Source organism: Anopheles merus, unplaced genomic scaffold, assembly GCF_017562075.2.
Source record: "Anopheles merus strain MAF unplaced genomic scaffold, AmerM5.1 LNR4000016, whole genome shotgun sequence".
Taxonomy (NCBI): Eukaryota; Metazoa; Arthropoda; class Insecta; order Diptera; family Culicidae; genus Anopheles; species Anopheles merus.
In genome coordinates, this window is record NW_024427596.1 from 136,722 (window position 1) to 208,810 (window position 72,089).

At 40.7% G+C, this 72,089-nt stretch overlaps 1 protein-coding gene and 1 long non-coding RNA gene across 7 annotated transcripts; both read left to right on the forward strand.

The window, feature by feature from the left end:
• Positions 1–5,082: 5,082 nt before the first annotated feature.
• On the forward strand, positions 5,083–32,820 carry LOC121600989 (protein Wnt-5). 6 transcript variants are annotated; one of them, XM_041929770.1, is made up of 10 exons: positions 14,201–14,415; positions 14,504–15,553; positions 22,534–24,538; positions 24,776–24,860; positions 29,176–29,356; positions 30,281–30,536; positions 30,774–30,953; positions 31,296–31,398; positions 31,496–31,663; positions 31,771–32,820. In XM_041929770.1, exons 2-10 carry the CDS (start codon positions 15,384–15,386, stop codon positions 31,956–31,958), a joined length of 3,336 nt encoding a protein of 1,111 aa, XP_041785704.1. In that variant the 5' UTR covers positions 14,201–14,415; positions 14,504–15,383; the 3' UTR covers positions 31,959–32,820. The 6 variants fall into 6 exon arrangements, 4 of the variants coding, with proteins under 4 accessions (XP_041785705.1, XP_041785706.1, XP_041785704.1 ...); XM_041929771.1 differs by lacking the exons at positions 14,201–14,415; positions 14,504–15,553 and adding an exon at positions 10,298–10,405; XM_041929769.1 differs by having other exon boundaries at positions 14,201–15,553.
• Positions 32,821–53,502: 20,682 nt separating this feature from the next.
• Positions 53,503–53,851, forward strand: LOC121601001. Its single transcript, XR_006005952.1, has 3 exons — positions 53,503–53,554; positions 53,663–53,732; positions 53,797–53,851. It is a non-coding gene; the product is annotated as an uncharacterized LOC121601001 (long non-coding RNA).
• Positions 53,852–72,089: the final 18,238 nt, after the last annotated feature.

Consider the following 72,089-nt stretch of genomic DNA (forward strand, 5'->3'; position numbering starts at 1 on the left):
GCTGCATTGGCTGCACTAACATTCTTAAAAATCCGCGCTGCGGTTCGGTAAAATAAATAGGCGCCCAGGTCGGTTTTCAAGCCGCCCTCACCTCAGCTGTAGCAGCTATCGGCAAGCTCGTTGAGCCTATTGTCGCCGAAGTTCGCAGTGGTTTTACCCTCCTTCAAACTGCATCCACGCCTCACATTTGGAATCCTGATCCTCGACCGGCTACTGGTAGAAAGCGAAGGGGCTTAATCGAGGATTCGGCTTCTCCTGGTGTAAACAGAATTGTAAACAGTCGCGGTAACATCCTTTGTGCCGCGTCATCGCCAAACGCATACACCAATACCACGATTGCCGTCCAGCCGGCACCTACACAACCGCATGAACTGGTGGGAACCGATCCGTTATCATCACCGCTTCAAGCTGCACCTCGTGAGCCATTCACAGATAGGATCTGGATCCGCCTATCCCGCTTATCAACGGCCGTCACTGTGGAACAAGTGGTCGCTTCTGTAAAGCGTCGCTTAGCCACCGATGACGTTATAGCGTATTGCCTGCTGAGAAGAGGGGTTAGTGTGGACAGCATGAATTGGCTTTCATTCAAAGTGAGAGTCCCGGCTATCCTTCGAGATGCGGCACTCACACCATCCACCTGGCCCGTCGGTATCGGTGTACGTGAGTTTTTCCATCCTGTCAACACGACCACCAAACCTCATCTCCTATAGCCACCCGAAACCGCTTTACAACACGCACACCAGCTACTAGTACTGATCACCGCTACACCACACGCACACCAACAACGACTCACCGTTTAGCAACACGCACGTCTACTCCACCTGGTCCTTAAACAACATCATCACAACAGTGTCACCCCCCGGTGAATGATACCTTGGAAGCACCCAACTCAACACTTGTTTCTGGACCGCCCCAAAACCACCGCGCTTCATCTCCGCACCTGCACCAGTCTACAATCGATCGCTTTTTTCTCAACTAGACGAAGTTACGCTCATTGCACGCAACAAACACGCCAAGCCTCATACTCTGACAACGCAGCTCAATTGACTTACCGTATACCCGCTTTATCCAACCGCCACAAGGACAACGCTACAGCTGAGTATTTAAGCTGCTATTATCAAAACGTTAGAGGTTTGCGCACTAAAACAAAAGAATTTCACCTAGCTGTATCGGAGGCTGACTTCGACCTCATCGCCCTCTCGGAAACTTGGCTTGTTGACAACATTCCATCTGCTCTTCTCTTCAACAACAACTTCTCTGTTTACCGCTGTGATCGCTCTCTCAGCGGCTCTAGCGCTCGCGGTGGTGGTGTTTTGCTAGCCGTTTCTAACGCATACGAGTCGATAGAATTACCTTCCCGTGATCGTTCTCTCGAGTATATTTGTGTGCGCGTCACCTGCAATAACGCACATCTGTACGTCATGGTAGTATACATTCCACCGCAGCTTAGCTCCGATATATCGACTCTTCGCTCTCTACATGATTGTATCAGCGGCTTCACTCTCACACTGAAGCCTTCGGATCTGATGTTTGTTATTGACGATTTCAATCAGCCTAGCATAAGCTGGTCCACAGCTGATCCTTCGTCCTCGGCAGCATACTCATCAATCACGCACTATGAACCAACTGCGCGCTCACTGGCCAACATCACCTTTGTGGATGGATTTAAATTTAACGGATTAGTGCAACTTAATCACATCAATAATTCGCACGGACGCATGCTTGACCTGCTCTACGCTAACAATGCTGCAGCTAAATTGTGTTCGTCTGTCTTTCCAAGTGTTGTTCCGCTTGTACCTTTTGACTCCTACCATCCGGCGTTTGACTTCAATATACGTATTAACTTGTCGACCCGACGCAATTTGACGACTCGACAAAACTCGACGACAACCGCATTTTATCGTTATAACTTTGCTAAAGCTGACTATGTGAAACTGAACGACATGATATCAATGTTTAACAATAGCTTTCATTGTTCCAATTTTGTTTCACTTGACGAAGCAGTATGTTCATTCTCGTCCTTCATGCTGCAAGCCTTTGTTGTATGCGTCCCAGTTCAGCGTCCTAAACCTAACCCCCTCTGGGCGGACCGCACACTCAAACGACTCAAACGTGTAAAAAGAGCTGCTTATCGTCACTACCAAACGCGCCGCTGCCAAAGATCTCGCTCTATCTACTTTGACACGCACTCTTTATACTGCAGCTATAACAGGTTTCGATATGGCAGATATTTGAGTAAAATTCAACGTAACCTCTGCAGGTGGCCTGACTCGTTTTGGCGCTTCTATAACAGCAAAACAAAATCCACGCATACAACGAAATCCATTACGTACAAAGGAGCAACAAATGCCAACACTAATGAAATGTGCAATCTCTTCGCGGATCGCTTCGCAGATTGCTTTTCACCGGCCATGAATGATACCGATACCATTGATGCTGCTCTCGTCAACACTCCGGCTGGCGCAATTAACATGAGCACTCCTTTCATCGACAGTGAGATCGTTTTATCTGCCCTAGCGCAACTAAAGCCTTCCTTCGCTCCTGGACCCGACGGAATTCCTTCCACCGTGCTGAAACGCTGTCAAACGACAGTAGCACCTATCCTTGCAAAATTGTTCAATGCATCGCTAGCCAATGGCTACTTTCCCAAAACATGGAGGAAATCTTGGATGGTTCCTATTTACAAAAAGGGCGACAGGACAGATGCCATCAACTACCGGGGTATTACATCTTTGTGTGCCATTGCCAAGGTGTTCGATGCCGCAGCTACCTAAGCCCGTATCAACATGGATTCGTGCCAAAAAAGTCGACTACCACGAACCTGGTTGAATTTGTAACCTATTCCACTAGTCAAATTGATACCGGAGCTCAAGTCCATCCAATGTATACAGATCTGAAAGCAGCATTCAACTCTCTTCCGCACGCAATTCTTCTCGCTAAACTCGATAAACTAAGATTTCCCAGCTCGCTCGTACAGTGGCTTAAGTCTTACCTAATTAATCGCACATACATGGTGAAAATTGATAAGCACATGTCCAAAGAAATAGTCAGCAGCTCGGGTGTGCCACAAGGAAGCAATATTGGCCCGCTTCTCTTCATATTGTTTATCAACGATGTTACCCTCGCTTTACCTCCCGACAGTATCAGTCTGTTTGCCGACGACGCAAAAATTTTTGCGCCTATTCACAGCACAGGTGATTGTACATTCCTGCAAGACTGCATCGAAATTTTCTGTTCGTGGTGCAAGCGTAATGGACTGACTATCTGCATCGAGAAATGCTACTGTGTGTCTTTTAGTCGATGCAGGAGCCCAGTCACTGGGACCTACTTCATGGACGGCACTGCAGTTAATCGACAGAATCATGCCAAAGACCTGGGCGTTCTGCTTGACTCTAGTTTGAACTTTAAAGAGCATATCGATGACGTTGTAGCCAGAGGAAATCAATTACTTGGCGTGGTTATCCGGACAACTAATGAATTCCGCAACCCCATGTGCATCAAAGCTGTCTACAACTGTATCGTTCGTTCGGTTCTGGAATATTCGTGCGTAGTCTGGAGCCCAACTACCGCTTCTTCAATTGCTCGACTTGAGGCGATTCAACGTAAGCTCACGCGATATGCCCTACGCCTACTTCCCTGGCAGGATCGCAATAATCTTCCTCCGTATGCTGCGCGGTGCCGTCTTCTAGGCCTTGAACCTCTTTCGGTTAGAAGACGCAATGCACAGTGCTCTTTCATCGCTGGATTGCTAAATGGCTCTATCGACTCATCGCCTTTGTTGCATCGAGTCGATATCTATGCACCATCCCGAACACTTAGGTCTAGAGAAACTCTACGGCTCGCTCAACCCCGTTCCAGTGCTGGTCGGTCTGACCCTATGTTCCGCATGTCGGATGTCTTCAACGCTGTCTCGGATTGCTTCGACTTCGACATCTCAACTCAGTGCTTCAAGGAACGTCTCCGGCTTTTGCCGTGGCCGCAGTGAATTGCGATGCAAATCTTGTTTTTGCTATGTATTTTTTTTTTTAATTGAACTGTTACATCTTAATTAGGCCATAAGGCCCGTTGAATATTAAATAAATAATAATAATAATAATTTCTTGGACCATTATCCGTGCAAATCAATTATTCGGCAACCGTCCGGTCCCGAGCTGACCGGATAATCGACGTTTTACTGCACTTAATCAGATTATTTTGGTCTTTGTGAGTTCTTATTTAACATTAAAACAGAGATAAGGTACAGGTATTGCAATAAACAATAATAATTTGAGTGTTATTTCGTGAATAACTACTTGATTTTTTTTGTACAATTCATTGTACATTCAACTGATTTACGACTTATTTAATCATATAAATTTAACCGGTCTGGGCTACTGGGCCAGTCTGGTGGTACAGTCGTCAACTCGTACGTCGTAACAACATGCCCGTCATGGGTTCAAGTCCTGAATAGACCTTGCCCCCATGCTTAGGACTGACTATCCTGTTATGGTAACAATAAGTCACTGAAAGCCAAGCTCACTTCACTAGTGGGTACAGGCAGGCCTTGACCGACAGCGGTTGTTGTGCCAAAGAAGAAGAAATTTAAAAATCTTTTCTAAATTAGATTTTTCAACTAAAAAACTCATTATTTATTTCGTTAATTTAACTCATTTTTCCTAAAAGTGCATTAAACATTCAAAAATGTACTTAAATCATAGACAAATTTTAGTAATTGCGTGCGGAAACCAATGGTTAACGGTTTCAAAATAACGTAAGGACCCTCACATATGGTGACCCCTGAACAAAACAAATTGGTTAATTCCCCACAAATGTTGTTAATACTGTTGACCAGTACGCAAAATGAATGATCGTATGTTGTGAGCGATAATTATGGTTAATCTGTATTATTTTTTTTTTTTTTACATTATTATAAACTGGTAGTCCCTGAGATACGCGTTCCGTCTTAGGCCGAAAATATAAGGACCAGAATTTTGCAGCCGCGGAATTTTGCCTGATGAAAAATATGACGTTAATATGTTAATGACGAAAGTGGGTATAGGGACTAGGTGGGCTTATAGGTTTCGCGAGAAGGCCATATTGAATGAATGTGAAGTAGGGAAAAGAGATAGCGATATCGTGGCGAGCGCTGAGTGAGCGAAGGAGGGAATTTAAGCGGCGCGCGCTGCTGGGTCGGGAGGTCAGTTGAACGCGAAATGTCGAAGGTGAAGGACGTGCGAATTGGAGAAAAATAAAGTGAACTGAACGAAAGCCATCCATCTTCTTCTTTTGGTGTTAAACTGATTCTTACATGGGGGCTCAACCGGGATTCTTTTTTCCCAAACGAGTGAGGCTTTTGCGATGAAAGCAATCTGTGCGATATAGTGTGAAGTTTCGTGAGGCTATTTTGTGATTAAATAGCAAAAAAACTGTGCGGCTTTTTTATCAAGGCAAATAGTGAGACGTTTTGTGAAAGAGAAGAACCGTGAGGCTTATATAGCAACGTGTGCGGATCAGTGAGGCTTTCGTAGCAATCCGTGCGAATCAGTGAGGCTGGTGAAGCAATTAGTGAGGCTTTATTTTTAGCAACCAGTGAGAATCCGTGAGTGATAGCGAGGCTTTGCGAAGCACACCGAGTGAAAAAAAAGCGAGGCTTTACAGCATTCTGCGTGTGAAAATTCTGTGTGAATTTTACGAGTCAACTAGTGTGACATTTTGTGCGTGAGTGCGGGAAGTCGCGAATTGTGTGGTAGTGTGTGTCGACTTTGTGAGAGAAAGTACCGAGAGAGAGAGAGAGATAGAATGGCAACGGTCAAGGAGCTTTGTGAAGATTTCACGAAGATTGGGTTGATGCGCGAGTGTGAGAGGCTTGGCCTAGAAACCACTGGAGGAAAAGTGGAAATCGCGAATCGAATTGTTAAGTTCCGAACGACGGTTGCGTCAAGGGACAACGCCGGTCCGTCCGGGAGCGGACACAGAGCAGAACCAGCTAACGCCATAGACAACGTCGAAAACTACGCGGGTAACCAACCATACGCGAGCTGCGATGATGATTCCGAGGAAGAAGTGGATCTGGATCTTCCGGAAGAAGAACAAGGTGATAGCTTTGTTGCCGAGGATGACGATGAAACGGAAGAAGACCCTTTTCAAACTGCTGTGCGAATCTCGACGCCTAAACGACCGCAACGCGTTTACGCATTTCGAGATGTGGAAGATAGCATTGAGACGTTTGGAGCAGAGGATGGGCACGATGTGCGTATTTGGCTGGCACACCTCGATTCCGTTTCAAAGTCAGCAGGATGGAATGACGAACAAAAGCTAATCATGTTACGTAAAAAGATGACGGGAATCGCAAGAAAGTTCGTGTCGTCTTTGCGTAATGTGCAAACTTATGCGAGATTGAAAAAAGAGCTGATCGCGGAATTTGCTCCATTTGTGAGGTCGAGTGATGTGCATCGGATTCTCACGAATCGGAAGAAGGAAACGGCCGAGACGATGCGAGAGTACGTTTACGAAATGCAACGAATTGCTGCCCAAATCGATTTGGACGAACCAAGCTTATGTGAGTACATCGTAAACGGTGTGACCGACGATGATTTTTTCAAATCATTGCTGTACGAGGCGCAAACAATTCGAGTGTTAAAAGAAAAGTTGCTCAACTTTGAAAAAATCCGCATGGCTCGAAAGAAGAAAACGACCGATAAAGAAGAAAACAAACGAGTTTTGTCATCCAGTAGTCGCGTCGACAAACGGGCGGAGCAGCGATGCTACAATTGCGGAAACAAAGGACATCAAGCTCGCGCGTGCGCGCAGACACAGGGTGGTCCGAAATGTTTCTCGTGTCGTGAATACGGTCATAAGGCGAGCGAGTGTGCGCGGAACAAAAGCGTCGTTCCTGCGAAAATCAACGTGACGGAAGAATCGGTGGGAATGGTTGATGTCGTGTTGAACAAAACATCGGTCAAGGCATTGTTTGACAGTGGAAGCAACCAAAACTTGGTGACAATAGGTTGTTACAAAAGAATCGAGGGATCACCGCTGATCGATACTTCGATGTGGTTCCAGGGCTTTGGTGGCATGAGAACAAAGGCGATCGGCATGTTCACGGTGGACGTTACGGTGGATGATAACGTTTGTAGTGATGTGCGATTTTTTGTGGTGCCAAATGAAAGCATGCCTTACGATGCAGTATTGGGCAGAGATTCCTTGAACTATTTTGAAGTTACGATGACAACGGCGGGCGTCAAAGTCAGGCCATATGGTTCAACGGACGAAATGTTTTCTATTGTGTGTGACAATGAAGACAATTTGGATGTTTCTCCTCGATTTTCGGAAAGAGTAAAGGCGGTTATTTCGGGGTACAAACCTGCGGGAAACGTGAATAGTCGTGTTGAGACGAAAATTATTTTGCATGACGAGACGCCTGTGCGTTCGTCGCCAAGGCGTTTTGCTCCGGGTGAAAAGGCGGTGCTGGAGAAAACAATCGACGAGTGGTTAGCCGCGGGAATAATTCGAGAAAGTGAGAGTGATTTTGCGAGTCCGGTAACGTTAGCGAGAAAAAAGGACGGTTCCTTACGCGTTTGTGTTGATTATCGCGAACTTAATCGAAAAATGGTTAAGGATTGTTTTCCCATGAGGAACATAGAAGATCAAATCGATCGCTTGAAGTCAGCCAGAGTTTTTACCACACTTGATTTGAAAAATTCGTTTTTTCATGTTCCTGTGGAAAAGTCGAGCCAGCGGTACACAGGCTTTGTTACCCACACAGGCCAGTACGAGTTTCTTAGAACGCCTTTCGGGTTGGTCAATAGTCCAGCGAGTTTCAGCCGGTTTGTAGCGGATGTGTTTCGGGAATTCATCAAGAGTGAGCGTGTGTTGGTGTATGTGGATGATTTAATAATTCCTTCATTAGATGAGGAAAGTAATTTTCAAACGTTGAAGGAATTGTTAAATGTCGCGAGTGAGAACGGTGTGCAGTTCAATTGGAAAAAATCGCAATTTTTAAAGGACGAAGTGGAGTATCTCGGGTATGTGATTCGCGGCGGGTGTTATCGCATAGCGCCGAGTAAGTTGCGATCGGTTCAGCTTTTTCCGGAACCGAAAAATGTGAAGCAGCTGCAAAGATTTTTGGGACTTACGAGTTACTTCCGAAAATTTATTGCTGGTTACGCGACAATTTCGAAGCCTTTGACAAGTTTGCTTCAGAAAGGTGTTGAGTTTGTGTTTGGTGAAGAGCAGCGTTCGAGTTTTGATGAGTTGAAACGGTGTTTGGTGACCGATCCGGTGTTACAAATCTACGACGAAAGTGCCGAAACCGAGCTCCATACGGACGCGTCGAAGTACGGCTATGGTGCTGCGCTTATGCAGAAGAGCGACGACGACAAGTTTCATCCTGTTGCCTTCATGAGTCAACAAACATCAAACGCAGAGAAGAATTATAGTGCGTATCATTTGGAAGTGCTAGCGGTGGTTCGCGCTGTTGAGAAGTTTCGTGTGTATCTCTTAGGCATCAAGTTTAAGATCGTTACAGATTGTGCAGCGTTTGGGCATACTTTAAAATCGAAAGAACTGTCGGCTAGAATCGCAAGATGGGCTTTGATGCTCGAAGAGTATGAATATGAAGTGGTGCATAGGCCAGGTTCATCGATGAAGCATGTGGATGCGTTGAGCAGGGCACCGGTGATGATTGTGAAAAGCGATCCTATGATAGAAGCGATCAGAAAAATGCAACAAAGTGACGAGCGTGCGAAGGCAATTATTGAATTGTTGAAAACACAACCTTTTGAAGATTTTGTCGTGTGTGATGGGCTGCTGATGAAAGTAGTGAAAGGTAGGGAAGTGATTGTGGTACCATCGGAAATGCAAAGCGATTTGATACGTAGGATACACGAAAAGGGTCATTTAGGAGCTCGTAAGATAGAGGGTATTATCGAACAGGAGTTTTACATTCCAAACGCGAGTGAGAAAATAAAACAAACGATTGAGTGTTGTGTGAAATGTATCCTCGCAGAGCGTAAAAGGGGAAAAGTTGACGGTTTATTATACCCAATCGCGAAAGGTGACGTTCCGTTAGACACGTATCACGTAGACCATTTGGGTCCAATGGACATTACAGAGAAAAGGTATAAATATTTGTTTGTGGTAGTTGATGCGTTTAGTAAGTACACTTGGATATATCCTACTAAAACGACGAATTCATTTGAAGTAATTCAGCGATTAACGACACAGAGCGAGGCATTTGGTAATCCAAGGCGTATTATAAGCGATAAAGGGGCTGCGTTTACGTCAAACGATTTTAAGCGGTATTGTGAGGATCAGGATATCGAGCGTGTGGAAGTTACAACAGGTGTTCCGCGCGGGAACGGGCAGGTAGAGAGGGTAAATCAAGTGATTATTGCTATGTTGCGAAAGATGAGTGTAAACGATCCCGCGAAGTGGTATAAGCACGTTGCCAATATTCAGCGGTGGATTAATTCTAGCCCACATCAAAGCATCGGTGTTACCCCTTTTGAAGCGATGTTTGGGGTACCGATGAGACACGAAGGAGATTTACGACTAGGTGAGCTGATGGAAGAAATTCGAGTGGCTCAACATCACGATCAACGAGAGCAGACGCGAGCTGGTGCCAGGGTTTCTATCGAGAAAGCCCAAGAAGAACAACGGAGATCGTACGACTTACGAGCGCGGTCGGCTACAACTTATCGCGAAGGCGACCTGGTGGTGATTAAGCGGACGCAGTTCGGGCCTGGAAGGAAGTACGCGGCTGAGTACCTTGGGCCATATAAAGTAACCAGTGTTCGCCCTCATGATCGCTATGACGTGGAAAAGATCAATGGCGAAGGGCCAAAAGTGACGTCGACGGCTTCGTCACATATGAAACCCTATCGGTTTTAATGCGGTGGGGATCCTTCGGGGCGAAAGGATCGGTCGAGGAAAGGCCGTGTGAAGTAGGGAAAAGAGATAGCGATATCGTGGCGAGCGCTGAGTGAGCGAAGGAGGGAATTTAAGCGGCGCGCGCTGCTGGGTCGGGAGGTCAGTTGAACGCGAAATGTCGAAGGTGAAGGACGTGCGAATTGGAGAAAAATAAAGTGAACTGAACGAAAGCCATCCATCTTCTTCTTTTGGTGTTAAACTGATTCTTACATGAACGTATGTAAGGAGTGGATTCGATTGTAATACGTATCTTTTCATCCACACTACGACACATCAACCAAAACAGCCATTGGAATTCACACGCATACATCAACAAATGATCGAATCCCCTTCTGTCATTTTGTTTTCATTTTTCTACAGCACGGCTGTCAAATTGTTCGGGATAAGCCCACCTGTATAATAAACCCATTTTGTTAATGACAGTGCTGAAAAGTTGCCGTTGACAGTTTATACATGGGTTTGACATCAGGCGGTATTACGCGTTAACGAAATTCCGGTATGTGTATTTTGGGCCTTAATACTACTTAATACTAATAGTACTGATTTGACTCACAAATTATCAATTGCAAAATAATGTCTCTTTTGGTCAAATTCATTGAAAAAAGTTCAAGAATGTAATATTTATTCAAAATCATATCAATTAATTTATTTAGTGGTTAAAACCACCCATCACATGCAAAATTACATGACAATTAACTATATTTTTGGCTGGAAACTGCGTAATTTGACTTACGCGGAAATTACGCGGTTTTTGCTAGGTCCCCATTAATAGTGTATCTCGGGGATAGAATGTATAGTAAAACTCCTCCTTATTACAATTTTTTCCGCATACCGAGAAAATTTTAATACAAATTCAAACAAATACCTTACTTAACGAGTAAACTCTTGCATGAAGAACAATATCATTTGTCTTTCTGATATATTTTTTCCGCTAATGTAATTATGTAATTTTTTATAAAATATATTATGTTTCCTTTTCAATATCTTATGAATTAATTCTTCGAAGTAATGATGATTTGCAATCATTTTTAAATCAATAAAAGAGAATTTTGTAATAAAAAGTTACCTGTACATTATAGTCATAACTTCTTCTTCTTTCTCTATTCCGCGTAACGTCCTACACGGGTATGTATGGTCTACACAGGCCTTTCGGGACTGATTCAGTACCACGCAGCCAAATAGTCAGTTCTTGCTACGGAGGGACGGCCCAAATGATGCTTAAACCCATGACGGGTATGTTATTAAGCTGTACCAGTTGACAACTATAGTACGGGATCGCTCCAAATGATCATAACTAACGCATTGAAAGAAGAAAAATGCAATAGTATGAGACCTTGAAGCGTATCCCGGTGTTTGTATGGCCGTTGCCCACTGTGCGCTGGTTGGCAATAATGCGCTGTGCGTGAGTTCGCACTCGATAGTTGGGATATTTAACAGACAGTGAGTAAAAAAGGCTTTTTCTGTGTCTTCCATGATGTCAAAAATAATATTCCATGATGATAAATAAAGAAGGCACAGAGAAAAAATGTTTTAAAAACTAGAAAAAAAAATCAATCTGAAATTTATCACAATCGCTTTGCTTAATGCTTAGTTATGTCAAAACTACCTCGTTGGTTGAAGACAACAACTATTGATGTGCCAACTAGTGAACAACCCAATTAAAAAGACCCAACTAGTGAGGTTGTACTGTAGTTCATTTGATGATAAATATATAAATGTTATTGGTGCAGTGTTAGCCTTATAGCATCTTCGCAATGTATATGTAAAATGCAATTTATATGTAAAAAATGTACTAACTCCGCATGATAATAATTAAAATTTAGATATGCTTATGTTTTGGCAAGCATTTTTTATACTTTCTCAGAAGCATCAGTTTTGTAGTACGTAAATCTTTTTTTACGGTAATGTATCTACAGATCTGACGGGTTTCTTCATTGGTGGTGTTTGCCGTCAAAGATGCTGCCGCATCAATCTGTTCCCCTATCATTCCGGCAAGGTTGAGTCATGTGCATTGATGATCATTGATATAATTCCTGCTCCCGATGCAGCACTAAAAGGAATATATGTTGCGGTGGAGAACCTTTGTTTTGATACCCATTATTTTCAACATTAGACATTTGAGAATTTGGCTTTCTAGTATGATGTGGCAATGTCCATTATTGCCGGCTGTGCTTTCTCTGGTCATACTAATTGTGGGTGTATGCGTGTATGCCTCTGTGTGTTTGTTAGAAAGGAGATGTGTTTTTCTTGTTCAGCAATTGGCTTACACCAAAGTCCAGCAGTCAGCCATCCGCATAGGGAATTCCACATTTTGTTTCTTCCACTTTACCGACTTTTTCTTTGCTCGAACATTTCCGCAGGCTTTAGAGAAGCGAACCTGTTTCGTTTATTTCAACTTCTTCGTCCCGTTTTGTATGTGTGCTGCTCGTTTGTGTTTGATGGTCATCGCTTTAGCTTTATTCTTTACCGACAGCGGCGATCAGACCCAAGACGAGGAAGATCGACTTTAAAAGGAGAGTGAAATACCCATACTTAGCAAAAACCGAAACGCCAGTATCAGAATGTTGTACATGTCTTGTACAGTAGAACAAAACTCACAATATATGTGTTTTTAACAGTTTTGTAATGCTCAAGGTAGGATGAGTCTAAATACCAACAAATACATGCACAGAGTATATTGAATGTCTTTACATTGAACTATACATTATTATATCAATGGTAAATTAAAACATAGTAATTCGAACAAATGTTTCAAGTGCATTTAATTCTAGCAACAGCATGTGATATAAAATGCGTGAATACACAAAGCCAAACGGCGGTAAACTGGTAAATACATGCAGAACCGATAATGGAGGAAGATAGAAATAACCGACCTGACGGAGAGAAAGGCCGTACAAAGGCCATATGGAAGCTATTTGAGTTTATGCTTATGAGAGTGCTTATGCTGGAACGTAGACCACTCATTGACCTGTTCCTGGTTTAGGTTATGCTAGTTCTCCCGTATCGGGCAACGGTGTTAGGTATGCGTAGCGGAGGGCACATGGACACACAGAGAGTTCAAAGGAGAAATGCCGCTACATACTATGCGGCTGCAAATGCACATTATAGCTTTGATGCAGTTTCCTGTTTATTTATTCCGTTTGGTCTTTATCGACGTCTACACATGGCGATGCGACAAGATCTAACATCGAAATTGTAGTATTAAGGCTCGAAAGAAAAGGAATGATTTTTGTGTACACATGCATGGTAGTAGAATACGGATAAATTAAAAAAGGGTTTATATGAAGACAGGTGCAGACAAAGGTAGATAATTATTTTTTTAGCAACGTTTCAAGTGGAATAATAATCGAATCAAATAAACTTGGAAAGTGGGTGTAAGAAGAGGTTGGGCGTTGGCAATTAATTTCGATTACAATTTTCATTTAAAAAATCCTGTCAGTCAATTTTGGACTGTCTGGAGTTGCTGTTGGTTTGATATTGAGTTTTTCTCCATTAAACTAGGTAATGTATCTTACGAACTTGTAGCACAATCAAATGCTACATACCAATCCATTATATGATTTCTCATATCAGTATACGTATTATGGAACACATGGAATTGTATGCTCCAACCCTGCAAAAATGTAAACTCTCGGATTCAATTTGCTAGAGAAACATTTGAACCATAGCTCCGCCCACTAGTAGCAACATTAATGAATGTGCAACACAGTTTTTGCGACCACAAACTACGGAATGCAACATACAACAGAGATCGCGATTGCGATTCATGGGTGCTGTTTAATTCTGTTATATTTTCATACCGTAAAAAAATAATATGAGTTACTGATATTCAATATAAATTATTTAATTATTTAATTCGATGTTAAACTAGAGACAAAATTATATTTTGAAATATATATATATATATATATATATATATATATATATATATATATATATATATATATATATATATATATATATATATATATATATATATATATATATATATATATATATATATATTTTAATGGTACATACGTTTGCTAGGAAATATTAAAATAAAAAGACAGATAGTTTTTAGGTACCGATTATTATTTTTCCCATAGCGAAACATCAACACAGTGTCCAATCAAGCTGGCGCGCCCTGTGTAGAATGAGATATCTGTACACATCGGGTGTTGGCTTTAGGTGTAGCAGAGTGAGCAGAACCACTCTACACACGACGAGAGCATATTGCTACATATAGAGAGAATGACTCTCTCGCCTCTCAATTCGGATGAATGTTTTATGCTGCTGGAACTGCATAGTCAGCTCGAGATGCTGCGTACGCTCAGAGCAGTACATTCCGCCTGGGTGAGATCTGTTGGTGCTGCTGTATTCCGTGCCGAGTTGTAAACAGCAAGCCACAAGCTTCTCACATTAGATCGGTCCGTCCGTCGGGCTTCGACAGGAGCTAAATAACAAAGAAACTAATTAAACTGTCATTGGAAGTGGCGATGACGCGATATAATATAGAACTGGAAAGTAAATATACTGTAACCAGCAGTGTTTTGGTGCTCGCCTTTTGAGAAACGTTTGACACGTTTTACATTTTTGCTTGTGATTGTTCCAGGAGAAATGACGAAGGGAAATAAAAGTAATGTGGTTTTGAAGTGGTGAAGAGAATTGGGATAAAACTGACCGGTGGAAGTTAAACACGAAACAGCTAGGAGGCCGATAGGAATCAGGTCCACTAAACCTGCCATCTAAAATTGTACAGAAATTACGATCGCGTATCGCGCATCCAGCCTCTGTGGTAAATAAAGGTACAAGTAAGAAGAAGGATAAAATAGCTGGCGAAACCTACACTCCTGCTGCACGCAAAGCGCGATAGCATTACGCAGCGCTTGAAAAGGCATCATTGCACTAGCTGTTGTGTGTTAAACTCGTTTCTTTGCACGACGCAATCAATGCCACAACTTCAAGCAATTTAAATTATGTATAAAACCAAGCATGTTAAGCGGGTAGGTTTACCACAACGAGAAATTTCAATGTACATGATTAAATTAATCTGTGGCAAACATGATGTGTTAAAAAACCAAATATGAGTGTATGTTCTCAAAAGTGTATGCTGTTTATCTAAAATCATCTACAACGAATACGGTACTACTGCTTTTTCACCGATAACAACACCGACAACATTATTCGTACATTTCGGATGATGTTTACATTTTCTTAAATCGACATAAGAGAAAAGTGTTTGTATTTGAAATACCAATCAAAATACCTGATTGAATGAAAGTGTTAAATTTATAAAACCCACTTGTATGTGGCAATAGTGTATGTTTTGTAGAAGTGCTGAGAAAGTGAAACCAATACCAACGAAACAGGTTATTGTTTATATATATTTATTAAACCCCCTTAACGGGTGTTAGTGTTTTGCGAAACAAGCTGCTATGCAAGTGTGTTTAATGTGTCACATAAGAAGTGTCAAGTAACTAAACTAATGCGTGATGTTTAAGAAAAGAAAATCAACTTCCATAACAAGCGCTACGATGGCCGTCAACACACAAAATAGTCACAGTTGGATTATTTTGCTATGGATTGTTACATTCATTCTGAGTACGTGTAGTAGCAACAATGTGTTGGGCGTTGCAGTAGGACAAGGAATTCCAACATGGATGTGAGTGCCAAATCTTTCTTCAGAAATATTTTATTAATTACTTTAATTCAGGGGCCTCCAAACTTTTCAGTTTGCAGGCCGCATTACTTCACAAGTAACGTTGTTGAGGGAAATTTTGACGTTACTTTTAGAATGAGTGATAGTTCAAATCTTGTTTTGATTATAAAATACTTACTGAATACATAAAATGTTTATAGTTTTCTTTTCTTAAATCTTAATTGTCGTCTATCAAAAGTAAAAAAATAGTTTTTTTGATTAATTAGTTAACAAAATAAACTATTTAACCTCTACCAAGTTGTCTCGGTCGCATTACAGGCTATTGAGGGCCCGCCGGCCGTAGTTTGGAAACCCCTGCTTTAATTGAACGCTAACTTTGTTGGAGTCACATGTAATCATACGCTTAAAATGATCATGTTGCAGTTATTCCCTTGAACTATGTCTGGTTGAAAAAGTTCTTAAATCGTATGGAAAAATTAACTTAACGTATGAAAATGTGTCAAAACAACTTCAAAGTTGATAGCTGAATCACGATCATCATAGACATCATTCTTATTCTATTAGTATGCTTTTTAGTTGAACACTTGATAGTTAGCAGATAGTTAAAAAGCATGCGTTTGTATGGAAAAACTGTTTTTTTAAACACGGAAATCTCATAGCCTGTTGAGAAAAAATCAGATTTTTTGTATGGAAAAACGTATCAACTAAAAAGCACATATTCAATAGTTGGAAGGGAATCGAAGATCAATCAGTAAGTTTAGACTGTATATAAAAATCTCGTGTCATCATGTTTCTTGCCAGCACTCTCCAAAACGGCTGTATAATTTTCGACGAAACTTAGCACACTCCTTATGAGAATAGGTCTTAAGACTTGCAACATATTCAGATGTTACACTTAGTTTAATTTAATTGCAATTTTCTAACTCTCATACAAAGGCAAGATTGTTGTTGTTGTATATAGCTTTTTGACACTCGGTGTTTACGGTTTACGATGCTATCTCAAAGTAACAAAACAGACATGGTATACTTTAGTTATTTAGGATTGCTTCAGAAAAAATTTTTATTTGTGTGATTGCTTTTATTAGAATAAAAAAAAAACTGAAGTATTGATTTTAAAATCCACAAGATTATAAATGAAAAAAAAAATAATTAACATTTTTCAATTATATCTAGATATTTTTCACATTAATAAACATAAACATATTTATTGCAAAGACAGAATTAAAATGACAAAGACGCTGCCGTCGTGCATTTTACAAGAATTGTGTTGTGTATGGTTGAACAATGGACTATTACCCACTTTAGCCTAATCTAAAGACGATTTGTAATTTTTTATCTACAACGCTTCATTAAACAGACAGGATATGACGATATTACACATGCTTTATCTATGTTATGATTTCGTTGTGTCTTGATTGTTTGGAATATTTGATTAAGGAAAAATGTGCAGAGGTGCTACTTCTTGAGCTCCTCCGCATTCTTCACTTTGTCTCTAAATGCGACAGTAAAATGACCTAAGAAAGTGATATAAATTGAGCGTAAGGCATGACTCACATACGTTAATGAAGTTAGTTACGTTTATCAAAACGTATTAGCGAACGGACAATAAATGATACGTACAAAGGTGTGCCAAATTAAAAAGATGTAATATGATTTTAGCATGCTATATTGTCTTTTTTTAGGTAATTTTAATATTCCTATTCTTCGGAAGCAGTACGCAGCTATTATTAAAATAATGCAAAACTGCTCTAATGCCGAAAGTCAAGCTGAAACAAAGCTACAGGAAATAACCAATTGCGCCAAAAATATCTTCTAGTTTAAATAGCGAACCTTATACAGGAAAAAGAAAGGTTTTTTTTAATTGTATATGTAACCACGTTTATTCCTTACATAGTTGACTTATCCCCCAGGTGAAATGCTCCGTAAGGCTTAGTTTGGGTTGATGGGCAGGCTGAGTATCATTCAGCCATCAGTTTCATTCAGCAATATGATATTGGTAATCCGCTTTCTTCGGATTGTTACACACAAAAGACAACGTAAAGCAACCCTGGTAGCAGCTGGCGGGATGACGATTTTCATGGAGGATTGCAATAAGGACGGCACGAAACCTTTTTTACGGGTCGAGCATGAGAAAACAAAGCGATTCCGTCCGCTGATATGTATTCTATGTATCGTGATATAATGCGTTCTGGAACGGGTTGATGGATCTTTGCACCAGATTGGTAGATCCACATTAAACGTGTACCTTTTGACGTCAAAGGGGTTGTACCGAATTTTGCAGCACTCTATTAACAAAATACACGATAACAGAAAAAAATGTATGTGCGTTAAACGACCAAACTATCATAGTTGCTTTAATTGTTGAATTCATTTTACATATAACAACACAAATGATATATATATATATATATATATATATATATATATATATATATATATATATATATATATATATATATATATATATATATATATATATATATATATATATGCATTTTATAATTTTAGATACTGATTTTAATAAAAGTGCTCTTATGTAGAAAAAATAAATAAAATCGACTATTTAAAAATTCTTCTAGGGAAAAAAATCATCATCTTCTCCATCTTCTTCTTCTTCTCTGCTGTGGGAGGTTACTACACGGTTCGGTATATGAATCCAGCTTCCTGGGCCTTCACTATACTATTCCGCGTATGGAATGGGTTTTTCCAACCTCTACTTATTTAGGACCGGCTACTTAGGCCATATATCCTTTTTCTTTGTTGTTTTTGTTTTGTCTCTTTGTATATTCTGAATGAGGATTCGGAGCTTGCAGTTCCCCAAGTTTGACAGATCCATCTTTTCCATCTATACTTTGCTTCAAAATGATGGCTTCACTTAGATTTTATCGATTCATAGTAATTAAATGTAAGCGGCACATTTCGAAGATAATCACAAGCTTTTGCACAATATTTTGCCTAAACAAAAAAATGTAAAAATAATAATTTAATAATAACATATACTTAAAATGCGTGTATTTCAAAATGATAATCTCGCCAAAGTTTTCTTGCTCGAAACAATTAAGCGACTCCGGCCCGTTGGTGCAGCGAGTTTGGGTCGAGTATTGAACCTACCTTGATCCGTCTCGAACTGGATGCACCAACGAGTCGCACCTACTCATCATTCGGGTCGACTCGAACTCGCCACAATCATGAGTCAGAAAAGTATGCACGCTTCACTCATTAGGATCTAAACACAAGGACTAGGCAAAAGAGACACAGAAAAGTTTCCTAACTGAACTTCAGTCCACAGTCCACATGTCCTCTAGATGCGTTGTCTACGCGGTCTCACTCGGTATCACAGCGGCATACGGCAGGTAAGCAGTACAAATGCTGCTACCTGATATGCACACATGTTTAACGAACACAACTATTCGGATCGGCTCGGTAAACTTCGGCTGGACGCCAGAACGCAAAGCCGCATACTTTTTCATGATTATGTATGACTTCCGCTGTTTTGGACCACACGTGTGGACGCAAACAATGAACCCACCTTGGGCCGACCCGACCACCAACGGGTCGGAGTCGCTTATGCTTTCTTGCAGCTACCGGAATCGTTCCACCTACTGAACCTACTTGTACCTTTCGGGTCGACCCGAACGACTCCGGATCGGTTACGGATGGCTCCAGCCCGGCAGGTTCGGATCGGCCCGCCCATCACTAGTGTACACCACTTACCATAACTATATGGACTGTTGTTTCTCACAGTTGAAAACAATGAATCTATGAATTGTGCATTAAATATATATACATAGGCGGTCTCCGAGATACAGGGTTTATGGGGACCGAAAACGGCCGCGTAAATCTAATCTCCTGATTTCCAGCCAAATTTTCGTGTATTTTTGCAATTAGTTGGTGGTTTTAGCCACTTTATTAATTATTTGTTATGATTCTGTTGAATATAATAATTTTAAACCTTATGAAATGTTTTTTTATTAGAACAATAGGGAAACTATTTGGTATTTTACAATTGATGTGTCAAATCAGTCAAATTTGCTCAAAGAACTGTAAAATTTAGAAAACCGCGTATCTCCAAATCCGCGTGTAAGAGGTACCTTGTATCTTGGGGATCGACTGTATGTTTTTCAAAATGTTAAAACCACTATTACATGACTTATAACAAAAAAGTAATTATTTGTCTACCATAACTTTAAAGACATTTCGAAAACTATGTTCATTGTACTACCCTGCCAACTATTAAATATGTGATTTTTAGTTGGTACGTTTTTGCATCTGATTTTTTTCGCAACAGGCTATGAGATTCACGTGATTTTTTGAAAAGCAAGTTTTTCATACAAACGTATGATTTTTAATTAAATTGTCAGCCAACTATCGAGCGTTCAACTAAAAATCATGCAAACTAAAAAGCATACAATCGTTGAATTCTGACATACAGGTATTTCTCGATATACGCCATACGGGATGTACGCGATTTCTTTGTACGCCGTTTTTTTTATTCTTTGAGTTCTTTGAGCAGTTCTTTGAGCAAATTATGCTGATTTGACTCACCAAATGTTAAATGCAATAAAAAATACCTTTTGATCGAAATATAAAAAAACGCATTTTAAAATAAAATATTGTAATCTTCAGTTGAAGATCTAATAACTAATTTAGTAGCTAAAACGGACCAATTCAAGTGAAACTGTTGGAAAACTAGGTATGATTTGACTTTTCAATTTATCTTTTGAATTTAACTTACGCTAATATTCGAGATAAGCTAATGCAACCGGTCCGCATTAATAGCTTATATTTTAGAATGTTGTGATATTTCCAACATTTGCATTGTTTTATGACAACTAACAAGATTCAGTAAGCAAAACTAATGTACTAAAACTGGCCATGACTAACGCGTTAGTTCCAATACAGAGCAGTAAATTTTGTTGTTAAGTTGATATTGGTGTCACTATGATTATCAATATTTTTGAGCTGAAATTAAAGTAGTGAATTCTTACTTTTACTGTTACTGTAAAGTCCATAAATTACAACAGGTCGTTCAGTCCAGTTCAGATCGTTATTTTACAGAGGAGTGCAAGGTGTCATACAAGTCCTTAGTACCCGTTACTCTCTTCCTGCCAATCTCAATAGAAATCTTCATTCATTATGGCAGATGGCAAAATCAGAGTCATAAGCTCGCCTGTAGTTTATCTAATCACATTAGTCTTGGTAGGATGTCTGATGGAAAGCTTGAGATCGTTTGTAACATTCTATGTAAAAGTAACACGTGTTTGCGCTGACATCTGATTTCATCTGATTTCTAAATGTTTTGCAGAAATATAATGTTCTATCTTTAGTATACCTTTGGCATAGTATAGATCTATTTTTAGTAGCTTTATATATATAGTAAAGATGGGTTCGACTTTTCAAAAACAATATGCTAAAAAAGTGTAAGAGCTTGCGTTTTTTAATTCCTGTTGGCTGAGTGATTTTGTTAATTTGTACAAATCTTTTTCTTATAGAAATTGCTTAATTGGCCGCCAAGTGCCTTGATTCATGGCTTAACAAAAAAAGTAATTTTCCTAAACTACATACAAATCAGTGAAACATTCACCATTTTGTATGAGGTTGAATCTTGAGGGAGTTACTTCTTTTAAGACTTGTTCATCAAATATTTGATGCTAACAAATTTAATCATTGGAAAAGGTATAACATAATTTACATTGATTTTTTAATCATTTTACTAAATTTGTGCGGAATTCAAAGCTCAGTTTCATCAAAATAAATATGTTTGATTTTCCTTCTATGACTACAATAGTTTTTTTTTAATTCTTACCTTTTTTATGCATTCATGCATACAGAGAAGGTAGAACAAACCTACAAGATTTTATGACGATGCATTGTCTGACAATTCATATAAAAACCTGCGAAGTTGCAAATCTTTTCATATTTCAGGAGTCCGGAATTGACTGACATGCACTATAGAAACAGAAATGCTTTTTCAAACATTCGGTCGCGGGCCGGCTCAAGCGGTCGCGGGCCAAACCAAAAGACCTCGAGGGCCACATTTGCCATCAGTTTGACATCTCTGGTTTAAGAGCACATCGATGGTGAAGTGGATGGTGGGAAGAAAAAAAATATATCAGATTACATTGTCGCAAATCGCGAAAAACTGTCCATATAGTTATGGCAGGAGGTGTATAAGCTCAAGCTGAAATGGAGATTTGTTAATAGTGATTTATACATTATTAAATGAGTGTACAGCAACAACCACCATCAAAAATATTAGTTAAACTCTTCTCGTATCGTTTTAAAAAATATGCAATATTCCTTCTTCCTTCTAAAAAATAATCTCAAACATCCTACAAAACCAAATATTCACGCAAAGAGTGATTGTGGCATTGAGGACGATTAACCGTACTGTCTACGACCAAAAGAAAAAATACACGTTGTTTTACGACTTCTTTCTCGGGGAGATGTATGGGAGATTGCAGTTTTTGCGGATTCCTTAGCATGTGTCTTTTGATCTGTTGGTTGTATTCTGTTGATTTGGATTTGTATTTGTATGGATTTTTAAAAATCAAAACTAAGTCATCATGTTGTTTAACTAATTACTTTTTTCTGGAATTATAAAAATTATGTTGTATTTATTTCTTACTTGTTAAAAAACTTACTCCTTTAATTCTACAAGAGTACACTATACATTTTGTACGGGAGGGGAGTTTGAAGTATTGCGGATTGTAAAGCTTATAATTTTCGCTCTAGACATTTTTTTAAAATGAAATTTGCCACAAAGTTGCGTGCCATGACGGCAATGTTGTCAAGTCTAACGTGTTGACGACTACGAGACAAATGTTAATAAATCCAGTGGACAGGTTAATAAACAAATTTCCACATTTGAATAATAATCGTTTCTTTGAATGTCCATCACAACCTACTATGCACACCATGGTGCTGAGTTGTCTATTCATCATATATTCAGATATTGTCTTTTGTGTTTTCGTTTTTCACAGATCCTTAGGCATAAAATCTCCTTTCATTGTATTCCGAATGGAGCATGAGGTGTTGTCAAACAATAGCGTAATGCTAAATCTTACCGACATCAGGAACAAATTGAAATCCGTTCAAAACCTCGACCACTTCATCAGACCTGTCGACGGAAATGATGACGGAAAAATCACGAGAAAAGATCCGTTATCAAACAAGGGTTTAACGGGTGGAAAGTTAAGCAGTAATTCACCCTTAGCTTCGTCACCAGTATTCGGTACCGAGAGTGCTTTCAGTACTGGAAATATTTCGATAACGTTCCTTACCACAGTGGCTCCGCCTTTTATAAACTACTTTGAGAAAAGTGTCAATGATGATAAGGAGCATGATGTGCGATCCGTACTGACTGTGAGGAGTAAACCTTCGTCCTCAAATGTAGTAGATGCGGGGGATCATATGATATCTGACGACGATGGAAGGAATGGCAAAAAAGACCGCAAGTATATCATTCCACTGGCATTGAAAACATCCACACACGAAAAAGAAAAAACATCTTCGGTATTTCATGGCTCATCAACGAATATCGACGACCTAAAACGTCATATTTTGATGTTACAAAATCTGACCCAATCCGATAAAAACTTTCAAAGCAAATTTGTAGTATTTCCCTCGCTGCAGAAGAACGAAACCGAACGAGTCAGGCTGGTTGCCCCGACTACAGCTCCTGCAACGGCTTCACCGCGTCATTTGTTCATAGCAGCAGGATCCGCTATAAAGGACTCAAATGAATACCGAATGTTTGCTTCTCCAAACCGTGGTAAAAGTTCGAAAGCGGATACAAATATCACAAACAATCGATCGGTGGTGCGGTCACAGATCTCTGCTTCGATCAATATGCCAAAGAAAGCATTCCCGGACTCGCACGACATATTGTCTGACAGAAAAGAGGAAGGACCGGTACCGTTAAAAACAGAAAAAATTACTATAGTACCGCAAGTCTTTGTGCAGAACGATCAAAGAAGTGAAACAGTCAGCGATAAGGAGGTAACCATGAACGAACCCTCCGGGCAGGTTATTGCTGATAGTATCAAAATGTTGGGTACATATCAGTTTGAAAATTCTACAACATTTTCTAAGATGCACGAGACGTTGGAAAAAAGCGTAGCCAGAAAGTTTGGTCATAAATCAATGGCATCTACTAAAAGTACGACAACAAGCATAAATGGTAGAAACATTCAAACTGGTCCTACCACTCCACAAATGAAAAGCAGTAGTATTACGATTAAAAGAAAAGGATTCCCAGTCACTGCGGGATCTGTTGCGATCGAAAGGCAGCGATGGGACATGAATGGATCGAAGTTAAATTATACACCATTGCCCTCGGTAGCTACAACGTTAAAAGACGAAGGCAAAGACATAAAGCAACGTAAAAATGGTAAGCGGCGACGTGGAAAGCAAACCATCAGACTCAATGGGGCAAACGAACAGTCGAAAACGGTAATATTGAACGACGACGCTACGGTATTACAAATTGATGGTATCGAGCGTAGCACCATTGACGCCACTCGACAGGAGATGGCCGATGTAAGACCTACGAAGCCTGGACGTTCCTCCGGAAGCCGGAAGAGATCTCCGTCTTCCCGAGTGCGACGCAATGATAATGATGCAGGTGGTGGTGGAATGCGACAGGGATCCTACAAACAGCAAAAATACGCAGCGACTGGACGTTTACCCGTGTCGACGAGCAGGGAAGGACGTATTGAAAAAATAATGGTGGCAGCAGGTTCTTTGGAACTGTTTGGTGCCACAACGGAGCAACTCACGGGTGAAGGATCCATTGAAAACAACAATAGAAGTCACAATTACCGTAATAGGACTTTATCGGCCGATGGCAATGAGAAAGATGTTGTGGATTTAAATCCTGATCTATGTTACACACTCAGTGCGCTAAGTGGCGGACAACAGAAGCTGTGTGCTCAGCACACGAGCATTATGCCTGCAATCAGTAGAGGAGCTCGTGCGGCCATACAGGTAAGCTTCATAAAATTCGAGAAGTGATGAAAAAGGGATGCATTTGTTTATGTGTTGTGTTGTGTGTGTGTGTGTGTGTGTGTGTGTGTGTGTGTGTGTGTGTGTGTGTGTGTGTGTATTATTACGTATATCAGGCGTAAAGGCAGTCGATATCAAGATGCAGAATTCCAAAACCAATTTAATGTTTACTTGTAGCTTTTAACATTCCTGCTCTATTGTTTCTTTTTATCAATGAAGGAATGCAAGCATCAGTTCCGGAATCGAAGATGGAATTGCAGTATAGTTAATGATGATACCGTGTTCGGGCCAGTATCAAATATAGGTGAGTAAAACCACTTTTTTAAGGTAAATCACTGCAAATGTTTTCTTCAAGTCGTCCCTATGCTACTTAATGACAAGTAAACATTTAATTGACATTTTAATTGTCGATTTACGAATGGGGAAAAGATATTTGTTAATCATCATAAGCAAACGATAAGTTTTCCAAGTGCACAATATGGATTGCCGATTTGTTGATTGAGTATAAATCGTGATTTTTTTCTGAAGATCAAACGCAAACCGTTGCTATTTCATCTATTAATTTAGTAATATCAAGAACATGGACCAATTTGCCCAGAAAATTGTTACAGTTACTTGTTACACTTTAACTTGTTATTTGATTGTACAATATATATGTATATATATATATATATATATATATATATATATATATATATATATATATATATATATATATATATATATATATATATATATATATATATATATATATATATATATATATATATATATATAACAAATATTATATACCAAAATAGCTTAATACGCGTATTTACGCTTATAGATTAGTAGACATTTTTTTATAGCTTACGGCTTATAGATTAAGTAGACATTTTTAACCTAATGGTTAGACAAGAAGATAACGTAAATTAAACAAATTTTTTGACGTGTTTGTGTATTACCCTGTTTTACTATTTATACGCTTTGACCATCATGAAATGTCGTATATCTGATAAACTTACAAAGTTTTATCTAAATTTGACAAAATCTATACAACTTTCACGTAACTGAAATTATATATTATCGTTGCTTGCTGGTTGCCCTTTGCCGCTTCTGTTCTGCAAATAAAATAAAACCACTATGGAAACTGTCCTATTACGTTCATCTAACGCTACATAAATTTATGTTACGCTACATTATAAGCACAAAAATATTCGGGAAAATATGAACAGAGACACCCGGTGTCCCATTTGTTCGTTTCTAGAGCAAGTCCGTAACCAATTTCCGATTTTCTACGCATGAATTGGCGTGACCAAGGCTCAAAGCTGCCTGGTCCATGACCACGGATATGGCTTGCATTTCCATGCCGTTCAGCCATACAGTGATGTAAAATTAAGGACACCCTTTTGTATGGTAGTTGTAAGCAATTGATGTTAGTAAAAAGATTTCTGCATCATACATGTTCTATACAATGAATGTATCAAGTCGTAACAAAGCAATCGTTTTGTGTTTCATGACACAAACGGTACTGTTAAGCAAGGGTATCCATGCACCCTTGCTGATTTAATATTTTAAGCTGTGGCATTGCTTTCCTTTGTTTGCAAGAAGTTAATTTGTTGTATATTAGCTATTAGTATGAAATTTATATGAAATTGTGACATACAATACTTGCAAAAACTTCAACTGTTGTTACGGTTGTACTTATTGTTTTTAAATAAATTTGATTAGCGTTGTTAAGATTTATGTTTAAGACAAAATGGACACAAAGCTCGTACAACACTCGTTTCTATTATAACATGGACGATTAATACACAAAGGAGGTTTAAAATCTTTGCAACAGGTGGTCAATTAGTATTAAAATTACGATGTCGTAAACATTTCGTTTTAGCACTGATTAGATGAGATTTTTTAATGGTTCAAGCGGTATCCCAGAGTATCTTGCGTTACCACAGCTCTGAGGTTTCTTTCAGTAAAGAACAATATCGAAGTATTTTTCATACCATCATCGCAGCTAACATATATGAAAGGAAACGTCCCTATTTACTGCCACCGGTTTGACGGATCAACAAACGGCGTAGAATTCAAATGTATATTCAAATTGTCTTGCGGCATGAGCAGAGAAGGGTTCGGCTTTCACGAAACTCAAGCAAAACCCAACCACCTGTTCTGTTTGCGTTTTGGCAGCTTTTTACGCACGGTGTTCTTAGTTGGGAGATTCGTTACAAATTTTAATGAGGTTTGGATTAGGTACTATAATATTCAATTAATAAGATAGGAGTAAACCCAGAGAAAGTTTCTTGCATACTACATAGCTCTCACTCCAGCTTTACTCTATTCATGCCTGGGAAGGAAAAGAATTGGAAATGAAATTTATGCTGTTTACACTTAGTCAATCGAAGATTGGAAACTAAAAGATGATTTTGCAGACATTGGAATTTCTATATGATATTGCATGGCTTTTGATACAATAATATGCTTTGTTAATATTTTTAAATATTTACGCACATAAATCACATCATAAATTTCGTTTTCCTATTTTGTTTATTAATTATTTTGTTGAAGGCCAAATAATCAAATCTCAAGAAAACACCCGCACACAAACACAAAAACACAACAGATCATAAAGTATCTTCATTGGTATTTCAAATAATATTCCAAACATAATCAATTCTTTGGAAATCCGCACTTTGCTCATTGTACGCGACGTCCCGGTCCATAACATTGTGCAGAGCTCTTGTACAAAGAAAATATTGTTAAACAACAGAAAGAATGACGCGACTGAGAGTAAGACTCGTTGCAGCAACGTATACAAACAACATAGGAAAGATAATCTCAACTATGGTGTACCGCACCATCCAGCCAACTATCCAACTGAAAAACTGGTGTTGTTAGTCTTAAAAAATGAGGTGAACTTCATTAAGCTTACAAAAGATTTGCTCACAATGTACAGTAACAGTTGAATCCGCCCGACCGCCAGTAAAATTCGTCGATATCCTGAGTTGCTTTTGTATTCTTTTATTAGAGAAAGAACAGCGAGATTAATTCGAATCTTTCTTTAGCCCCGTATTACCAATTTGATACTTGAAACGTGGGTTAGTCCTAATCAAATTTTCTTTAATAATGATATTTGCCTTAGAGCCTTGATAGAATCAAAAGCAAAGCACAGCACATTTGATATAATAGTAAGTCTATTAAATTTAATATTTAACAATACATACATATTTGAACAAATTATGAATGATACTTCGTAAGCTTGTCCTAATCAACTAGCGAACTTGACTATCTGTAACGGGTTCGTGTAAACCTATACATAGTAGGATACGCTGTGCTACGTTTGCGAGAGAGGGCTCGATCCATACGGGGTTTGATCTCAGGACGGACAAATTGTTATAAATTGTGCGAAATGACGACTGTTGCACGAGTCTAAGGAAAATCTAAATTAGATACTGATGTTGCGCTTAATCAGAAGTTTAATTGAATGATGAAGAACGAAATTCATTAAGTACTTCAATTCTTATTTGATCGACTTGTTTAGTTGAACATTACAGTGGTTGAATCTTAGATTTTAAAATGTTATTTAATACAAAATAATAAAATAATGATCGAAAATAATGATCAAAAACGTATGCTGCATACAGTTTAAGTCGGCGGTTGGCATAGTTTTGCGCCCATGGGCCAAATGCGACCCACCGCAACATTAAATCAGGCACGCGAAAAGATTTGCCATATTTTAAAATTCTTATCTTCATATTCAAATTCGTATACACATTACTAAACAGCTTTTAGTGTGGCATTTTATACCGTCGAATTCTTCAAAATTACATTATTCAAAGTTACATTTGTTGAAGGACTAATCAATAATATCGAAGTTAAATTTCACGTATGTAACGCTAACGATTCTTCTACATGACAATGATCATCTTCATTGCTTGGATGATATAATCTGCATAAAATCTGCAATATAAGCACATTGTTCTTTTGTTTCTAACATGCTTTAATGTTATGATGTATATTCAAAAAAAACTGCATTCTCCTGGCTCATGGCTCACAATCATTTAGTAAGCTTGGCACTTAACCTCAAAGTTTGCCAATCGCTGGATTAAGTTATTTTTATTTTAGATATTTGCCTTTTCTTCTACTTCAAATTACAATATCTTGTCAAAACATTTGAAAACCATTCCGTCCAATCAACAACTTAAATTCTTAAGCGCAATTATTCGTTATAATTTATTCTCAAATGCCAAAAATGTTTTACTTCTACGAACACGACAAAGCCGTTCCTGAATAATAATAAAATGTTTTTCTTGAACTCGTACAACAACTCGTACGACATAACAACATGGCCGTCATCGCTTCAAGCCCCGAATAGACCCCCATACGTAGGACTGACTATTCTGCTATGGTAACAATAAGTCACTGAAAGCCAAGCTCACTTCACTAGTGGGTACAGGCAGGCCTTGACCGACAGCGGTTGTTGTGCCTAAGAAAAATAAGTTTTTCTTGAAATTGTTTTTCAAAAGTACTAACATATTCCCAGATATATGAACCGATAAATATATCACGTCTATTGACATGAGTGCGATAAAAAGTTTTGTTCATTGTATTAACCATGTTTCGGAACCATCAACCATGTTTAGGATCCCCAGAGATGGCTTTCATCTACGCAATGGCTGCGGCTGGAGCGTCCAGTTTTATTGCTCGGGCATGCCGCGACGGGCAACTGGCTTCTTGTGGATGCTCCCGAAGTAGTCGACCATCTAAGCTTAACGAAGACTGGACCTGGGGTGGCTGCGGAGACGATATGGAATATGGCTACAAGTAAGTACACGATAGAAGTACAAATCGTGCGGATCTGTACTCGCCCCACGATTAGTGTGAATTTCGAGACTGGTTTTTATGCATGTACAACTCTACGCAAGAGGTGCACGTTTAGTCGTTATTTTGTAACACCCTCATTGTAAGCCTGCAAAAGATCCTGGGCATGAGGAACACCAATTTAGTTTATGCTTATGACGCACCATAATTCAAAAACACACGATGACACTCGACGTCGAGGACAGCAGCGTGTACATATGCCTGTATTATCATTTCAGCAGGGATTTGGTTGTCGTAATGATACTGTACGAGGGGTTGAATCCTGTGAAACATGTTTCTAAACATTGCTCGGAACAGTTTTAGTTTTTTTGTACGCTTGGCTTCCCTTGCACAGGATTGCATGAGCTGTAGTTAATTGTGGACGATTAAGGTCAATTTTGAGTAGGCTGGTCAATAGGGTAGGCTTTTAAGCTCATAGTACAGATAGTAGTGTATCTGTGAAGTTTCAAGGCATTAATATAAAAGGAAACTAATAACACTAACCCAAACATTATGATAACTTTTTGTGTTATATCACTTATCTTTTGGAAATTTGCCTGCAAATATATCATCAGATTTGCTCGAATGTCAGATGTAGTTTTATATTAAACTGGGTTATCCATTTTAAACAAGGCGTTTTATTTAAAATGTGTTTGTTACACTCCATTAACGGTAATTGTTTTTTCGTCAGTGGTGCATTTACTAAAAACGAACTGTTGTCCTTTTTTTATTATAAGCTACAAAAGCAATATACATTACTCTTCATATTTCATTTCACAAGCGCTACAACATATTAGGTGCTCCATTGCGTTTCAACCAGCGTTTTATACTAATGATGATTTACGTTGGTTTCGTTTCGTTCATTATTTGCCTCATTACGCCCATTAGATTTACACAAACGTTCATCGACATCCGTGAAAAGGAAAAAAAGCGAGGCACGCGTGGCTTGGTATCAATTCCTGCCAAATATCCGAAAATAATCGAACGTCTCTTACATGCCTTGAACGACTCAACCAAATCTGGGGTAATGCTGAATGAGACGGACACGATACTTCGACCGGAGGATCTAGAAAAGTTACAGGATAAAATAGCAAAGGAGATCGCCAACTCAAACCTTAATCCGAAGGAAATAACCGACCTACAGGTAAGAGCATATGTGCTAAGAGTTTGCTTATCTCGCAATAAAGCAGAATCAGCTTCCCACACCTCGATATTTAAGGCCTGTAGCGACTGTATCTAAGCCCGAGGTTGATAGCTAGCCTGACCTGTCTGTCCATTTTGGTGCGTTAGGTGATTTTCATGGCCCGTGTTGTTTAAAAATCCCATGTATTCCTCTCATAATTTATTTTCCTCTTTTCTTATCTTTTGTGATTATGATTAGGAACGGATTAACAAGGAAATCACCAACTCCGAGGTATTCAACCTGAAAAACGTCAACATTTATGATAAATTGAAAAAGATATTCAGAAAACCAGAGAAAACGCTCAATGGTGTACAGTTTAGTGCGTCGGCCAAGGCACGAGCGCTGATGAATTTGCATAATAATGAAGCTGGTCGTAGGGTAAGCAAACCCAAATGGACTTTTTTATGCTAGTTTTGCCTGGTGCGTCTGTGAAAAGTTGTGAAAGGATGGGTTTGCTTAACAACTCAACAGAGTGATAAATAGCAGCAACACAAAATTCCAAAACACAAGTAAATTTAGCACAAAATCTGAAATTTGATTAAACAGTTGCTTGTTCCTATATTTTCCATATATTTGATATTACTATATCTATAAATGACTAATGTAAATATACATCCATTCCCAAAATTTGAAAATGTTTTACTTCGTCATAATACTAAAGTTTATCTTTTAGACATGTAATAAATATATTGTTTTTTTTTATTGTGTGTTGTTTACCAGGCCGTCATAAAAAAATCACGCATTATCTGTAAATGCCATGGAGTTTCGGGTTCGTGCAGTTTAATTACATGTTGGCAGCAGTTGACATCCATTAGAGAGATTGGTAAGCTTTTGTTGATATAACCTGATTTTTTTTTTGCAGCAAATACGGCGATTATTTTTCGTGGTTCTTTAAAATCGTGCATGCGTTTATTTTGAAGGCGACTTCTTGCGAGAAAAATACGACGAAGCAACGCAGGTTAAGATGAACAAACGTGGTCGATTACAGGTAAAAGATCCACGGTATAAAATACCTTCTGCTTTAGACCTTATCTATCTAGATGAGAGTCCAGACTGGTGTCGGGCGAATCGACAACTCATGTGGCAAGGTGAGTTGTAATTTGTTTTAGTGGCTTCATTTTATTAATTGATCCATATCATATTTGTATGCATAACAGTTTATACTATAAATATATTGACTCGCTTCCATTTTTAGGAACGCATGGTCGGGTGTGTAGCAAGACTTCCTCTGGGCTGGACGGGTGTTCAATACTTTGCTGCGGTAGAGGATACAACACAAAGAAGATCATCGTGAAAGAACGATGTAATTGTAAATTTCAATGGTGCTGCCAGGTGAAATGTGAGATCTGTACAAGAACTATCGAGGAGTACACGTGTAAATAATACAAAATATGTACGAATAATCAGAATGCGCTGAAGCATTTTTCGTGACGCGATTTACAGGAACGGAGCATTTGCGACAAAAGAATATTCGTTATTCAGCTATGTAGATTCTGCTCTCTCTGTTTTTATCGAATAACTCCATAACGAACAGATTATCGACACACAATCAAGGCATAATGTCTTAGACTGACCACACGAATACCAACGACGTTACTTGTTTTCGAATCATTCCGCTAGACATGTTATAAATTCATTTTTAAATGACTTTATGCAACATGCCCATGTCTTGTCTCATTCTGTAAAGCTTTAGGTACCCAATAGTAAGCTGTAAATATCAGCTTTTTCTGTGCGTGTTAAGAACATCTCTAATCAAACAAGAAAGCAGTATTATTATATGCAGTTTTACTTAATGCATTAATTTAGTATTCATGCTCATATATTTGATAAAACTGCTATAGATATTATGGATATAACAAATAATTCATGTAAAACGTCGGCCCATACATGGAAGGTTGGGATAATCTTATTTTATTCCATATTTCGTCAACAGCATGTAAAGGATCCCATTGTAGATATTGAAGTGTTGCTAGCAAAGATGAAAATGAGCACAGTTAATCTAGCTTTTTAACATATATAGTCATATAGTCACAGATTTTGTACAACGCGTAAATTTTAAAACTAGACGAATGTTTTTCTCTTGTGAATAGGAAGTATCTGTTCTAAACTTCACATTTTTTCAGAATTTGGTAGCTAAAACATAAATAAAATGTATACATGAATAGACGAAAGGCTAAAATGCATTTTGAGTGATATAACCTTAGGAGCACTTTTGACGAATTATTATTTTTATTATTATTATTATTATCATTATTATTATTATTATTATTATTATTATTATTATTATTATTATTATTATTATTATTATTATTATTATTATTATTATTATTATTATTATTATTATTATTATCATTATTATTATCATTACCTTTAATATTATACTTTCCATTCCAAACATATTTCTGCCAAGTAAATAAGCAATAAAAAATCACGAATCGAATTATCGAAGCATGGGCAAGTTTTATGTATTTTTTTAAATAGAAACTTGAAAAGTTTTAGGTTTACAAGGTCTTAAGATTGATGTGATGAGCAACTTTCTAATGATGTAAACAGTACGGCACCTATTAGCGACTGAGTGAACCTATCTGAAATATCCATGAAAAACCAAGTCTAGGCATTTCGTTAATTTGTGTAACTGGTACTCTAAAATTAGGTTATTTAATGCGTACATTTAGTTCAGCCTATAGACTGACACTTCGAAGTAATAACGATAATGTTCAATTCTACAAACATATTAATCATAATTGGCGAGCTTTGAGGACATGCAGAATGTCCTATTTTCAATGGGCATCATACATTTCTCGCCTTAGTTAATACTTTTGCCGGTTATAGGGCTATACCAAGTAACACTTTTTTTTTAAATAAAACGCTATTCTTAAGGAGCTTTTTAAATCTAACAGACACATTGCCCGTGTACAGACGACGCCCACGTGTCTGCCCATGCCCGAATGCAGAGCCGATAGCATACGATTATATCTTCACCATTAACGTAAGAGGGATAGGCTTATACCACGTACGTACCCGTAAGGTACATGCTTCATTCATCAGGATCTAAAGGCAAGGACAAGGCAAAAAAAACGCAGAAAAGTTTCCTCACGGCTACACATGTCCTCTAGATGCGTTGGCTAAGTTAGTGATGGGTAAATTCAACAAAAATCCGGAATCGCTTCCAAATGACTCCGCCAAAATTGGAAGCGGTTCTGGAAGGTAGGTGCAAAACTCCAACCTCGGAGCCGTCTGGAGCCGTCCAGAGCCGTCCGGAGCCGCTAGTCGGCAGCCGGAGCCGTCCGGAGCCGTTGGAGCCATCCGGAGCCATGCGGAGCCGACGGAGCCGTCGGAGCCATTCGGAGCCGCTAGTCGGCAACCGGAACCGTCCGGAGCTGTTAGTCGGCAGTTGGAGCAGACGGAGCCGGTTGGACCGTCGGAGCCGACGGAGCCGTTGTAATAGTCGGAAGTATTCTGAAGCGCTTTAATTTCCCGATATCAGCGATAATTTCATTTTTTAAAACAGCTTACAAGTAAAAAAAGAGTCTTTTTCATTTGTTGCTCTGAGTTTTTGTTTCAACGATAAAGTCAAAAATAATTGTTTGCTCCGTATACATATAGGAAAAAAATATGAATCTATTATTGATCTTTATTTTCATAAAAGTTGGACAGTTTTATATAATTATGCTATCCTTTCATCCATCAGAACGATCAGTCATACCACCTTGACGTTAAGAATTCGCGTTAAGCCTAAACAGACGAATGTAATTATGGCAGTTTTACACGGTTGTTTACATTGACCAGGTATGTCAAACTGGCGGCCCGCGTCGATTCTGAATGCGGCACGCGAGAATATTTTGAGAAATGCTGAAACCAAAACCAAAACCACTGCAAACCAAAAATCTGTTATTACTATTTGTCGAGGTGTACTTTTCCAGAGAAGAACAATCATTTTATCATTTTATCTATATTTTTATTTATATTTTATTCTATTTTTTTCGAAACTAACATTAATGTACCCATAACATCTAACAAACTTATTCTACACGTACGTACAAATCAACCGAGACGCTTACATACATTAAATTGAATGTAAACTCAGTTGTATTATGTTTATATTGAATTCTGAATATTAGCATTATTTTAGGCTATTTTATCGTTCCGCGGCTCAAAACCATTTCCGATCTTAGCTATTACGGCTCCGATTCCAACCAACAGTTCCACTCGGTGCCGTCCGAAGCCTATAGAGCCGTCTAGAGTCATTCGGAACCGTTGGAGTCATTGGTTGTCGCACGGAGCGGCAAGTCTGCAGTCAGAAATGGCTCCGGTCGGTCCTATCGATCTCAATGCCTCTGACTGCCGAGTAAAGGCTTTAGTCGGCTCCGAATTGCTCCGATCAGATCTGCACGACTCCGATCTTAGTATGTTACATCTTTGATGTTCGATTGGAGCCACTTCTGTTTTTTTTTGTTTTTGATAAAAGGATTTAGATTAAGGACCAAAATAAACGAAATGCCGAAGTCCTGCAAAACATAGCTTATTTATTTATTTATTTATTTATTTATTTATTTATTTATATTATTTATTTATTTATTTATTTGTCATTTAGTATGTAATGTGATGATCGTACAACTGTACCTCGAGTACCGTCGCGGTAGGTCAGTGTTCCGCTGACATGTATCGATCTAGAATCATACTTTGTTCGAAGCGGACTTTTCAACACTTGATCGTCCAGGCGATCATAGAAACCCAAAAGGGGTTTCCCTTACTGGAAACGTTGGAGTTTAGAAGCATTATCTTGGGAAGGGGACATAACTAAACTCTTGAAATAAGTTAGAAGGCGAAGGTTTTTAGGCAGCGTAATGTCCTATCTTGGCAGTCTGAACGAATCTGACTTGCCACGGTTGGAATTGGTTTTATTTATACAGTAGGTGACCGCTAACTGAGAGGTTAAATTTGTGAGAAAAATTCACATTTGCTATGATTTTCTCTTCGGAAGATGCCGGATGTTTCATGTTTTGACATTCATGTGTTTTTCAGTTAGCTTAGTTAGTTAGTTGTTATTTTGACATTTTCACGACAAAAGTAGCTTGTAATGCCTGACGTCTATGTTCTAAGGTTTGTAGACCAAGAAGCACGCACCGTGACGGGCAATCTAAATGTTGTGAAGAAGCCCATTGTAATCGGTGTATTGCTATTCTGGAGACTCTTTTTTGTATGCTTTCTATCCTAGCCGTCCACACGTGACAGTATGGGGAGAAAAGAACTTAATTAGACTCTAGGATGGAACGTACTAATGCGGAATATAATGCTTTCAGACATATTGTATCTTTTATCTCAAGAGTTTGCCTGATTATAAATCCTAACATCTTATTGGCCTTGGTAATAATAGAGTGATGCTCGCGCAAGGATAGTGATGAATCAAGGATCACACCAAGATCCCTGAGTGATGACACGCGAGACAAACTGTAACTGTGCAATGAGTAACAAAAACTTAAAGGGGTTCGTTTCCTGCTGAATGTCATCGCGCTGCATTTATCCACACAAAGGCTTAGTTGGTTTGCCATACACCAATTGCTGAATAGGTTGAGATTGTTCTGGAGCGCGAAACAATCATCGATTGACCTGATAATTGAAAAAAGTTTTATATCATCAGCATAAAGTAGTACAGAATGTTTTGGGAGAATAAGAGTCACGTCGTTTATGTAGAGCGTAAATAATAGCGGCCCCAAGTTGCTGCCTTGGGGAACTCCCGAAGTATTTTTGAATGGTTATGAAAAGATGTTATCTATTCTTACAGAATACATTCTGTCCGTCAGATATGATTTCAACCAACCGATGACAAGAGGTGAAATACCAAGCTGTGCGAGTTTTGCATTAAGGATGTTGTGATTGATGCTATCAAACGCAGCTTGGAAATCAGTGTAGACTGTATCCATTTGATATTCCGATTCGAACGATATATGACATTCCGAAACGAACTGAGCCAAGTTGGTGGTTACCGATCGTTTAGGTACGAAACCATGTTGATCAACCGATATGTAATTGATACATGACATTACTAGGACGTCGTAGATTATGATTTCCAAGATTTTTGCAAAAGTGCATAGAGATGTTATACCACGATAGTTTTTTGCATCATACTTAGGTTCTCTTTTAAGGATAGGTGTCATCCATGAAAATTTCCACGGCTCAGGAAAGATTTCCACTTTAAGCGATGCTGTAAAAACAGTCTCTAGAGCGCGCAAAGCATCAGCGCACTTTTTCGCTACGATGGTCGGTATCCCATCGGGCCCCGGATTATATGAAGTTTTCAGTCGATTGATGGCATTACAGACGATATCACCGTTAATTATTAATAGATTAGCTCACACAGTCCCTACTGTAATTCGCGAATCATTTCCCTTCAAGTGACAAAAAAATATTTGTAGATCTTTTTGGGATCACGCACCACGAATCTGGGTCTGATAAAATTATCGTAATTTAATAAGATTATTCATAAAAAAAACTGATTCTTGCTTAAAGAAATGAATATACCAATCGCTTGATCTTATTGCGGTCAAATTGCGGTCAAATATTTTTGTTATTCATCCAGCGATGGATAGCTCGGATTACTTGAATAAGATTCGCTACACGCTGCTAGACTTACCCTACCTCAGTAAAAAAGTGTGTTTGACAGATATGTTCAAGTAGAACTGCCGTGAGAGAACGCAATTAATGAAAAATATCCTATTTTAATAATAAGAATAAAATAAATTATATGTGACTTTTAAAGTACATAACAAAAATTCACATCAAAAGGCACATCGAAAAATAACATCGGAATTTTTTTTTATGACTAACGATTCCAGATTTGGAGCGAGGAGTACAAAAAGTCAATTTGTTTAACAATAATGATCTTAAACAGTATTTTATAAGAATACTAGCTGATTTACCTGGTTTCACACGGGATAAAATTGATGTCTCGTTTTAATTAAAAATAGAAGAATATGCAATCCGAGCAGTACAAAAACTATGATTACAATGATTACAATGATTTAATCCCAAAGCTCCGATTCTTCTTATCTGTCGTAATAACAGTATGTAATTAAGATCTGCTATGAAAATCATCCGCTTGGGTACCACTGAGTTTTTGGTTTGCCACGGAGTTTATTGGACCCATATACCATATATCATATACAGGCACTCCATGATATTAATGCGGACGGGGGGCAATCGCGTATCTCTAATCTTAGCGTAAGTCGAACTTCGATGTTTTCGGTCAAATTATATATAATTTTCGTATCATTCTGCTTGAACGGGTAAGTTTTAGCCATTAAATTAGTTATTTGATCTGATATCAACTAAAAATTTCAAATTTTGTACCATTTAAAATGGTTTTTTTAAAATTTGACGTAAAGAGAATTTATTTTGAGTTTGACATTTGATGTATTATTCTTATTCTTCTTATTAGGTTTGATGGGGTATATTCTCACATGTTTTCCGTCATACGGAGCCATAATCAGAGTTTTGACCATCTGTTTATAGGAGGGGGATTCAGGGTCCATTCTCCTTTTCTGTGTTCTCTTCTTTGGTTTACAGATAATGGTTGTTTTCTTGTGACTTTTGATTTTTCCGTTGTATATATTTGTATTTTTTTCCTTGTATCGGTTTGGTTTATGTATAGATTTAATTTGTTTGTTCGTTTATTCATGTATTCATTTTAATTGTTTTGCGGAGTTTTGTTTTGTGGTAAAGTTTTGTTTTTAAATATTTATGATTAAAACATCTGAGTACTTGTATATAAGAAAACAGTTTGTTGTGTGGTTCTAATTTTATTTAAAAATTTTTTTGTGCTTGGTTGTTTTTTTATATTATCTATAATTGGGTTGTTATGCCGTTGGAACTGTTAAGTTGGGGTTGAATTTGAGCAAAGTTTAAAGTATGTATATATACATATATAAATATATATATATATATATATATATATATATATATATATATATATATATATATATATATATATATATATATATATATATATATATATATATATATATATATATGTATGTATGTATATATATGTATATATATATGCATCTACATACAGCCATATACAGCCATAATACGAAGAACAATCTCCATTGCCTCGGCCATTTGGGGGCCCCGTTGATCCCGTCGATTGAGGGGCCCCTTCCATTTGGTGTTGTCAACCCAATATACCCCCATTTTCCCCCCGGGGGTTATGTTTACAATCAGATTTACTATTACTACAAGACCTATCAGAAGCATATTTATTATTTTTATTATCAGAAGCATATTTTTATTTATCAGAAGCATTTTACTATCAGAAGCAGAAAAAATATCTTGAATTTTCCAGTTATTTCCTGAAAAAAATTTGCAACATGGAAGGAAGCGTACATTAGGAAGCGATATTGCGATTTTGCTTGATTCTTTGGAACTTTTTATGACTTTTGCACACTATGCTGCTGACTCTTAATTAAAGAATCTGTTAAAACTAAAATAACCAAAACGGGTGAAATTCTTTGCCAAGCATTTATTACGTGAAACGCGCCAAAAAATTAGTCGTTTTTTCCCGGTAATTGGTTCAAGTCCCCGAATGTTGCCCTACCGCTCCTTTTTATCACTGTCCTGATCAGTTTGGTTCGTATTGGTTCGGGTTTTCTGGCTATCTTCGAATACCTTCTGTTTATGACAGGTCGTTGGGCACTCTCCTATCAAACAGTCCCAACATTGTCCCCCCAAGTGTGCCACAGTTGATCGTATTCACCTTTTCTCATATCAACGGTGGCCTCACTTCCTTCTGACCTGTCAATTAAGCGCGTGTGGTTGTTTTGGTACGTATCGTGCTTCTTCTCTCGTGCAAACGCGTGCTCTTTAGTTTTGCACAGTGTTATGTTTTAACGTACCGTTCTTCTTCTATTCATGCGCGGCTTCTGCATCTAAAGAAATAAGCTGTGCACAAGTAATAACAAGTACCGCATTTTTTTCTACGTTGGGTTGACCTGCTCTGCTATTGTACAGCCGTCAGTATCGTTTGTCAAAGTAAGCGTGCGTCGTTAAAGCACTAAACTAACTAAACCTGTCTAGTTTCAGCAAAATGTAAATAATATATACATAAATACCACGGTCGCTGTCGCTGTCGCTGCTGAATTCTGCCAAATTTATGACAACATACAAGAAACACATATCGTCATAAGTAAGACACTTTTAGTTAACTAGCGGCATAACGCGGAAAGGTGCATATTAAAATGTTACCGAAAGTATCGCCCCTAGCTCAACAATCCTAACAACAATCAACATCACAATATCAACGTGAACAAACAAAACGGGCATTTCCCTCAATACCGGTTATGAAAACTCTATCCTGTTTTGGTACTGAATATCGCCAAGTGATGTGTACCATACACGTGTAGTGAACCTACAGTTTTGAATGTATTGTTGCCTAAAGTCCTCCGTATGTGTTACGTAGGCTAAGTGTGATGCGCATCCTGAGCGATTCGCGTATAAGGGTTGCGGCGTAAAAATTTTACGTTTAGGAAGCTGTTGCGGTGCGCAGTGGTTGCTAGTGTTGGTGTCATGATGATGCGGGTCATGACCTATGGACCGTAAACAGCCATCTTCTTTTGTCATGCGATATATTTGGTTCGTCTTGATAACGCGAAGACAAATTTCGCCTTCTGGATCCCATCTAAGTTAAGTGTTTACGACAACGAGCACCCGAAACTTGTGTTTGTGCTCGACATTTGTCACTATAGACCTTTCATGCGTTTGGGCTCTATCGTCGCTGCTAACGTTCTTATGCAGCCTGTGTCGGTACAAGTCACTTGCCTTACTTTGCACCATGTTATGAGGGATCACTTCACCTGCTTCAGGGATGTTCCTCACGGTGTCTACTTCCGACGGGATGAGTTTATATTGATAAAACTCACCGGCCTTACTCTGCACCGATTTACGAGGCGTCTTGTCTCCTGTTTCAGGGATGCTCCTCCAGGTGTCTTCTTCCGACAGGATGAGCTCGCGGTGATGTGAGGTTTTCGCCTTACTTTGCACCCATCGATAAGGGGTGGCTACTTCCGACGAAACAGCAGCTTCGCGCAATGTTCCCGGGGCGAACAATCCTCCGCTGTGGCTGTTGGTCCTGTCCTCATATTTTATAGTGGGACCCGACCCTGTGGTAGCTGGTTGCGCCCTTGGTATACGACGCATAGTCTGCTCCTCCATATCACGTTGCACTTCCAACACGGTTTTGAACTTTTATTATTAGCGCGCGCGACTTACTACGATCTTCGATCCGCGAACGAGTTACTCATAAAGTTGATCTAATTTTTTGGAATGTTAGAAACTAAAATAACCAAAACGGGTGAAATTCTTTGCCAAGCATTTATTACGTGAAACGCGCCAAAAAATTAGTCGTTTTTTCCCGGTAATTGGTTCAAGTCCCCGAATGTTGCCCTACCGCTCCTTTTTATCACTGTCCTGATCAGTTTGGTTCGTATTGGTTCGGGTTTTCTGGCTATCTTCGAATACCTTCTGTTTATGACAGGTCGTTGGGCACTCTTCTATCAAACAGTCCCAACAGAATCTTTACAATCAATTTTAGTATTTTAGTTGTTTTGTAAGCTAATTAAATGAATTTGAAACTTGCTTGGATGATATAATATTTTAAGAAAAACAAGAATATGACCAATCGCATTGCTTAATATCATAAACCAGTTATTTTGTGTATTAACTGTAATAATATAATAAAGTATGTGTAAAAAAATGCATTCTCCTGGCCCTCAACGCTGGATCATTTAGAAAGCAGCTGATCTAAAGCAGTGGTCTCCAACCTGTGGTCCGCGGATCAATTGAGACAAACATACAAACATACTGAGATAAACATACAGGGCATTTCCAGCTACTTTCGAATGAAAATATTGTTTTTCCCCGTGCAAGAAGTTATCGCTCTGACCGATTGAAAATGAAGTGACTGTAATTCGAAGCAAGACGGTACTTCAGTATTCATTGTAAAGGTAAACACCAACGTAAAAGCAAAATTTTGTTTTCATGCTATGCTCACGATGACGATTTTAAATCAAATCGTCCGTACTATGAAACACGAGCTGGAAAATATAAAGTAGGAAAGCAAATATCGTTTAGAACCATCGTTCTTGTCAATAAAATACTAGTTACGCTTAGAGAAAACGATAACTTTCCGACTTACAACTCGGAACTAAAATGCGAAACCTAACTTACCTAGCTAACTTAACTTCTTTTGAGTATAAATAAAACCAACTCCGATCATGGCAGGTCAGATTTGTTCGGATTGTCAGGATAGGACTAAGCCCATCCATTATCTATCGACTTCTCATTTGAGGAGTTTACTTATGTCCTCCTACCTAAGGTAAGGCCTCTAAACTCCTACGTCCTAAAGGTTTTTATGACCGCCTAGACGATCAAGTGTCGAAAGTCCGCTTCGAAACAGTATCCACAGTACCCAAAATTTGAACATACCACAAAGCCTTTCTGATATTACTGATTGTTTTGAGTCATTGATATCGATTAAAAATTGGCGAAAAAAAGTATTGAAATTGGGGTTTTTATTGATACGCAGGATGGCAGTCCATTCTGCTCATGTTCATCTCTGTTTCATAAAGTTTTATACAGATGTGAACTGTATTTTGTCGAAATAAGTCAATTGATTTGGTATGCACCCCCGTTACCACGAAATTTCAGCAAGAACAGCAAAGTGGTGTGAAGATTTTTCTCAACCAAAACGTTAATCCCGCAAGCCGAATACGCACCTTAAATTTTATCGAGGTGTGTGTAAGCGGTTGCCAAATCAAATTTTTGCTCATCACGAGTAAGCGGGCACCGCATTATGTTTCCTTTTGAGGCTGAGACTGACTTACATGTCGTTTTTACAGAATAAATAGCTGCATTTTCAGTAATTTGTTTTACTGATATTCAGTGAAACGACAAAACCATGTATTACTCAATAGCTTTCAGTAAAAAATGTAACTGCAGCAAACTTAGAAAATTTGCAGTGTATGATTCGTACACCATTTCACCCCCCCCCCCCCCCCCCGTCGATGGATTTGGTGAAGGGGCCCCGTCTACCATAACGCCTAGAGCCTCGGAGAGGCTTGACCCGCCACTGATTTTAATACCGGAGTAGCAGTATTGTTAAGTCAAGTCGTGAAATGTCAATTTGCTCAGAAGCACTTCACCTCCTAATATCCATACACCTTGCAATTTGCTAAAAAAAACTGTCAAATGTAGAACATAACGTATACCAAAATCGCGTATATCGAATATGACGTATATCGGGGAATATTTGTACCCATATACCAGCGCTAAAAAGCTATCGCAATTACAAGGCCTCGTGCGAGCTCGCAAACTGCTCGAAATTGCTTGCGGGGTTTCTGTCTGGTGGTACAGTCGTCAACTCGTACGACGTAACAACATGCCCGTCATGGGTTCAAGTTCCGAATAGACCGTGCCCCCATACGTAGGACTGACTATCCTGCTATGGTAACAATAAGTCACTGAAAGCCAAGCTCACTTCACTAGTGGGTTCAAGCAGGCCTTGACCGACAGCGGTTGTTGTGCCATTGAAGAAGAAGAAGAAGATATGGGCACAGATACTTACTTACTTATCCGGCGCTACAACCGCTTTGCGGTCTTGGCCTGCCTCAGGAGTGTCCGAAACCACTCACGGTCTCGCGCCTTCGTCTGCCAGTCCGTTATCCCGGCCTTAATGGCGGACGCCTCCACGCCAACTTGCCACCTCAATTTGGGCCTACCACGCCTCCTCTGTCCTTGTGGACGGCCTAAAAAGACTTTACGGGCTGGGTCGTCCGTTTCCATGCGTATAACATGGCCAGCCCACCGGAGCCTGGCGAGCTTTATACGCTGTACGACAGTGAGGTCGCCGTACATCTCGTATAGCTCGTCATTATAACGGCTCCTCCATTGTCCTTCCACACATACGGGGCCAAGTATCCTTCTGAGCACCTTCCTCTCGAACACGGCTAAGAGGGTTTCGTCAGATTTGGACAGTGTCCATGTCTCAGAGGCGTATGTGAGTACTGGTACTATATAGGTACTATATAGTCCCAGCTTCGTCCTGTCGCGACCTGTCGCGACGGTTCTTTGGGCACGGATATTCCCCGATATACGCCATATTCGATATACGCGATTTTGGTATACGTTATGTTCTACATTTGACAGTTTTTTTTAGCAAATTGCAAGGTGTATGGATATTAGGAGGTGAAGTGCTTCTGAGCAAATTGACATTTCACGACTTGACTTAACAATACTGCTACTCCGGTATCCGGAAAATCAGTGGCGGGTCAGCCTCTCCGAGGCTCTAGGCGTTATGGTAGACGGGGCCCCTTCACCAAATCCATCGACGGGAGGGGGGGGGAGGTGAAATGGTGTACGAATCATACACTGCAAATTTTCTAAGTTTGCTGCAGTTACATTTTTTACTGAAAGCTATTGAGTAATACATGGTTTTGTCGTTTCACTGAATATCAGTAAAACAAATTACTGAAAATGCAGCTATTTATTCTGTAAAAACACATGTAAGTCAGTCTCAGCCTCAAAAGGAAACATAATGCGGTGCCCGCTTACTCGTGATGAGCAAAAATTTGATTTGGTAACCGCTTACACACACCTCGATAAAATTTAAGGTGCGTATTCGGCTTGCGGGATTAACGTTTTGGTTGAGAAAAATCTTCACACCACTTTGCTGTTCTTGCTGAAATTTCGTGGTAACGGGGGTGCATACCAAATCAATTGACTTATTTCGACAAAATACAGTTCACATCTGTATAAAACTTTATGAAACAGAGATGAACATGAGCAGAATGGACTGCCATCCTGCGTATCAATAAAAACCCCAATTTCAATACTTTTTTTCGCCAATTTTTAATCGATATCAATGACTCAAAACAATCAGTAATATCAGAAAGGCTTTGTGGTATGTTCAAATTTTGGGTACTGTGGATACTGTTTCGAAGCGGACTTTCGACACTTGATCGTCTAGGCGGTCATAAAAACCTTTAGGATGTAGGAGTTTAGAGGCCTTACCTTAGGTAGGAGGACATAAGTAAACTCCTCAAATGAGAAGTCGATAGATAATGGATGGGCTTAGTCCTATCCTGACAATCCGAACAAATCTGACCTGCCATGATCGGAGTTGGTTTTATTTATACTCAAAAGAAGTTAAGTTAGCTAGGTAAGTTAGGTTTCGCATTTTTAGTTCCGAGTTGTAAGTCGGAAAGTTATCGTTTTCTCTAAGCGTAACTAGTATTTTATTGACAAGAACGATGGTTCTAAACGATATTTGCTTTCCTACTTTATATTTTCCAGCTCGTGTTTCATAGTACGGACGATTTGATTTAAAATCGTCATCGTGAGCATAGCATGAAAACAAAATTTTGCTTTTACGTTGGTGTTTACCTTTACAATGAATACTGAAGTACCGTCTTGCTTCGAATTACAGTCACTTCATTTTCAATCGGTCAGAGCGATAACTTCTTGCACGCGGAAAAACAATATTTTCATTCGAAAGTAGCTGGAAATACCCTGTATGTTTATCTCAGTATGTTTGTATGTTTGTCTCAATTGATCCGCGGACCACAGGTTGGAGACCACTGCTTTAGATCAGCTGCTTTCTAAATGATCCAGCGTTGAGGGCCAGGAGAATGCATTTATTTACACATACTTTATTATATTATTACAGTTAATACACAAAATAACTGGTTTATCTCACTATATATAAGATCGAAAATCGCCACAATGCACAATGGGCATTTGCCGGGATGAAATTCAAAAAATCAACTTTTTAATAGAGCAATTCCAAACAATAGGTTTTAATACTAAGGGTTAAACTAAAAAAAATACCACATATGAGCTCTTTATCTTTTCTGGTTCTCTAGAAAAGACCTCTCAAAGTCGAGATTTGTTAAAAAAAACGCAGAAAAATCTTCACTTTTTTGGAAAACTTTGAACCTTTGTAACTTTTTCAAATATGAACCGATTTTGATAAATTTAGACATTTTATAAAGGATATTTAGTACTCTTTATAAACACACGAAAAATGTTTGAGTTAAGTTAATTTTATGCAAAAATATACGATAATAACTGAAGAAATCTCCTGAAAATTTTCATTATTTTAATTTTTGACTTGATGCCATTATGAAAGTGGCGTAGAGTGGCGTTGTCTCATATTTGTCACATAATAGTGTAATATATATACTATCAATCTGTGAAGAAATATTCTGCGAAAGTTTGCGAACGCGAATTTTATTCAAGTTTTTTCACATCAACTTTTTCTAAAAACAGACACATGCGTAACTAGGCGGCTCCATAGGTGCCTAGTATAACGTATGTCGTGTTTTCTACAAAAAATATATTTTACGTGCTTCTGATCAACTTTTATTTCAATTACGATGCTGTGTATCTTAGTTTCAGCTCATGTACTTATCTTATATATAAATTTCTATTCTAACCTAACTTTATTATTAAATATAATGAAGCAAATCAGAACCAAATACCTTTTGGTCCTACTCCAGATCACAGACGGCTGTAAGGAAAATAATTCCAAAATTATATGCATAGCAGGAAAATGTTATGAATGCACTAGCATCTATTGGCATTTTGGGAGAAGAAACTCCCAAAAGTCATGATAAACTAAATATAAGGATAGAGGGGAGTATGCTACAAAGAATAGTTTGCAAGAAAAAAATGCATCCAGAAGGACATTTTGTATAACGAGCTGTATTCCTCTGATTCGTTAATCAGTTCAATAACAGTAGCTACACGCATTAAAACAAAGACAGGGTTTAACTTTACAAATGAAGTAAATACTTAGTTTGTAGCTATTGTTGAATTTTGATTTTTTCAGATGGTTGTAAAACCAAGAACATCAGATTTTTATTTTTATCTTCCCTTCTGAAGGCAGTTCAGGACTTGGAAAAGTATTAGATGATATTCAATATTGTGATATCAATGCCCAGGAAAATGTGTAATTCCTATTTTTTTAACAACCGATTTAAAATTTTGACCTTCAAAGACAAACAATATGTGCTGCTTTTCATGACGAATTAGGGAACTACTTTATTTCAATGTACCTGCTCTAAATAATTATTTAAATGCCTTTATTAATGTCTTTAGAAATGTGAATTAGACGTTAGGAGCTTGTAATACCTTCGACCTAAGTTGTGTATGTAAATTTTCAATATTTGTACTACGTGTGAGTAAAAGTGATGATAATTAGCTACAATTGTCCTATACAAAGCGGAAAAAATTATCTTATTCAAAATTATTATGTTTTGTTCATATATTATGGAACATTACAGTATATTTTAAAATGGTTTATACTATTAGCAACAAATAATACAAGAAAAAAAAACACACAAAATGAATAAAACTAAGCAAAGATCCCTTAAAACACTATTTTAAGTAGCGCCACCTAGTGGTATTGATACGAACTACGTATACAATGTTATTTACTATCATAATACTTTACTACAAACGATAAAAACTAACAATTTCTGCAAAAATAATTTTATCCCGCAAATTGTTCTAAACTGCCCATTGTGCAATGACGTGAGAGTAAACATTCAGTGAGAGAGAGAGAGAATGAAAGCGATGAGAATAGAGCTCTCTTAGCAACGCGCGTTGCTGCGAAAGGACTTGCTCCATGCACCACTGCTAGCCCGCGGGTAATGAGGGCAATGGATACTTAGATTTTTTGTTTACACAAACCGATTTGAAATCACATGGTATTGGATATAATGATTTTTTTAATCATTGAAGACGCAAATTAGCCACTTGATAACAACTTGTCCCATCTCATACCCCATCTCATTATAAATCAAGATATTCAAGACAATATTAAAAAAAACATGTTTGAAAACTATGTAGGATAGCTTAATTGTGAAATGGTTGATATTCCAATTAATTTAATCAATAATAAAGCCAACCATACTCATTATTGGTGCTTAAGCACCTCGAATACTACATACACCGTCGTCATCGGCAGATAAGTGTGGTACAGAATATCCTGTAAAACCGGTTGCTACACCCATGACGTCGAACATGTACACTCCCTCAAATCTTCTATTTGGCGTATAGTCCTTTGCGGACATGCCGGCCTGTATGGGCTTTCGAGACTTAATTCATTGCCACGTAGCCGGATAGTAAATCCTTGCTACGGGGGGACGGTCCATGGGCTTGAACCCATGACGGGCATGTTATTGGGTCGTTCGAGTTGACGACCACGTACCACGGGACCGCCCCAAATCTACTACTCCGCAATATTGGCTGAGTCGGGACAAGGAAAACGCATGACAATAAGAGGCGGATGTAGCCAATAGACCCTAAGCGGCCTATGCTAAAATTCTGAGCAAGAAAGCGGCGGATGTTGATGGCTTGAAACATAAAATTGAATTTGTAACGATTTGCTCGCGTGCGGGAAGAACTACTTATTTCAGGATGTCCTTCCGGAAAAAAGCACTAAAGGGAGAGATGGTTCATTGCGCAACATGACTGCAACATACTGCGCGTTAGGTGAGACAACCGTGCGCACTGCATTTAGCCGGATCAGCATCAACTGCAGAATGATCCACAATGAAACTATGCTTACTGTAGCGTGCCCAAGAGGGCTGAAAAGTTTCTGACTTTCGGCCTCAGCACAATTTTTCGATCGAAAAAAATCGATCGATCCGGCTGTCATTTTGGTGTCATTTGACACTCATTTCGCCGCCAAGGTGTTCCTTTTACTGGTCATTTTAAAAACTGGTATACCATGACACTCACGAGCAAAATGAACTATGCTACAAAAATTTGATCGTTCCGCTTTGTATGGAGAAAAATCCGCGACGCATTGATCTGCGGAAATTTTCGAATATCAGAATAATTCCATAAATCAAGGTTGATGGTTTTGAAAAACGTTATATGAAAGCAAGTTGGTAAATGTTTTGGTTCTTTTTCAATATTTTGGGTGATAAAAAATAATTTATTAAATATTCAAAAAAATGGTTTGCCTACACTAAATACTGAACTCGACGGGAATAGACTTCATGTAGGATTATGAAAGAAATAGTTATACTGTCAGTTTTACGTGAGCGCCTATCGAATTTTTTCGATCGGAAAATTGTGCTGAGGCCGTTTATCTATCTAGAGTGATAGCTATATCTACCATGTGAAGCAATCACCGTACTATGGTGTTGAGTAAAAACAACCACGTTATAATTAAGGACACGTAAAATTAGAGGCAAAATCTGAAAAATGTGGGGCGGGAAGTGTAAATAAAGTAGTTTTCAAGTAAACGCTAATTTAGTTAATTGATCAAGAAAGGCTATCACAGTGTTTAACCATTCTCTTCTATAACAGTATAGATATTAGAACTACACATTTGGAATGGTTATATGAGGGTATATGTTAACTGTTGAAATTTGATATTTGGCGCAACAATAACAATTGTCTCATACACAAATACCAATTCCATTCAATACTTCAAAACAAGTTACAGAATAATAAAATAAAATTTTGACGGTTTTAGAAACCTTTTTGAAATTTAAGGCCGGGAAAATTAACATTGAAAATGTTCTAAGCATCTATTACTTATTACCTAACGTATAAAGCATAAGTCGAAAAAAATAGTAGACATGGAATCCAAACCATGTGCGATATCATATTTTTATAGTTCAATCTTACATTTATGGGCACAAAAAACACAAAATGGATTGAAGCAAAAGTGAGCATTTCAAATATCAATACGTTATTCAATGAACACGTTGTTGAGGTTACTACTAAAAAAAATAATCAAAAAACTATACATTTGTATCAACAGAGGTATGGAACGTATCAGTTTTAAAATTACAAAAATGCGTGACTTGGCTCAAAGTAGCCTCATCGATATTTAACGGTTCTGCAAAGTACAGTAAGAACTGTCCAGGAAGTTACAAGGTTAACACATTTGTCACCACAAATGCATTAACGCATAAGAACAAATAGGAGTTATGGTTGTTGCAACGTGTAGAGTTTGAAAATAATTCGAAACTAGTGATATTAAACAATGCGATTGGTCATATTGTTGTTTTTCTTTAAATATTATATCATCCAAGCAAGTTTCAAATTCATTTAATTAACTTACAAAAAAACTAAAATACTAAACTTGATTGTAAATATTTAATTAACAGTCAGCAGCATAGTGTGCAAAAGTCATAAAAAGTTCCAAAGAATCAAGCAAAATCGCAATATCGCTTCCTAATGTACTCTTCCTTCCATGTTGCAAATTTTTTTCAGGAAATATCTGGAAAATTCAGGATATTTTTTTCTGCTTCTGATAGTAAAATGCTTCTGATAAATAAAATAAATATGCTTCTGATAGGTCTTGCAGTAATAGTAAATCTGATTGTAAACATAACCCCCGGAGGAATAATGGTATATTGGGTTGACAACACCAAATGGAAGGGGCCCCTCAATCGACGGGATCATCAACGGGGCCCCCAAATGGCTGAGGCAATGGAGATTGTTCTTCGTATTATGGATGTAGATGCAGGTGTAACGGTTTTTGGTCTTGTTGTATTCGCAAAAATTTAAATGGTCGATAAAAACCATATATATTGTAAATGAACATGGTCCATAGGTTCCTTGAATATTGTTATACCCTTCCCCCCTTCCTTCTAACTGAAACCTTTTCCATTTACCCTTCTCTTCCGTCCACAAACTTGATGTGTTCGATTAGGACCAAGAATGAAAATTTTAGTTTTTGCATTAAAAGACACACACAATCCACTATCCCAGGCCAGGAATGTGAATACCATTTTTTCGTGTGAAAACAGCGCTCTGCTTTCGGCACACAATCGCAAAGCAGTAGCAGGGGCCCGGTATACATGAACAGGACGGTTCATCCCAGCCAAGAGCGCACACAATGACATCGATTTAACCATTTCTCGAATGAAACCTCAACCCACTGAAGCACCGTTGACCAAACGACCTTCCTAGGCTTTTTAAAGCGACGCGAGCTTGGTGTCAATTTTTCCTGCTTATTTCTCCGGCTACGAGCCGGCCCGACAGACAAAGAGAACGAAATTTTCAGGCGAGGGGTAGGTAGAAACACGCGGTGGGGTCCCGGTCCAAGATCGGATCCGAAGTCCGTTGTTTTGGGCTCGAAATTAAAAATGGCGGATGGAGCGCTACCACGGAGAGAATGCGCTCTCTTGCTTGCCTTAAAAATACACGAGGCGCTCTCGCTGTAAAGAACACTCGCTCGCGCTGTTTAATCATACCCCTTCCTCCCCGTTTCTTTCGGCTTGCGCTGCGCTGAACTGGTACCCCCTCCCACTTGATTCCAGCGAATTGCGCTGCGTTGGACTGACACCCCTTCCCGCTCGTTTCTTTCGTAGCGCGCTGTGCGCTCCTCTTCATTCGGACTTGGTGCACCCGAATCAAAACAAAAACTTGAACACATTAAACTTGGTTTATATTTTATCACTTTTATTGCAAATAAAGGGGCATTTTCGCACATATCTTCACACAATCTTGCCACAAAATCACACACATTATTTATGTTTAAAAAATCGTCTTATTTAAAATAGCCGTCTAACTGCATGAATACCGTTGTTGCTGTTCAATGCAGTAAAAAAATATTGAAATAAAGCAGCGCAAATCACACATTTAAGATAAATGGTGAAAAATAAGCGCAGCTTCATTTCAATGTGCACAACACTTCAACACTTAGCGAATCTTCGATCGCCCGGGACTTAGGCTAACACGCGCGCGGCCTTTCACGGCGAACGCTCGAGCTGAACTGGCGATTTCGTGTGGTGGCAAGAAAGGGAGCGCACAGAGAAAACTCGCTGCACTAGTGCGAGCGAGACACCGATAGCCGCATGCCGCTGCAAGAAAACCAAACTGAGCGGGCTGGCTGAAAGTGAACGCACACATTCACACATGTGTAATTGTGTGAGTGCAAAAACTGTGTAGAAACCAAAACACGCTCGCGCCTCCGCGTATTTCCGCGTATTTCCAACCGTCTCCCCATGCTTCTACATGCCCCTCGCCTGAAAGTCGTACACTTTTTCATTCTCATTGCTAGTAGGGGGTGTATTGAAATTTTGTGTAGGGGCCTTTAAATTTTTGTCTGTGTATGGTGTGTGCTTGTGGCTGTTGTAACGGGTTTTCTTTGTGGTTAAACGCAGCGTTCTGTTCTGTGTTCTGTGCATTGGATTTTAGCACCAAGTGTCTCCGCGTTTTTTTGGTGAGCTCGTGCACCGACCATCCACACCAAGACACCAAATGCACGGGACCCCTTATTGACGGGCCCCTAACTGACGGGGCCTCCTTACCGACGGGAGCCCTTACCGACGAGGCCCCTTCATCGAAGAGTTCACATAATTGTTGGGGCCCCGTAAACCACCTATGAGTTTTGGCTTCAATATAGCTGTATCGGTTTTTTTATCTTGTCTTCACGCAAAAAGTTGTATGAAAATAGTGATAAAACATCATTTTAATATTAATATGGCCCAGTTCCTTTTTGGCCACATGAATAGCACCCCTTCCCGTTTTCCCCTATTTGTCAGTTGACCGCAAAAGTTGAGTAGGGCCCCGCGTGAAAATTTAAGGTTTTGTGTTAAAAGCAGGCACGCTCCACGATCTCAGGCTTGGGATGTGAATACCATTTTTCGCGTGAAAACAGCTGTCTGTTTTCGGCACACATATGCAAAACAAGTATAGCGGCCCCCAGCCAAGCACAGGCACGTTTCATCCAAGCCAAATTGAAAAGCGCACACATCGATATTGATGGAATCGTTTCTCGAGTGAAACCTCTACCCACTGGAGCACCGTTGCTTGTTTGATGTTAGTCAGTTTTTCCTGCTAATTTTACCACCTACGAGCCGGTGTATTGATATTGTGTTTCGGGGCCTTTAAATTTTTGTTTGAGTGTGTTGTATGTTTGTGTTGTGTAACGGGTTTTCGGTGGTAGTTAAAGCAGCGTTCTGTGCATTCCATTTTAGCAGCAAGTTGCTCTGCGTGGCTTTGGGTTTGGGTGTCTCGCGCACAGGCCACCCAAACCAGCAAAAATTGTCGGTTTCTCGCTCTGTCCAATACTTTGCGCCAACGATGATGAGGTATTGATTTGAGCTGTGCGCGCGTGTCGCAGCGTTCTTCGCTTGCGACTTTGATACAAGTATTGGCAGATTTCTTGGAACATGTAATGTGCTGCTTTGAGTAGTATGGGGCCCCGGTTTTCTGCAGTTCGGGGCCCTCGACAAAATACACCCGACAGACAAAGAGAACGAAATTTTCAGGCGAGGGGTAGGTAGAAACACGCGGTGGGGGCCCGGCCCAAGATCGGATCCGAAGTCCGTTGTTTTGGGCTCGAAATTAAAAATGGCGGATGGAGCGCTACCACGGAGAGAATGCGCTTTCTTGCTTGCCTTTAAAATACACGAGGCGCTCTCGCTGTAAAGAACGCTCGCTCGCGCTGTTTCATCATATCCCTTCCTTCCCGCCCTACTAGCTACCCAAGGACGCAAAAACCGACGGCGGCCTGTGTAATCTGAGTTCTCTACAAAGCTCTCTACGAAGCTCTCGTTTGCAGGCTTGTCGAGAGCATCGCTAAAGGCGCCCGAACCATCCGTCACGCACACATCTAAACGTTCTGGTTTCGTCAGCCGCTCACGCATACCAATGTGTTTGCTCCACCCCCTTTTTCGGATTGCTTATAGAAATTATGAGGCTGTTCACATTTGCTTTAAGCACATATTCGCATGCTGTTTATTGAATAATATAGCTCTCCCTTCCCACATGTGTTTTGGCATACTCCCGCTGTGTGAACGCTTTCCCCCTTCCAAATTTACCATCCGTGCGGCGCGTGTTCAGCTGGCTTCAGTTTAGTGATGACGTCATGAACAGGAGCTGCGCGTGTTGAACCGACTTCTGTTAAGTAATGACGTCCTCACAGGGAGCTGAATGAAGCAATAATGAATGTAAGTAGTATGTATTACCATGGAGAGTTTAACACATATGATTAGATCAAAACTTACCTTAATATTTTAAAACTGAAAAACGTTTTCTTTGCGTCGCTCACTTTGAAGTTTGTTGACGAGGCTAGCAGGTAGTCGTTGATAAATAGCGCGCACACCTGTAACTTTTTAGACGCCAAAGGTTAGTTGAACGAAGCTGCACAAGCACACATGTGAGCATGAAACTTACCTCAACAATTTGCTAGGATAAATCATTCCATAACTGAAGAAGAAGGAACGCTGCCCAAAACGTAGACGTGCCCAAACGTAGATGGTGGATCGAGAGAGATGGCTATACTCGGTGCAGCGATATCCGCTGGTAAATGCATGTGTGTGTGACGAACGAAAGACTTCAAACCCCGCTTCCCCCGTATTTCATCTATAAATTTTCGTCACACGCACACACCTCTACACGGGCGGCGGTTTGCCGTGCAAAATCTAGAGAGAGAAGACAGGGCCTCTCGCTTTGGCACACAGAAAAACCTCTCAACAACATCGGCTCTGCTACTTGGGTATGAGAATGAAAAAGTGTGCGACTTTCAGGCGAGGGGCATGTAGAAGCATGGGGAGACGGTTGGAAATACGCGGAAATACGCGGAGGCGCGAGCGTGTTTTGGTTTCTACACAGTTTTTTCACTCACACAATTACACATGTGTGAATGTGTGCGTTCTTTTTCAGCCTGCGCGCTCAGTTTGGTTTTCTCGCAGCGGCATGCGGCTATCGGTGTCTCGCTCGCACTAGTGCAGTGAGTGTTCCTCTGTGCGCTCCCTTTCTTGCCACCACACGAATTCGTCAGTTCAGCTCAAGCGTTCGCCGTGAAAGGCCGCGCGCGTGTTAGCCTAAGTCCCGGGCGATCGAAGATTCGCTAAGTGTTGAAGTGTTGTGCACATTGAAATGAAGCTGCGCTTTTCTTTCACCATTTATCTTAAATGTGTGATTTGCGCTGCTTTATTTCAATATTTTTTTACTGCATTGAACAGCAACAACGGTATTGATGCAGTTAGACGGTTTTTTAAATAAGATGATTTTTTTAATATAAATAATGTGTGTGATTTTGTGGCAAGATAGTGTGAAGCTATGTGCGAAAATGCCCCTTTATTTGCAATAAAAGTGATAAAATATAAACCAAGTTTAATGTGTTCAAGTTTTTGTTTTGATTCGGGTGCACCAAGTCCGAATGAAGGGAAACGCACAGCGTGCTACGAAAGAAACAAGTGGGAGGGGGTGTCAGTCCAGCGCAGCGCAATTCGCTGGAATCAAGTGGGAGGGGGTACCAGCTCAGCGCAGCGCAAGCCGAAAGAAACGGGAAGGAAGGGGTATGATGAAACAGCGCGAGCAAGCGTTCTTTACAGCGAGAGCGCCTCGTGTATTTTAAAGGCAAGCAAGAAAGCGCATTCTCTCCGTGGTAGCGCTCCATCCGCCATTTTTAATTTCGAGCCCAAAACAACGGACTTCGGATCCGATCTTGGGCCGGGCCCCCACCGCGTGTTTCTACCTACCCCTCGCCTGAAAATTTCGTTCTCTTTGTCTGTCGGGCGTTTCTTTCGGCTTGCACTGCGCTGAACTGGTACCCCCTCCCACTTGATTCCAGCGAATTGCGCTGCGTTGGACTGACACCCCTTCCCGCTCGTTTCTTTCGTAGCGCGCTGTGCGCTTTCCTTCACACGAACTTGGTGCACCCGAATCAAAACAAAAACTTGAACACATCAAACTCGGTTTATATTTTATCACTTTTATTACGAATAAAAGAACATTTAAATACAAAGCTCCACACAATCTTGCTTCAAACCACACACATTCATTATATAAAAAATCGTCGTATTTCAAATAGTTGCCTAACTGCATGAATACCGTTGTTGCTGTTCAATGCAGTAAAAAAATATTGAAATAAAGCAGCGCAAATCACACATTTAAGATAAATGGTGAAAAATAAGCGCAGCTTCATTTCAATGTGCACAACACTTCAACACTTAGCGAAACTTCGATCGCCCGGGACTTAGGCTAACACGCGCGCGGCCTTTCACGGCGAACGCTTGAGCTGAACTGACGATTTCGTGTGGTGGCAAGAAAGGGAGCGCACAGAGGAACACTCACTGCACTAGTGCGAGCAAGACACCGATACCCGCATGCCGCTGCGAGAAAACCAAACTTAGCGCGCAGGCTGAAAGTGAACGCACACATTCACACATGTGTAATTGTGTGAGTGCAAAAACTGTGTAGAAACCAAAACACGCTCGCGCCTCCGCGTATTTCCGCGTATTTCCAACCGTCTCCCCATGCTTCTACATTCTACAAGTCGCACACTTTTTCATTCTCATTGCTAGTAGGGCAGTGAGTGAAGCGATGGGAAAAATGAATTAGTTAAAAATGAGTCATTTTGAAATAGATGGTAAAAGTCCCATCCAGAAGGAGGGGGGGGGGGGGTAGAATCGATCGAGAATCGATATGAAGTCGACAATGACGGGGCCCCCTAGATCGCCGGGGCCCCTGGCGGCCGCCCAGTCCGCCCACCGTTTAACGCGCCACTGTTTACTAACTCACATGGGTCAGAAAGATATCTCTCGTATGCGGACCTCAACTCTCTGTAAAGGAGTTCATGATGCAAGCGGAAACTTTGATAGCGTTCATTTGTTTTCCACCGGAAAAACGATTTTATTTTAGGCTTCGCGAGCTCAACCCACTGCATCCACGAGCCGTAATTTCTTCGCTGTCTGGTCCAATAGTTCCACTTGCATCTGAACTCCCCCAAATTTTGTTCGGATAGCACGTGTGGTCTCAGTTGCCAATAGCAGTTGCTGCGCATACGACTCGGCGCGATTGGTAGGCAGAGACGAACGGTGAGAGCCTTGTGATCCGAAACGGAAAGGACATGCATACCGGTCGCTCTTAACTGTGTTTTCAGTGAGGAAGAAACATAACACCGATCGATACGTGATCCAGAACCACTGGATAAGAAAACTCTACCTCGTTTCCTCGGAGAGCCTCCCAGCTGTCACACAAACCCATGTTATTTACCCCGTTTCGCAAAGAAAGGCTGAAATTTCTCGCGCCCGTCACATCCTTCGATTCCAACACACACTTGAAATCGCCCGCGAGAATAACATGATCACATGAATTCCGCAGATAGAATGGTAACGTTTGTTCGAAAAATTCCTCCCTCTCCGCTCTCCGCTGACTCCCTGATGGAGCGTAAACATTGCATAGGGTGGCATTACTCTCAAGCCGAAGACAAATTAGACGTGAATCCAAGCTGCGTTCAACATGAGAGAATTTTAGGTGGTCACGTAAAGCAATCGCCGTACCCCTCTCCACCACGTTAACATTGCTAATAACATTGTATCCAGGAAACGAGAGATCTGCACAACACACTTCCTGAAGAAATATGATGTCCAGGTTCATCGTCCGAATAAATGTCCTGAGGGCTTCTAATTTTGTCGCATTAGATATTGCATTGATGTTAATAGTTGCTAAATTATAGCTACCATTAACACCACGATTTGATTTGTTTGTATCCATTGCGACAAAATTAAAATCATGGTTGTGTAGTGGTGAGCCGCTTGGGAGGCCGACCAGGCTTGCGCTTGGTCACGCTCGTAAAGCTAAGTGTTGATGAACTTGAGGCGTCACTCTCGTTATCCGTCTCCGGAAATTGTTTGCGTTTAACCGCAAACTGTTCATCTAAGGAGCAGATGGGAAAGGAGGAGGAAGGAATTATGAGCGGTGCTTTGAACATTACCGCCGTGCAGTCCACTCTCATGTATTCGTGTGCCTTGGCGGCTAGAACGGTGGCATCAGTAAAGGTTGCGGCAGCAGAAGCAGCAGGTGCAGCGGCAGCACAAGCAGCATGTGCAGCGGCAGGAGCAGCGGCAGGAGCAACAGCAGCAGCAGCGGCAGGAGCGGCGGCAGGAACAGCGGCAGGAGCGTCGGCTGGAGCGTCGGCAGGAGCAGCGGCAGGAGCAGCGGCAGGAGCAGCGGCAGGAGCAGCGGCAGAGGCTGTGGCAGACGTAACTGCAGCATGCATAGCCAATACCGTAGTGCTTGAAGCAGAATCATTAAAATTCGCTTTTCCTTGGGGTTGCTTTTCCCTGACTATTTTGTTCGGTTTCGGGCTTGACGGCCGAACGTTAGAAACCGGTACGACCGGGATGACCAGTCGGTTAGCTATTTTTGATGCGCCTGCTGGACGTTGCGGTGCTGTGTTTTGAGCAGCACTTGACGAGGGCGGTGTTGTATTAGTAAGCGTAGTAATTCTTACCTTTCCTCTACGTCCGCGTCCTTTAGTGTTAGTGCCTGCCACTGATGGTGAAGTTGTAACTTCTGTTGGTGTGGAAGTCTGCCGTACGGCTCCAGCGTATGATTTTTCGTTGTTCCGAAGTTGCACACGCGGTTTTGGATGCAGCTGAGACCGTGGTGTACGGCTTCATTGCAGTGACGACACGTTTGTTGCTGTCCTCGGTAGATCACCCCTGTCATCTCTCCGCACACAGTGATGAAAGATGGTATGGGCTTAGCCAGTTTAATGCGGACTATGCGCACACCCGACGGGATCCCAGCTAGCCGTGTTTCTGCGCCCCAAACGCCGGGAACAATCGTGAGTACCTCACCAAACCCGCCCAGTTCAGCAACAACATCCGCGTCGGGAATCCCTGGTGGCAGACCGCGCACTTTCACCTCTGTCGCATGCATCCACCATCTCGATTGCGATCTTGTGCTGCTTCCCCTCGTGCGTGACGAAGTGTTTCCCGTTGTGCTCGTTCACTATGCCCAATGCACGTTCGAAAGTTGGCATGGTAACATATACTGCACTTTGTGCAGTGTTCCGTTGCACCATCGAGACATCCGCGCCAGTTTTAAGAACGCTAAACAGAAAATCTGCCGTTTCGTCTAGCGTTGGTCTAATAGGAGCTTCCGAATAATCGATACGGACGGTGTTAATTCCGTACCGCTGAAACTTGCTCATGATGGCTTGCAAATTGGTCAAAACACGTCCTCTCACTTTGATGTTTAGAAGCGTACTTGGGTGATGGGGACATGACGTCTCCTTGAGGTAATCCGTCAGTCACTAAATGTTTTGTATTTTTTTGTTGCTTTCTATTTGTAGATTTCTATTTCTGAGAAATGAGTATACCCATATGGTAATTTGTAGTGGTATGTTTACTGCTATCATTTTTTCAATTAGAATTTTAGTTGTTACTTTGTTGTATGCTTTTTCTAGGTCTATAAATATTGCTCCGCAAATTCTGTCCTGTCTTTGGTTGTGTTTGATATGGTTGTTAACCTTTAAGTTGGCAACCGGATACCCGGGTATTCTTTTCAACTTCGAACTGCAATAACTTTTGATTCATTGCTTTAATTGACCTGAAATTTTCCATAGCCTCCCAACTTTTAATTTATGATTTTTTGGGGCATAAGTTGTAATTTTAAACAGCCTGTAAGTATTTTATTTTGATTTTTTTCAACTTTACCACGTAAGTTGGCAACCAGCATACCCGGGTATTCCATACATTTTGTATGAAGAATGACGTTTCTCTTCTTCCTCTTTTCGTATTGTGCTTATTTTTGAATCAAATTCAAGCAATTCCAAATTTCAATTTGACCGTTATTTTTATAATAAAATGAAAAAAATAATGAATAAATGAAATAGAAGAGAATATATGGTCGGCATTACTTGCTTAAAGCATTAAAATATAGAAAGCATTGTTTACCTATGAAAATCGTTAATTTTTTGCATCAAAACGTGTGGAATACCCGGGTATGCCGGTTGCCAACTTATGTATGTAAATCTGGTTGCCAACTCTACGGTTAAAAAGGTTTATACATTGGTTTATCGTTTTTTTACTTCTGAAGCCCAGGGAGTTTTCAGGTAATATGTTTTTGGTTTGTATGATTTTTTTTAGTTTTAATAACACTGCAGAATTTAAATTTTTTATAAGGGTTGGTAATAATGCTATTGGCCTGTAGTTATTGGGGTTGTTCACGTCTTTGTTCGGTTTAGGTATTGCTATTATTCTAATTGATTTTAAATTTTTGCTCATTTTTCCTTTTTTCCACATGTTATTTTTTATCTTGTATTATTTTCTCTAATGTTTCTTCATTCATGTGTTTCAGCATTTGATATGTTATTTTGTCGTTTCCGGGTGCCGTATTTTTTCTGTTTAAGGATTTTTTTCCCACAAGTCTTTATTGATTAGTTCATTATCCATGGGAAAAGTTGGGTCTATGTGTAATCTAAATTTCGATTTTTTGTTTTTAGCAAAATTAAGGTTCATAAATATTTTTGCTTGATTTTCTTCGTTGTGCATCATATTTGATTAATTATTTTGTATGTTGTTATTGTTTATTCTTCCCAGTAAATCCCATAAGTGTTTGAGTTTGAGTTAATGTTTGCTATGTTTTTTTTTAGTTTGTTTTATTTTGGCTCGTTTGATTTTTACTTTGAGTATTGCTATTTTTTTTTCTTAAATCGATTGCGTGTGTAATATTTCTAGTGGTATTGAAAATTTGTCTGGCTTCATTTCTATCCTGTAGTGCCTGTCTTAGTGTATTGTTCCACCATGATTTCAAATGAAATTTTATTTTTTGTTTGCTGTCTGATATTATTTTGTTGATATTTTTGTGAGTTGTTTTATGTACTTAACATCTTTTCCTTTCAAAGTTTTGATGTTTTCTATTTCTTTGTTAATATTGATTACAGTATTATTGATAGGTCCAGTTTTTTGTTTTTGTATTTCTATTGTTATTATTTTTTGCTGGTTGCTGGCTCCGATATGTTTTTTTTTCAATATTTCTTTTTTAGTGATTGGGTAGATGTCTTTTGAAATGATGGTCAAGTCTATTGCCGTTTGTCGCTTGTTGTGGTCGGTGGGAATGCAAGTATAAGTAATGTTTTTTAGAATTATAAGATTTGAGTTATTTAGTTCGTCTAAAATAGCTTGTCTTTTTTGGTCGATTTTATCGTCTCCCCAAAAAGTGTGGTGTGCATTAAAGTCTCCTGTGACTATGATTTTTTATAGTTTCTAGTGTTATATATTATTTTTGCTATTGTATATTGAATTATTTGTTTAGTGGTCTGTGGTGCTTTGTAAATTGAGAGTAAAACTAACCCAGGTGACAACTGTTCTACATTTTTAGCTTAAACTCCTCGTGAAATGCTCGATTTAACCCATTGCCTCATATAAACTCTTGAAAACATGGGTGTGTGAGTGAACAACGATGTGTTGTAGTGTTGAAGTTTATGTCAGAACTTCGGTAGAAGCCGGACAAACAAGAAGCATGCCGTTTTGTACTCAGTGTACAACATCCCAAAACACTGAGTAAGAATAAATAAATGATCTATCTAGGAGTATCAGAATAGCGGTGAAACGCATGGACCAAGAAAACAACATGACAAGTGTTTTATAATGAACTTTTTGTTTGATATGGATTGAAGAGTACGAATGTTTTGTTTTGGGTCGGTAGCTTGTGCACAACGTGATGACAATTCTCAAAATGGCACCAGAAAAAACACTTCACTCTGACGTTTCAACTGTTATAATAACCCGCTGCGCAAAGCGATCGAAAACTTGTCAGCCACTCGCTCAATGTAGCTAGAGAGCAAAAACCAATAACGATAAAGCGAGGTGAAAGGGAAAAGAGGGAAGAAAGAGAACGTGGGTGTGAACTATTTTTCGGCCATTGTCATTTTGGCGCCAACACGGTCGCGTACAAAAAGAGACATACACATACAGCGCGCTCTCTCGAAATACCGTAAACGCTTCAATCGATCAAGAGCTTCAATCGGTTCTTCGGACATTTCTGTTCGCTTTCTCGATCGGTTTCGGCAGAAAGCGAGCTAGAAAGCGAGCTCAAAAACTGCTCGATTTTGTTGTGCGGAAACCCGCTGCGCAAATTCGAGCAGTTTCCAGCGCAGGAAATGTATCAAAGCCTGCGCTGGCCACCCGCTGCGCAAAGCGATCGAAAACTTTTCAGCCACTCGCTCAATGTAGCTAGAGAGCAAAAACCAATAACGATAAAGCGAGGTGAAAGGGAAAAGAAGGGAGAAAGAAAACGTGGGTGTGAACTATTTTTCGGCCATTATCATTTTTGCGCCAACACGGTTGCGTACCGAAGCTTTTTTGTCAGAAAGAGACAAACACATACAGCGCGCTCTATCGAAAGACCGTAAACGCTTCAATCGATCAAGAGCTTCGATCGGTTCTTCGGACGTTTCTGCTCGCTTTCTCGATCGGTTTCGGCGGAAAGCGAGCTAGAAAGCGAGCTCAAAAACTGCTCGATTTTGTTGTGCGGGCAGCGCAGATTTTGACTGGTCTCCCGCGCGGGACTTCAGCGATTCCTGCGCAGGCCTGCGCAGGGTTAGCGTCATCTGTTGGCGAAATGGACGAACTATTTATGGCGGCGGAGCAAAAAAAACGGTCAAAAAATTTAAAATTATTGGCGCCCATTTTCTCGTCCTCTTCTTCTCCATCCCTCACCCTGCCTTGCCTTATTTGAGCTTCTGCCCGTGCCTTCCGCTGCCAGCTGATTGGGTGTTGTGGTGTATGCGTTGATTCATATATGTGCATTGCGGTTGTGTATTGTTATTGGTAGGTGTTAGCATTTATTTATTTGTGTGTGACCTTGACCTCACAGCGTCAGAGAAGCTGTATTGGGATACAAAGTATTATCGGTGTATTGATGGTTTATTTTATTCCGCGCCGCTGCTGATGAGACCATTCGATGCCCGTGGCAATCGAGGGTGAAGAAGCCTATTTAAAACAAGCGTAGGAGAACGTCTAACACCAATCTAATATTTTTTAATTTGAACATGTTTGATGCTTCAACGACCTTCTAAGCATCATGTAGCACAGTGTATAATGAAAAAAAAATAACTTTTGTTAAATGTGCAGAAATCTGTCTCGAGTTTTCGGGTCGCGACACACACACACACAGCGCGGGGAAAGTGACCGTTCACTCTATCATGTCGCGATCCCCCACCCCGCCCGGCGCTAGGGATGAGGATGCGATACAAGAAAGCTGAACCAGCCGTTCTACCGATACGGTAGCCGTAATCGATCATGCGGGTGGGGGGTGGTCTAGTGGGGGAGTGCGTGCTTGAGCGACTTCGGGGGTGCGTGCCCGCGTGCACGCGTACGTGCATGTGTGCATGTGTGCGTGTGTGTGTGTGCGTGCGTGCGTGTGTGTGTGTGTGCGTGCGTGCATGTGTGCGTGCGTACGTGTGTGCTCGCTCGCGTGTGTGTGTGTGTGTGTGTGTGTGTGTGTGTGTGTGTGTGTGTGTGTGTGTGTGTGTGTGTGTGTGTGTGTGTGTGTGTGTGTGTGTGTGTGTGTGTGTGTGTGTGTGTGTGTGTGTGTGTGTGTGTGTGTGTGTGTGTGTGTGTGTGTGTGTGTGTGTGTGTGTGTGTGTGTGTGTGTGTGTGTGTGTGTGTGTGTGTGCGCGTGTGGAAACCCCAGAACTATTTGATTCTGATGCGTACATTTTCATCCGCTGCGGCTACAAAGTCCATGCATTTACGATTTCGCTACATGAGCGCGCTACCTCTTTGCGATCGGTTCTGCTGTTGGGGGTATTAAAAAAACACGATCGAAGCAATCGTGCATTTGATATGTAGCACATTTCTTTCCAATTCAGCTAGCGGACGCAAGTGGAATCAATACTTGAATTGATCTCATACAAAAGAGGATTCTGGATTGGTTTATTACGGTGCGCGCATGGTGCTGCACCTGTCCGTCCAGAATCTTGCGGCTTGTTGACTTAGAGTCGGTATCATGACGCCGTGCGACCGGCACTGCCTTGGAATGGGTAAGGCTCGGTAGGTTCATGTCCTTTGTTTAAGTGTATTCCGTGCATTTGTCGCGCCACGGCGGTAGACCCGGCAGCAACAAAGTCATAACAAACTCTTTCCCGGTACGGATGGCGCTTCAAAGTTCTTTTTGTTATTATTATTCTTGTAATTACGGCCTACGCGATCATGTTGGCCTTTTCAGGACTTCAGACGTACACGTAGCCGGATAGACAGCCCTTGCTACGGCGGACGGTTCATACGCGGTTAGAACCCACGACGAGCATGCAGATGTGAGGAATGACGGCGGTGCTGCGGGACCGCTCATATCCAGCGTGCAACTTGCATACTGCCACACTATCTCCTGTCCGGTGCATACGCAGCAGGCAGGAGGAAGGATGCACCTCCTCAACAAAAAAACACCGTCATGAACCAGCGGCGGATCTAACGGTAGACGGACTAGGCGGTCGCCGAAGATCTCTAGTATGTAGTATGGCGTATGTTTACAAGTGGACAGAGTATTAGCGACAAGGGCCCGCGGAAAGATGGTTGCTGGGGCCCTGTGGCGGGAGAACCATTTGCCCCGCCCCTCCCCCCTCATGCCGGCAATAATTGTAGGGCCTGTGACTGATGATCGTAAAGGTCCCATGGCCTAAGCCCCCTCCCAACTCCCTCCCTCCGCTGGCAATTTAGATATACTGTTAAATCTCCCAACAGCTGTGTGCCAGTACCCCCTCCCCCGGTCATCAGTTACCATTTACAGGGGCTTCAACTCGTCTTTCAGCCTTTCATGAACACCTTCCTTTCCGATGGATCATAATATTCCGGAAGAGCATACATTCCGCGACAGTTTTGCACACACACGCACTCAGCGCGCTCAGGCGAGGGGTATGAGGCGGAGCCAGGGACGGGCAGCTCGACGAGCTGCTTGACAAATTTCCCGTTGGAGGGAAAAAGATGACATGATAAAATACTCCGAACGGCATGATTTCTTCCGTCGCTTTGCGCAGCGGGTCGATTGAAGCGTTTACGGTATTTCGAAAGAGCGCGCTGTATGTCTCGTTTTGACAAAAAAGCTCCGGTACGCGACCGTGTTGGCGCCAAAATGATAATGGCCGAAAAATAGTTCACACCTACGTTCTCTTTTCCCTTTCACCTTGCTTTTGGTTATTGGTTTTTGCTCTCTAGCTACATTGAGCGAGTGGCTGACAAGTTTTCGATCGCTTTGCGCAGCGGGTTGGGAAGTTTCCTTCATGTAGTTTGAGTTCCGTTTGTTTCGTCTGTTAGGCTTATTTGTGTGTATTTAATTTTTTTTTTTTTGATTAGGATGCAACTCTCACCATATCCGTCATCCCTGTCTGATCGTATTATATTGTATCCTGTTATGGTAATTTTTTATCTTTTTTTAGCCAAGTTTCTTGTAGACATGCTACGTGAAACTTTTCCTCATGTAGTATATGATTTAGTTCTTCTCTGTTTCTCATCAGGCTTTGTATGTTAGTTTGGATTATTTTTAAATTATACAAATGATTTACTATATATGTTCAGTGTATTGATTTTGTGGGAATGTATCATGCTCACCAATTTCTAGATTTTGTACTTCTGTGTCACTGAAATATATTTCATTTTCACTTAAGTTTGTATTGTTGTTCTGGTTTTCGATTGTTTGGAGTTGTTCTGTTTCTTTTTGTTCAATTTCGTTATTAATATTTGTTTCCTGAGTGTCTCCGTTGGAGTTTTTATTATTTTCATCTTCTTCGCTTGTCATTTCTAAATTTCTTTTTTGTGTTACGTTTGTGTTTCCTGTTACTATTGTTGAATATTTTTCGTTTGTATATTTGCGTGGTACTAATGGGACTGTTTCGCGTCTAATTTGTCTTGCTTCCCTCATGGTAATACGTTTCTCTGTTTGTATTTTATTAATTTCCACTTCATCCTTCCATATAGGGCATTCTTTGTCTAAGGCCGAATGGTTTTCTCCGCATTCACTACATTTAATTGGGTTATTGCAAATTGCGTGATAATTTTCTACACATTTTGCGCATATTTTCTCCCTAGAGCAATTATTTTTTGTGTGGCCAAAACGCATACATGTCATGCATCTCATCGGATTGGGTACAAAAAGTTCAACCCTTTCCGTGAAATATCCTATCTCTTTATTTCTGGGCACCACTGTAGTTTTGAAAGTGATGATGGCGGTACGTGTGTTATATGTTTCCCCATTTTGTCCCTTTAGCTTCATGATGTAAACATCGGTGACTTTTTGAGGTCGAAGACCTTCTAAAAGTTCTTCTTCCGATAAAAACTTGCAGGCGTCACATCTGATGATGCCTTTAGTGCTGTTTTGAGTTTTGTGTTCATATATGTCCACTTTGATATTATCAGTACCGTGGTTAAGATTGAACTTTTTTAATTTCTTTGCCTCGGTGTGGTTTTTTAGTCGCATAAAGATTTTACCATCCCGTAGCATTGTTGTTTGCAATGGTTTCCCTCCCAACATCATCTCGGTTGCTTTCGCAAAAAGGAAAGGATTATATTTTGCCAGGCTTTTACCTTTAGTATCACTTTTAATTAGCTCTGCAATGGGATGGGATCCGAAGCCCTCCGAGGGATAATATAGGCTCTCCCATCCAACTCCTATTCCGACACGTCCTCGTCGCGCAGAGTGGTAACATGTGCCTCCATATATCCTAGCTTGGGTACACGGGCTAGATCCAACCCCTTGGGCGGATGGTGGCATATGGCGAAACAGGAGGGGGGTGGGTATCCCGGGAAACTGGGTGTCTGAACGTCGGAGGGGGGGGGGGGGGCAACCCGACATTAAATAAAACGGCCACGTGAGCGCAGGGCCAGTCACCCAGTCCCATGAATCAACGACTACGGAAAGCCACAGAAGTTTTCGAAACGGACATCCCGATACCGACCATACGCAATGCCCCCGGACTACTCTGAAAATGGGCTCATGGAACGTACGCACTCTTAGCAAAGCCGGAGCCTTGAAAAAACTTGATGACGCCCTAGCCACACTGAGCATGGACCTCGTAGCTCAACAAGAGATTCGGTGGCTAGGGAACGGTGTGCACAACAAGCGCGGTAAGCAATGCTACGACATTTACAGCTACATTACATTACGACATTACAGCTGCTACGACCGCCACCGCGTACTCGGAACGGGTTTCGCCGTAGGTCCTCGGCTGAAATCCGTAATCATAGATTTCAAGGCTATAAACGATAGGTTATGCACCCTGCGCATGCGAGGCATTTTTTTAATATTAGCCTCATAAACGTTCACGCCCCAACCGAAGATAAAGAGGAAGAGGAGAAGGACCTTTTTTACGGCCGCCTCGCTAGAACTATAGATGCGTGCCCCAGACATGACCTCATAATCATCCTGGGAGACTTCAACGCAAAAGTCGGTAGGGAGCCAATGTACCGCCAATACACTGGCTGTCACAGTCTGCACGAGCACAGTAATGATAATGGTAGTAGATTGGTCCAGTTCGCCGCAGCGAACAATCGGGTTGTTGGAAGTATCAAATTTGCGCGCAAGAAAATCCACAAAATTACATGGGCGCACCCGCGTGGAAAATCCTTCAACCAGATCGACCACGTGTTAATAAGCCGCCGACGACAGTCGAGCCTGTTAAATGTCAGAACATATCGAGGAGCCAATATCGATTCCGATCACTTCCGATTCTCCGATTGGTTGGCTTAGTGATACGTTGTAGAATCGCCCGCCCCCGCGCCAATGGGGGCGGAGAAAACACGCAGCCTCGGCACAACACGGACTCTCTAAGGGACATAACTGTCCAACAGGAATTCAAAGCCGCTTTAGAAGAGTCTCTACTACCAGAAAACAGATATGAAACTACGAGCGAGAGGTGGAACGCTCTAAAAACAAAAATAACAAACTGTGCAAGAAATATACTCCCACCACGTCGTGGCAACACCAAATCTGGCTGGTTCGACGATGAATGCAGACAAGTGACCGAACGTAAGAATACTGCATACCGAGCAATGCAGCAACGGCATAGAACGCGGGCATGCGCAGAGGAATATTCACGGCTCAGACGCGAAGAGAAACGAGTTCACCGCTCCAAGAAGCATGCTTTGGAAGAGCAAAACATGCGGGAACTCGAGCAAACCAGAGAGGCGTACGGACCGACACGAAAGTTTTACCAAGCGATAGCAGGTCACCGAAACAACGTTGTACCTAAGGTTACCTGCTGTCGCAACAAGGATGGAGATGTGGTCAGTAACCAGCCAGAGGTCCTCTCGCGGTGGGCTCAGTACTTTGATGAACTACTCAATGACCAGTTTAGCGAACAGCTAGAAGCGCCACTAGCAGATAGTGTCATGCTACTGCCACCTAGCATAGAAGAAACACGAAAGGCTATCCGTCGGCTGAAAAATAACAAGGCACCAGGAACCGACGGAATTGCAGCCGAACTGGTCAAGAATGGAGGTGCACGACTAGAAAACGAGATTCATCAAATTGTTACTGAGGTGTGGGATAGCGAATCGATGCCTTGTGACTGGAATCTCGGCATCATCTACCCCATATACAAGAAGGGAGATAGGTTGGACTGCAACAACTACAGGGGTATTACGGTGTTGAATACCGCCTATAAAATATTCTCCCTGATCCTTCAGGATCGCCTTGTTCCGCACGTCGAAGAGATAGTCGGAAACTATCAAAGAGGGTTCCGAAACGGAAAATCAACCACTGATCAGATCTTCACCATGCGGCAGATCTTGGAGAAGATGGCTGAATACAGACACGACACATACCATCTCTTCATTGACTTCAAAGCCGCATACGATAGCACAGCCAGGGTAAAACTGTACGACGCTATGAGCTCATTTGGAATCCCGGCCAAACTGATAAGGCTAGTTAGAATGACTATGACCAACGTCAAATGCCAGGTGAGGGTGGATGGAAAACTCTCAGGACCTTTTGCTACCACCAAAGGTCTGTGCCAGGGGGACGGGCTTGCCTGTCTCCTATTCAACCTGGCGCTAGAGAGGGCCATCCGCGACTCGAGGGTGGAGACTACGGGAACCATCTTCTATAAGTGAACCCAGATCCTGGCATACGCTGATGATATAGACATCATTGGTCTGCGGCTCTCCTATGTAGCAGAAGCCTACCAAAGGATCGAGCAGGCGGCAGAGAACCTCGGATTGCAGATAAACGAGGCTAAGACCATACTGATGGTGGCAACATCAGCGGGCCTACCAATAAATAATCAGAATCTACGTAGGTGTGACGTGCAGATAGGTGAACGCCCTGTTGGATCTTTGTCGTACACCAACTTTATATTACGCACTATAATCACGCACAGATAAACGGAACGGAAGAACCTCACGAGCGTACAGTTTGGCGGTCGGAATGATAAGAGAAAGACGATCGCCCGGTGCGATCGTTTATCTCTGCTCTCCTATCGGTGCGATCGTTTATCCCTGCTCTCCTATCGGTGCGATCGTTTATCCCTGCTCTCCTATGGTTCGTGGATATTCGGTCCCTACGTTGTCGTCCTGCTACTCCCTATCATTTCTGGTGCCATCTAGCGGACGCTAGTACAACGTCGTGATTGCACTGCTGGCGCTGACAGTGCTGAACACAAAAACGTAGCGCCTTACGGGTACGCGGTATGTGGTATGATCACCACAGGACCCCCCTCCAGTGACGGAGTCACTGTTTTTTGGATATGACTGCCGTCAAACGCGAGACGCGGACTATGGCATTAATTGATGTGGAATCGTAGTTGCTTCTTTTTGGTCAGATCCTCGAGAACAAACGCTGGTTTGAGTCTATCTATGGAGATCGATTCGTTCTTGTTATTTCGTTTGACTATGAAAAATTTTCTGCATCTACGTATTACTTCGTAGGGTCCTTCGTAAGGTGGTTGTAAACCAGTTTTGACTTTGTCAACTCTAACGAAGACATTCTTGCACGTCTCCAGGCTTTTGGGCATGAACTGTGAGTAGCTTTGTTTTATGTTAGGGGGAATAGGTTCCACGGATCTGAATGCATTTTTCAAATTTAGGATGAAATCGGGGAGATCTGTCGGGTTATTATCGGAGGGTGTAAAAACTTCGGACGGAAGCCTTAGACTTTGTCCGTACACCATTTCCGCTGGGGAACCCTTGATGTCGTTTTTAAAGGAAACTCTTATGCCAAGCAACATTAGAGGCAAATATCGAGTCCAATGTAAGGTATCATCGTGCGCTATTATAGCTCCCTTCAGTTGCCGATGAAATCGTTCGACCATGCCATTGGCTTGCGGGTGATAGGCTGTAGTTTTTATGTGATGAGTGCCGAGCAATTTTGTCAATTCCTCGAACAGTCTAGATTGAAATTGACGACCTCTATCAGTTGTTACAACTAACGGGCATCCAAAACGCGATATATATTGCTCTACAAATGTTTTTGCAATAGTTGGTGCTGTGATGTCTGTCTTGGGGAAACATTCCGGCCATCGTGTGAAGCGATCGACGATGGTCAGAAGCGATAGAAGATGGTCAGATCTTGTCCTCTGAAGGAGGCAACGGACCCACGATATCCATGTGGATGTGGTCAAATCTTCCTTTTGGTACCTGGAACGTTTCCAGTGGCGAACGAGTGTGTCGCACCACCTTTGCTTTCTGACATCCTATACAGGCTCTCGTCCAATTTGCTGCATCTTTATTAATCGAAGGCCAAAAATATCGTTCCACCAGCATTTTCCGTGAAGCACGGATTTCTGGGTGCGAAAAGCTATGAGTATTATCGAAAATGATTTTTCTCAGAGACAATGGTACGTACAACCTGTTCTTTCCCGCAGAGGTTTCAAAAACTAGGCTGGTTTTGTCTAGCACTAGTTGACTAAGTTTGTATTTTGTGTTTTTCATGTTTTCTAATAGATGTTGTAATCTTTTTTGACACTCTTTGACAGTTGTCCACATAGCGTGTCTACTGCTATCGCTCCGCATTTGCCCGCTATTTTATTGTTGTAATCTGGTTTTGCTCTAGTCAACACTAGTTTTGTTGTGTCCATTAGTGAAGTCTCGTGACCCTGCCATCGTGTTCCTGACGACATCCACCGTGTTCGCGATATATTTGGCTTCTATTTGTGGCTCCTTCGACGTTCATCTACAGCGACATCTAAAATGGATGATGTGTGTTATGCATGTTCTGAAGCACTGGGCCCGGTTGAAGGGTCAATTACGTGCCTATATTGTGAGGGTACATACCATCTGGCGTGCACCAAGGTTTCTATATCGGTCATCGACGAAGTGAAACGGATGGCTTCCCTGCACTGGAGTTGCATTGGGTGTACTAACGCCATCGGGAATCCGCGTAGCAAGGCGATCAAGGGCATGGGTATGCAGGTTGGATTTCAGGCAGCCCTCACAGCTGCTGTTGATGCCATGAAGGCTAGCTTGGTCCCACCGGTAATACAGGAGATTCGGGAGGGCTTTGCCGGAATCGCCACGGCCCATTCGGCATCCTTGCAACATAGCAATCAATTGCTTCCAGATGCACTACCAAACGGAAAAAGACGAAGATTATTTCGTGATGCAGTTGCATCCTCAGATGCCGTGTTTGTTGACAGTGCAGCAATCTCAAATGTCACAAATACCAACAACACTCACCGGATCGATCGTCCTTCACTACCACCAATAATAACAGGTACTAATACAACCTCCACTTCAATACCAACTGTTTCACAGACACCAAGAACCGATTATTTGTGGCTGCATCTTTCAAGGTTGGCTGCGTCCGTCACCATAGAGCAAGTTGTCTCGTTGGTGTGTTTGCAGTTGGACACTGCAGACGTAATTGCTTTTAGTCTGCTAAAAGCAGGAACGGTTCCTAGCCCATTGAGTGCTGTATCGTTCAAGGTCAGAATCCCTGCTGCCCTTCGTAGTAAGGCACTTAACGCAGCAGACACCGGGACCACTACAACATCGCACTCAACACTCACCGGCACCATAGCAGCCTTGTACCCAACACAATAATCCCCACAATAATCCATACTCACCTGTACATATCCATGAACCCACACCAACACAAACCGAACAATCACCAACCGATATGAACTGCACTCTCCCTTCACCCACTCTTCCGTACACGTCACGTTCAAAAACACTTCAAACTACACTGGTTCAGTTTTTTCCGAAGTAACCGCACTACAGCAGCGCAGCCATATTTTGCGCATACGGCTCGAGCAAATCCTTCGACAACAAACACAATACACTCACCTTCTTCGATAAGCTCGCTAAAATGCAACACCCCAAGCGCCTACTAACACTATGCAACAAGCACCCACTGATCGAGCGGCTTGTATCACTGTGTACTATCAGAATGTGCGTGGCCTGCGTTCTAAAGCCGATGAGTTCCGTTTGTCGGTTCTTGAGACGGAATACGATGTATTGGTACTCACTGAAACTTGGCTCGATCCCTGTATTCCCACCGCTCTCCTGCTAGGAGATGAGTATCGTGTTTACCGATGCGACCGGGATGCCACTAACAGCTCTCACTCTCGTGGGGTGGTGTTTTAATTGCATGCAACGTTTCTCTTCTCTCTTATGTGCTTCCTATGTTGCCGCAACTGTTAGAACTCACTTGCGTATGTATTCAGTTATGCGACCACCGTTTGTTTATTGCCGCTGCCTACCTGCCTCCTAACCATAGCATGAATGAGGAGAAAATAAGTGCATTGATCGACTTCGTTGC

Bases quoted from the DNA above. Each gene is read 5' to 3' on its own strand.
- LOC121600989 (XM_041929769.1), top strand. From the start codon at position 15,384: ATGTTTAAGAAAAGAAAATCAACTTCCATAACAAGCGCTACGATGGCC. The intron at 15,554-22,533 runs GTGAGTGCCAAA...CGTTTTTCACAG, and splicing joins CAAGGAATTCCAACATGGAT to ATCCTTAGGCATAAAATCTC. The intron at 31,664-31,770 runs GTGAGTTGTAAT...TTCCATTTTTAG, and splicing joins TCGACAACTCATGTGGCAAG to GAACGCATGGTCGGGTGTGT.